A 69,899-nucleotide genomic window follows, 5' to 3' on the forward strand; every position below is an offset into this window, starting at 1 on the left:
CTATCGTCCTCTCCCCCTCTCTCTAGCTCCATCTGTTTTCTATCGTCCTCTCCCCCTCTCTCTAGCTCTGTCTGTTTTCTATCGTCCTCTCCCCCTCTCTCTAGCTCTGTCTGTTTTCTATCGTCCTCTCCCTCTCTCTCTTGCTCTGTCTGTTTTCTATCGTCCTCTCCCCCTCTCTCTAGTTCTGTCTGTTTTCTATCGTCCTCTCCCCCACTCTCTAGCTCTGTCTGTTTTCTTTCGTACTCTCCCCCTCTCTCTAGCTCTGTCTGTTTTCTATCGTCCTCTCCCCCACTTTCTAGCTCTGTCTGTTTTCTATCGTCCTCTCCCCCTCTCTGTAGCTCTATCTGTTTTCTATCGTCCTCTCCCCCTCTCTCTAGCTCTGTCTGTTTTCTATCGTCCTCTCCCCCTATCTCTAGCTCTGTCTGTTTTCTATCGTCCTCTCCCCCTCTCTCTAGCTCTGTCTGTTTTCTATCGTCCTCTCCCCCTCTCTCTAGCTCTGTCTGTTTTCTATCGTCCTCTCCCCCTCTCTCTAGCTCTGTCTGTTTTCTATCGTCCTCTCCCCCACTCTCTAGCTCTGTCTGTTTTCTATCGTCCTCTCCCCCTCTCTGTAGCTCTATCTGTTTTCTATCGTCCTCTCCCCCTCTCTCTAGCTCTGTCTGTTTTCTATCGTCCTCTCCCCCTCTCTCTAGCTCTGTCTGTTTTCTATCGTCCTCTCCCCCTCTCTCTAGCTCTGTCTGTTTTCTATCGTCCTCTCCCCCTCTCTCTAGCTCTGTCTGTTTTCTATCGTCCTCTCCCCCACTCTCTAGCTCTGTCTGTTTTCTATCGTCCTCTCCCCCTCTCTGTAGCTCTATCTGTTTTCTATCGTCCTCTCCCCCTCTCTCTAGCTCTGTCTGTTTTCTATCGTCCTCTCCCCCTCTCTCTAGCTCTGTCTGTTTTCTATCGTCCTCTCCCCCTCTCTCTAGCTCTGTCTGTTTTCTATCGTCCTCTCCCCCACTCTCTAGCTCTGTCTGTTTTCTATCGTCCTCTCCCCCTCTCTCTAGCTCTGTCTGTTTTCTATCGTCCTCTCCCCCTCTCTCTAGCTCTGTCTGTTTTCTATCGTCCTCTCCCCCACTCTCTAGCTCAATCTGTTTTCTATCGTCCTCTCCTCCTCTCTCTAGCTCTGTCTGTTTTCTATCGTCCTCTCCCCCACTTTCTAGCTCTGTCTGTTTTCTATCGTCCTCTCCCCCTCTCTGTAGCTCTATCTGTTTTCTATCGTCCTCTCCCCCTCTCTCTAGCTCTGTCTGTTTTCTATCGTCCTCTCCCCCTCTCTCTAGCTCTGTCTGTTTTCTATCGTCCTCTCCCCCTCTCTCTAGCTCTGTCTGTTTTCTATCGTCCTCTCCCCCTCTCTCTAGCTCTGTCTGTTTTCTATCGTCCTCTCCCCCTCTCTCTAGCTCTGTCTGTTTTCTATCGTCCTCTCCCCCACTCTCTAGCTCTGTCTGTTTTCTATCGTCCTCTCCCCCTCTCTGTAGCTCTATCTGTTTTCTATCGTCCTCTCCCCCTCTCTCTAGCTCTGTCTGTTTTCTATCGTCCTCTCCCCCTCTCTCTAGCTCTGTCTGTTTTCTATCGTCCTCTCCCCCTCTCTCTAGCTCTGTCTGTTTTCTATCGTCCTCTCCCCCTCTCTCTAGCTCTGTCTGTTTTCTATCGTCCTCTCCCCCACTCTCTAGCTCTGTCTGTTTTCTATCGTCCTCTCCCCCTCTCTGTAGCTCTATCTGTTTTCTATCGTCCTCTCCCCCTCTCTCTAGCTCTGTCTGTTTTCTATCGTCCTCTCCCCCTCTCTCTAGCTCTGTCTGTTTTCTATCGTCCTCTCCCCCTCTCTCTAGCTCTGTCTGTTTTCTATCGTCCTCTCCCCCTCTCTCTAGCTCTGTCTGTTTTCTATCGTCCTCTCCCCCACTCTCTAGCTCTATCTGTTTTCTATCGTCCTCTCCCCCTCTCTCTAGCTCTGTCTGTTTTCTATCGTCCTCTCCCCCTCTCTCTAGCTCTGTCTGTTTTCTATCGTCCTCTCCCCCTCTCTCTAGCTCTGTCTGTTTTCTATCGTCCTCTCCCCCACTCTCTAGCTCTGTCTGTTTTCTATCGTCCTCTCCCCCTCTCTCTAGCTCTGTCTGTTTTCTATCGTCCTCTCCCCCTCTCTCTAGCTCTGTCTGTTTTCTATCGTCCTCTCCCCCACTCTCTAGCTCAATCTGTTTTCTATCGTCCTCTCCACCTCTCTCTAGCTCTGTCTGTTTTCTATCGTCCTCTCCCCCTCTCTCTAGCTCTATCTGTTTTCTATCGTCCTCTCCCCCTCTCTCTAGCTCTGTCTGTTTTCTATCGTCCTCTCCCCCACTCTCTAGCTCTGTCTGTTTTCTATCGTCCTCTCCTCCTCTCTCTAGCTCTGTCTGTTTTCTATCGTCCTCTCCCCCACTTTCTAGCTCTGTCTGTTTTCTATCGTCCTCTCCCCCTCTCTGTAGCTCTATCTGTTTTCTATCGTCCTCTCCCCCTCTCTCTAGCTCTGTCTGTTTTCTATCGTCCTCTCCCCCTCTCTCTAGCTCTGTCTGTTTTCTATCGTCCTCTCCCCCTCTCTCTAGCTCTGTCTGTTTTCTATCGTCCTCTCCCCCTCTCTCTAGCTCTGTCTGTTTTCTATCGTCCTCTCCCCCTCTCTCTAGCTCTGTCTGTTTTCTATCGTCCTCTCCCCCACTCTCTAGCTCTGTCTGTTTTCTATCGTCCTCTCCCCCTCTCTGTAGCTCTATCTGTTTTCTATCGTCCTCTCCCCCTCTCTCTAGCTCTGTCTGTTTTCTATCGTCCTCTCCCCCTCTCTCTAGCTCTGTCTGTTTTCTATCGTCCTCTCCCCCTCTCTCTAGCTCTGTCTGTTTTCTATCGTCCTCTCCCCCTCTCTCTAGCTCTGTCTGTTTTCTATCGTCCTCTCCCCCACTCTCTAGCTCTGTCTGTTTTCTATCGTCCTCTCCCCCTCTCTCTAGCTCTGTCTGTTTTCTATCGTCCTCCCCCTCTCTCTAGCTCTGTCTGTTTTCTATCGTCCTCTCCCCCACTCTCTAGCTCAATCTGTTTTCTATCGTCCTCTCCACCTCTCTCTAGCTCTGTCTGTTTTCTATCGTCCTCTCCCCCTCTCTCTAGCTCTATCTGTTTTCTATCGTCCTCTCCCCCTCTCTCTAGCTCTGTCTGTTTTCTATCGTACTCTCCCCCTCTCTCTAGCTCTGTCTGTTTTCTATCGTCCTCTCCCCCTCTCTCTAGCTCTGTCTGTTTTCTTTCGTCCTCCACTTTCTCACTAACAAACCCACCTAAGTAAACATACACAAACAAATGCGCCCAGATGTTATCACCCTCTCTCCTCTTCCCTCGCTCACTTTAACTGCATATCCTCTGCTGCATTGCCTCTCTCGTTTCATCATCTTTCTCTCTCTCCCCTCTCTATTTTCTTGCCTTCAGGAGTCTCCGACATCCCAACATCCTTCAGTGTTTGGGCCAATGCAACGAGAGCATTCCCTTCCTGCTGGTCATGGAGTTCTGTCAGTTGGTGAGGGCCATGTTGTTTTTACTACTATTATGGGATGGATAAGAAGATGAGATCCAAAGAGAGGCCATTTTGTTTTGGAAAGGATACATTTACTCCATTCCTCTAGGATTGTTTGGTCTCATCATTGTGTTTCTATCAGAGACTGACAAATACCAGACTATAGCTTCCGTACATGGAAACATATTTTACCTTTATTTAACTAGGCAAGTCAGTTAAGAACAAATTCTTATTTTCAATGACGGCCTAGGAACAGTGGGTTAACTGCCTTGTTCAGAATGACAGATTTGTACCTTGTCAGCTCGGGGATTTGAACTTGCAACCTTTCGGTTACTAGCCCAACGCTCTAACCACTAGGCTACTCTGCCGCCCTGTTTGGTATATGTTTGTGTAACGGATGTGAAATGGCTAGCTAGTTAGCGGGTACGCGCTACTAGCGTTTCAATCAGTTACGTCACTTGCTCTGAAACCTAGAAGTAGTGTTGCCCCTTGCTCTGCAAGGGCCGCGGCTTTTGTGGAGCGATGGGTAACGACGCTTCATGGGTGACTGTTGTTGATGTGTGCAGAGGGTCCCTGGTTCGCGCCCGGGTCGGGGCGAGGGGACGGTTTAAAGTTATACTGTTACATTTGGTTAGTTTCCTTTTCCCCCATCAAATAACCATGTAAATACTTGGTGACGTTTCACACTTAGATATACCTTTTGTAGTATAATGTTATGCCAGTCGTTTCCAGCTCCAACACTCAACACCTGCTGCCTCTGTTTGTTTGCTTTCATTCTTGCTCTTTAATCAAAGACCGATTGAGACCTGAAATCCCAAGTGATTGGACTCTCTGGCCAATCAATGACTCAAACAGATCAATTAACGACCAGGGACGGGAGAGAAACAATACCGCAGCCCTTTACCAGAATAACATAAACTATAAATCCTCTGTACATTGAAACACACATCCCTTTATCATTTGAAGTATCTTATTCTCCTGTCCTACCACCAGTACAACCTCTCTCTCTCTAATGATATTGACTCATTACCAATTCCCCTTCTGCTTTTGAGGACCTTCAGGTTCAGGAAAACACTTAGGAGAGGGTATTTCTCCAGCATAAATGTACAAATGTACTTGATTTATAGCTCAATATGTCTGGTCAAAGTCATAAACTATGTTAATTGTTCTTCTGATTGTTTTAAGTATCACATACTGTACATGATATTGGTAATGCTCATTGATGGTGTAATAAATTAATTATATTTGTGATGTGTTACCAGGGTGACCTGAAGAGGTACCTGCGAGCCCAGAGGAAGTCAGATGGGATGACCCCTGACCTTCTGACCCGGGAAATGCTGACCCTGCAGAGGATGGCGTTTGAAATCACCTCTGGCCTGCTGCACCTCCACGAGAATAACTACATCCACAGGTCTGTGAGGTCATATCCTGGCTCTCTCTGGCTCCAGTGGGGTTCCAATAGCTCCAGTGATTGATTGGTTGGTAATTGAGTGATTGATAGTAAAGGGATTATGATTGTTTTCTCTCCAGTGATCTGGCTTTGAGGAACTGTCTCCTTACCTCTGACCTCACTGTCAGAATCGGAGACTATGGGCTGTCTCACAACCACTACAAGGTATGTTTGTGTGTGTGTGTGGGCGTGTGCGCTTACCCATGTACTTTGCTTGAACCACCACAATCTGTAGACAAGTTATACCCCTTTATACCATGGCATTGTTGAATAATCGTTTCTGATTGGCTTGTAGGGCATTCTAGAGAGGGCATTATTTCCCTATAATCCACAGTATATTTGGGCGATAGAATTCAATGGGTATAGTTATTACATGCTCTATGCTTGAGCTGCATTTGAAAGCAAAAGTTGAAAACATTATTGGCATTGTTGGATTCGATTTTCATAATAGCAAGCTAGGACTCAAATTTGGTTAGCTAAACTAGCAAGTCTGTTTGTTTGGTTACTATGGCAACTACTGTCTCTATATAGTCAACTTGGTACTTCAGTGGATGTTGAACACATTTTTCTTCCTGCAAATGAACACATTTCTAGCTATAAATGTTTTAAATTATAGGCATGGTACAAAAGGGATAATCAACTCGGGGCTCTATGCGTTCTCTGCAAAATAATGCAACTCTGTGGAAGGTCAGTTCCGCTCCTTTAGCGTGTCATGGAACACACCTTCCAGGGGGTTCATTATCTTCCAGAGAACACATAGCCCCTTGTTGATTATCCCTAACATATTGGATGTCCCAAATGGCTTATCTTCAAGTCCATGCATCCCTCTGTGTGTGTTTATCTGTGTAGGATGACTATTACCTAACATCAGACAAGCTGTGGATTCCCCTGAGGTGGATAGCGCCAGAGCTGCTGGAGGAGTACAGAGGATCTCTGATCGTCACTGACCAGACCAAGACCAGCAATCTGTGGTACGTACCATAACACAACCTGCCTCTAAAACGGACAAATAAACAACTGAATATTTCAATAAGCTGTATTCTGTATTTCTTATCTAATTTGATTATTTCTCTATCCTCCAACTCTCTCTCTCCACTCCTATTTTCTATCTCTCCCCTCTCTTTCCCCTCTTTATCCCACATCTCTCCCCTCTCTTTTCCCCTCTTTATCCCACATCTCTCCCCTCTCTTTCCCCTCTTTATCCCACATCTCTCCCCTCTCTTTTCCCCTCTTTATCCCACATCTCTCCCCTCTCTTTTCCCCTCTTTATCCCACATCTCTCCCCTCTCTTTTCCCTCTTTATCCCACATCTCTCCCCTCTCTTTCCCCCTCTTTATCCCACATCTCTCCCCTCTCTTTCCCCCTCTTTATCCCACATCTCTCCCCTGTCTTTCCCCTTCTTTATCCCACATATCTCCCCTCTTTCCCCCTCTTTATCCCACATCTCTCCCCTCTCTTTCCCCCTCTTTATCCCACATCTCTCCCCTCTCTTTCCCCCTCTTTATCCCACATCTCTCCCCTCTCTTTCCCCTCTTTATCCCACATATCTCCCCTCTTTCCCCCTCTTTATCCCACATCTCTCCCCTCTCTTTCCCCCTCTTTATCCCACATCTCTGCCCTCTCTTTCCCCCTCTTTATCCCACATCTCTCCCCTCGCTTTCCCCTCTTTATCCCACATATCTCCCCTCTTTCCCCTCTTTATCCCACATATCTCCCCTCTCTTTCCCCTCTTTATCCCACATCTCTCCCCTCTCTTTCCCCTCTTTATCCCACATCTCTCCCCTCTCTTTCCCCTCTTTATCCCACTTCTCTCCCCTCTCTTTCCCCTCTTTATCCCACATATCTCCCCTCTTTCCCCCTCTTTATCCCACATCTCTCCCCTCTCTTTCCCCCTCTTTATCCCACATCTCTCCCCTCTCTTTCCCCTTCTTTATCCCACATCTCTCCCCTCTCTTTCCCCTCTTTATCCCACATATCTCCCCTCTTTCCCCCTCTTTATCCCACATCTCTCCCCTCTCTTTCCCCTCTTTATCCCACATCTCTCCCCTCTCTTTCCCCTCTTTATCCCACTTCTCTCCCCTCTCTCCCCTCTCTCTCCCCTCCCTCTCCCACTTCTCTCCCCTCTCTCTCCCACTTCTCTCCCCTCTCTCTCCCACTTCTCTCCCCTCTCTCTCCCACTTCCCTCTCCTCTCTCTCCCACTTCTCTCCCCTCTCCCCCGCCACTCTCCCCTCTCTCTCCAACTTTCCTCTCCTCTCTCTCTCCCATTTCTCTCCTCTCTCTCCCACTTCTCTCCCATTCTCCCCTCTCTCTCCCCCCACTCTCTCCCATTTCTCTCCCCTCTCTCTTCCTTTTCTCCCAGGTCTCTTGGGGTGGTGATCTGGGAGCTGTTTGAGTTTGGTTCTCAGCCTCACAGGCACCTGAGTGATGAGGAAGTGTTGACCTTCGTCATCAGAGAGAGACAGATCACCCTGGCCCAGCCACGGCTCAAACTCTCCCACGCTGACTACTGGTCAGTGGGCCATTTCTTGACTTTTGGTTCTCTAATGATATCTGCATTTGATGAAGAAAGTAGTCGATTACAGATGTGTTACTTTAAAGGCCTACTTTGTCAATAGATCATTAAGGTCAAAGCTAATATATGCAATCCCCTCAAACCTTCTCTTTTTTGGGGTGGGGGTAGATCAGCTTTAATATTGCAGATAGATTGTAGCTTCCATCAATGTAATTGTCTGCATCATTTCCAATCCCCCTTATCTTTGTGTTTGTCTTTCCTGTCTTTCCTCTTCCAGGTATGAGATCATGCAGTCCTGTTGGCTCCCCCCTTCCCAACGCCCCTCCATCGCTGAGGTATTCCTCCTCCTCTCCTCCCTTCTGGCCGCTGAGCGAGGGATGTCCCGAAGGAGTGTGGGAGAGGACGAGGAGGATGAGGACGAGGAGTATGAGGAAGGGAGAGGAAGAAGAGGAGAGAGCGATGAGTCATTTGAGAGACGGTGGGATTCTCTCCGTCCTCCGGCCTTCCAGGCTGCAGCGAGTGAACGACAGAGAGAGAGGGAGTATGGGAGGGATGACAGGGGGAACTCCTACCCTCTACTGGAAGCCGTGGGGAACTGCATCACCCCATCCTCCACAGAACTCGATGACATCCTGACAGTCACGGAGACCAGTAAAGGGTTAAATTTTGAGTACTTCTGGGAGAAGGCCCATGCGAGGCGGGGCTACCAATCACTTCCTCCTCCCCAGCCAATCCCGACGGTCAACCCCTCCCACAGACAATCCCTGGACACACCCACTGTTGTCCCTGTGATAAGTGCACGTAGCCCCTCCCTCGCCAGCGAGTACTTCATCCGATTGGAGGAGCACACCCCTCAGGATAAGTCCCCATCTCTTAAAGCGAAAGCGCACTCTTTCCGTTCTGACTCGTTGTGTCCTGGAGATCTGGAGCTAGTGGAGATACGCAGCGGAATGCTGGGCAAAGAACGCGCGCCGTACAGTTCTGATGAGGAGTACACTGGGCGAGGTGGGAAATCCATCCAGACCGTCCGATCCAGCGAGGTCCAGCTAAGGGTCCCCAACACTGGGGTGGCAGAGTTCAAAGACACCTCCAGTAGGGTGACTGACTTCTCTGTGGTGGATTTAGGAGATGATGAGGAGGAGGAGGGGGGTGAAGGAGACAGTAGGTCATCCACTGGTTCTCAGGCCCCTGTCCTGCCTCCCAAGCCACGTTCTATGTCAACCTCATCAGGCAACCACCTCCACTCGCGCCCCCTCCCTGCGCCTCCGTTGGGCTACCACCGAGTAGGGCTTGGGCTGGGTCACTATTCCATGAGTGGTAAGATAGAAACGATGGACCCTCTGATGGGCAGCTGCCTGCCATCATCATATGATCACTTAGGGTTCTACCGTCCTCATCAGACCATGCCCCCCTCCCCGTCACTCTCCCCCTCCCTACCCCAGTCCAGCCACCCCATCTACCCCACTCCCCAAACATGTCCTCCCCCTCTCCCACCCCACTACAAGCCCCAAAGGGGCCTGTATTACAGCTATGGTGTAGGTAGCTACTCCAGATACAGTAAGCCCCAGATGTACTCTCAAAGAGACCCACTATCCTGTGACTACTCAGACCGACAAGGTGGTGTACGGCACACAGCATCCTTGCACAACACAAAGGGAACATCCAATTTCCACTCAAAATACTTTGACTCTCCAATACGACGCCAGAACGTATTTCGCCCTGTTTACCGCAACATCTCCCCCTCCGAGTCCGGGGTCCCCAGAATTGAGAGGCACTCATCCTCCAGTCCCACCTATTCAGATGAGGATGACTCCCCCTTTATGTCCCCTGAAAAACCCAGTGGGGGAGGGACAACCGTCCCGACCTCTAGTTTGTCAGAGGATGCGGATCCGGCCACAGCCGAGCTCTTCTCCAGGGGTATGAAGAGGACCCAGTCGCGCCTCGCCACCATCCTGCCTGCCATCTGGAGGGAGGACGCGGAACTGCAGGCGGATAGCGTAACTGACGCCAAGAAATCCCCCATGCACCTGTTTCTGACTGAGATCTCTAGTGTGTCAGAGTCAAATGATGCCAAGTCCAAGGAGGGGAGGACCTCATGGGAGGGAGAGACAGAGCGGGAGAAGAAAAGGGATGGGGAGAGGTCAGGGAACTTCCTCCAGCCCTTGAGAGGGGGGATGCGTCGGTCCTGGTCGCTGGTCACAGAGCTGGGCTCTGCAGAACAGACATTGGGGCCAGACAGAAACACACAGATGGGGACAGAGGTGGAGAGGGTGAGGAAAGGCTCCACCCAGAGAGATCTATTCCTCACTGAGATCACAAACACAGGAAGGATGGATGCAGGCATGGAGAGAGATCCGGTGAAGTTCCTCCACCCTCCTGGCTCCCAATCGCGTCTCTACACCTACACCTGCGCCCCCGGCCTCCTGTCCTATGCTGAGGCCGAGGAGGCATACTCCAGGGGCATGAGGAGATCCCGATCCCTCCTCTCCGAAATCACAGTGGGGATGCAGGAGTCGGAGTCACAGGAGACGGAGAAGGAGACAGAGAAGGGACAGATGACCAGAGAGGAGTTCCTGAAGGAGATCCAATCAGCAGAGACCTTTTTGACGGAGATCATATCCAGACAAAATGCAACCGCCTCCAACAAGCATTGCGAGGACTTGTCTCAGTCACCCACTCCAATGTCACCAGAATACGAGTCAATATGCATAGATCCTGACTCCTCTCAGACCATCCGTTTCCAATCAGAGAGTTCCATACGTACATCAAACAGAGGCAAAGACGATGTAGCACCGGAGGCCATTTACGCCCAAGTGACTAAACGGGCAAAAAAGAGTGAGATAAAGGTCACTATACGGCCTGAGATCCCAGTACTGCAAATAGGATCAAATAAACAGTTTGTCAAACAGGAAGAGGACTGTCCCACACACACAACCTGCCTCAAGGACTCACCCAGCTCACTCACAGATCCCACCGCTGACACCAACTCTCACCCAGACTCTCAGCCCCAGCCTGGTGACTTTGTGTTCTCAGAGATAATGCCAAAAAATGGCCTCCTCCTTTACCAAACATTCCCCAGTACAAAAACAGAGGAGGACGTTTCAGAAGGTCCAGCCTTACCTGTAAGAGAAACACAGAGAGTCAGAGAAAGGGTCGAGCTCTCAAGACAAGCTCAAGTTCAGTCTTTATCTCAAGACAGTTTTACCGGAGAAGTGGAAGAATCTGAAAAGAAACCCTGTGATGATGAGTCACCTATTTCTGTAGATGAGAAAGAGAGCAGGGGTCAGAATAATGTTGGGGAAAGGAATTGTGAGAGAATGAAAGGTGATGCTGAGGTCAGAGATACAGGGAAAGGATGTCAGAAGCAGGAAGTTGTTGATGACATTTTACATGACTTAACAACAGAGACATCAGAAACAGATAGAGCATGTCAAATTGAATCTAAAGATCACAAGGAAGAAGGGTCAGAGAGTTCAAAAGGTTGTGACAGTCAAATAAAGAACGACAGATCACATTGTTCTACTGCTCAGTCACATAACCCAAATGTTGAAAGCTATTTACAAATCAACAAACAGAATTCACAGATCAACCAAGAAGGAAGGTCAGACCCAAGTCAAAAGAGCCCTGCAGCCATTCCCACCACCCCAGACTGGGACCCATCCTCTGACCTCTCTCTCTCCACCATGACCCCCTCAGACTCATTCCTTTCATCTTTGACCCTCAGTTCAGCCGACTGTCTGACCCCAGGTGACCCGTATGTTGGAGGTGAAGGACCAGGTGGTTGGAGGGTGCTGGGGACAGAAACCCCCCACAGAGACTCCGCCTACTTCTCTGACAGTGACTGGGAAGGGGAGGGGCTTAGCAGGAAGGGCAGTGATGGACTGAGCGTGACCAGACCCGGCAGCGGACGAGGCGGAGAGAGGGGGACGCTGACAGGAATAGAAGAGAAGACAGAATTAGAGGATGAGGGAGAAACCGGGGGAAAGAGTCCCTTGAAGAGGATTTCAAATAAGGGAATTGACATTGAGAGGGAAAAGGAGACAGTTCTTGAGCAGAATGCTCATGTGCAGGATATCTCTCAAAACAGTGATGATGGATATAAAGACATGTCAAGTATTCAGGAGAACGACCTCAGTCTGAAAGAAGTAGAACATAAAACAGGGTTAGAATCAGAACAGAGAGAAGATTCTGGAATGTTCCACAATGAGAGTGGAGAGTCAGATGAAAAAGGCCTAGTCCATCCGGGACTACTGTCTGATAACTCACAGACCAAGGAGAACAATGAGTTTATAGCTAAGCTGTTCTCTAATTTAGATGATGCACCTCTCAAAGAGTTCTCTTACAATGATGGAACTCAAATTTGTAATCATTACACAGAAGGTGTGATTTCTCATGTGGAGTCGAATGATTTTAGATTCCATGACTCCACAGACAAAGACTTGACATTGCCTTCTAATAGTACCACTAAGACAGATTGTTTGAAATTAATATCTGCCAATCAGACAAAGGATAACAAACTTGAGAATGAAGAACTTCCAGGTATTGAAGAGAGAGAAAATTATAATTCCATGAAAGACACTACGGAACCAGTGACAGCGTTACATGGCGACCATGATAACAGAGAATCCAGGCTATCTAGGTTCTACGGTATTCAAACCAGCGAGGTCAAACTCAGTGAAGATATTCCAGTAGTACTGGATCCCAACGACGGAGAGAGCACCAATGACGAAGAGAGCAAACTGGCCTCTTCTTTCTGGGCCGAGGGGGTCACTGAGGGGTCTGAAAGAGAAGATGGGCAAGGTCTGGAGATTCAACACACCGACGCCAATGAGCTTGGCCTGAGAAACTTGTGTTACTCAGAGGAAAGCGAAGACGAGAGGGCCAAGGCCAAATCAGAGACAGAGAAACAGCTTGCTGCTGGAGAGCTGTGTAACGCCATGAAGGAGAAATCTCCTCAAAGAGGACCAGTGACGGGGAGCCAGAGTGGGTCTTTGAGCAGGGATGGGTCTGCTGAGACTGTGGACAGGGAGTCGTCTAAGGATCTGGAGATGAATGCTAAAGAGCTGTGGAACACTCTGGAGGAGGGGGAGGGGAGAGGGGGAGGAGTGGTGAGGGGCGAGTTCGACTGTCACCGTTTCCAGCAGGGAGACCTGCACCTGTGGCCATCGGAGAACGACCAGTGGGCCTCGCCGGAGAACAGAAACCAGGAAGCTGAACTCGGATTGGAATTCTTCTCAGCGTTCGGAAAGACCTGGGAGGAGAGGGAGCAGCTGGTGGTAGGCCGGGAATTCTGGGAGGCTGAGGAGAACGATGAAATGGCGGGGAGTGAGCCTCATCCAGCCGTCCTCCAAGATAGTGAAGATACTTCTAATGACGAGAGGCAGGGACGCGTAGCCTACCTGGAAATAAAGGGAGAGTTGTCCCAGAAACAGGCTCTCTCCAGTAGCATTGACAGCCAACTATCCCAGGCACTTGATGTACAGCAAGAGGAAAATATAGAAAATCCAGATAGGTTTGACGATAATGATGAGCAAAATGTTGAAGGTGATCAGCTAGTGGTTGAGGTGGAAAACCGAGAAATCCCAGAGCATGAGACCTTTGCAAGAGGGAGGCAGTTCAGGTCACTCACTGAGACGGGTGGAGACAGTGAAAGTCAAACTGCATCTCTTCTAAACGACTTGGATGGAAACATTGCTCAAGATGAGGGAAATCAGAACTTCAACAGGTTGAATCATCTCAGTGAAGTCCAAATGGAAGAAGGGGCAATGGCTGAAAATAACATAGAAAAAGAACAGGACTTTGAATTAGACAACCATCTTGCTCCCACAGTAAAGAGTATATATTTGGGTGTATCTATCTGCCTCACTGGAGTACCACAGGTAGATTTGTCAGGATTACAACATATTGAGCCAAGCATACGCATTGAAGAAGCTGACTCTATTCGCCAGCTTGTGGGTGAGGACAGAGAAGGGGGAGTAGACATTGTAAACACAGGTGAGGATTTGAGAGACATATCTCTTCTATGTGACCCGGTGTCTTATCCCAATGATAATGACTTGGAGGATATAGCCTCTTGTACAGATCTGTATGGTTCACAAGGAGACAACTTTCAGTTCAGTTCTGTAGACTTTCCCAGCCCTCCTCCTAGTATAGATATTGATATGCAAGAAGACAGGTTGCAGAGTTTAGATGATTCTTTTCCTAGTCCCCCACCTTCTGTCATAGAAATAGACGACGATAGCGGTCTTATAAACCTTGATTATTTAGGCTCAGATTTCATTACCAGTGCTGAGAGAGACCCAACAATGCCCCCCCCTCCTCACACTGATATCCCAGAGCCGCCCCCCTTACCACCCACCACAACCCACAGCAGAGGGATCTCTGCAAACCTCGACCTTTCACCTGTACATCCAACACTTCCATTATTCTCAGGTGACAGCCAGAACCAGAGCCGCCTTACATCAAACATGTCCGAGGATGACAGAAATAACCTGTCCCAGAAAAACACAACCACCACCTCCACCACACTCCCGTCATTCCCCCAGAGTCCCCTCAACACCATCCCAGAGCTGTTGATCTCTGAGTGGAAGGATTTGGACGAGGAGCCTCTGGAAGATTTTGAGAAACTGGAGCAGCTGTGCTGCATATCTGGGGATGAGGAGGACACCCTGGGTGACCTCTTCCTGGGGAATCTGGAGCTGTTGGAGTCTATGAAGAAGATGCCTGAGCAGAAAACTAAGGGTTCTGGAGAGAGCGATAAAGGTGAAGAGACCTGTGGGACCTCCATGCCTGAGGGGAAGAGGAGAGTGGAACTGAAAGAGGAAGTTGACGGAATCTCTGAGAGCGCTGACTGGCTGGTCAGGTCGGTTCCATCGGCGGTCCAGGACATCCCAACTGGGGCTAAACTTTCACCTCAGGAGGAGAGGCGTGAACTACAGTTCCCATCAGCCCTTTCACCATGTCATTCTCCTGACTCCAAGGACCAGAGGTCACTTTCCAAGATGCCCACTAAAAATGGCCTAATGATGCAGGTGAGCATTAGCCTTGCATTTTAACCCCAAGTTGCACAACTTTGTAGATGTATGAAAGTATAAGCCTACACAATTTACAATATCCATTTTCCTGAATATGTTTAAACATTCATACCCCTATTATCTTCTTCTGTTTCCCTTTCTTCAGGTGTGTGAGGAGAGACTGCAGTTCTCTCTCTGTGAGAATGTTAAAACGAACGTCCTCCGGGGGGCGACAGTAAGCGACAGCGTCATTCTCCGCCCATGGGGAGACCAGCCCTTAGATGGGGGCGGAGACACAGTCAGTGTGAAGGATGTAGGAAGGTATGTTCTCTCTATCACAGGTGGTTGGTGGCACCTTAATTGGGGAGGAGGGGCTTGTGGTAATGGATGGAACAGAATCGGTGGAATGTCATCAAATACATCAAACACATGGTTTGATGCCAATTCATTGGCTCCGTTTCATCCATTGTCATGAGTTGTCCTCCCCTCAGTAACCTCCACTGCCCTCTATGTATTTTGAGATTTATCAAACTGTTGTGTTGAATGATGGCAGGCAGACAGATAATAAAAGAAGATGTCTTTTTTTCTGTTCTTAGCGAAGAGGAGCCGGACACCGAACCCAATTCTGAACCCCAGAGTGAGTCTGATGCGACTGACAGTGAACCACTGACTGTGATCCAGCAGCCAGAAGTTACACCCCCTCAGTCTGTGGCAAACCAAGCAATGAAAGGTACCTCCAGACTTTTTTGTGTGTGAAATGTGTATGAATAGGATGCAGCATTGTTCACATTCTCCCACTCTGCAGGTGTGTAAATGACATGTTCTAATGGATAGATTGGTGCTTTCTGACACCATCTTTCATGTCTGACTTTATCTATTCCTCTCTTTTATTTCACAGCCAAACTGGCTCGCCTGTCCCTCTCCCTCTCCCTCCCTCCTCTCCCTCTTGCTCTCCCTCTCTCCTCCAGTCCCAAGCGAGGGTTCAGGGAGGGAGGGCTACACCGAGACAGGAGTGGGAGACGGAGGGGTGCGTCCCCAGGAAGTGACCCCGATGAGGATGAGGAAGAAGAGCCGGAAGACGAAGGCTCCAGGAGGGTGATTGTTGTCACGGAAACAGACGTTGGCAAAAGGGTGGGGCTCAGGAGTCTGCTGAAGTCACCAAGGGAACCGATAGACAAAGAGAAAGACAGAGGGAGAAACGTGTCCTTTTTTGATGATATCACTGTCTATCTCTTTGATCAGGTGTTTGTTTAGTTTTTTCCCCCCCTCATATATTGAGTCCCATGTTACTCTTGGGCTTTTAACACTTTCACTATATTGGATGTACATGTACTGTCTCTGCTCCTTTTTAGTCCCTGACTCTTCCTCTCTGTTTCTGAAACAGGAAACTCCAACCAGTGAGCTGAGTAGTTCCACCCGCACCAGTCCAGCTCCAGCTCCTAACAAAAGCACTAAATTTGATTTACATGGTACGTACTACGTATGCATGCATGTTGCTATTAGAAACCATATAACGGTCCTGTACATCATTCCCTTCTTAGAGCCAATAGAAAGCTTTTGATAAAATCACTACAATAACAAGCACCCATTGGACAGCTCCCATCTGATCCCCACTCACTGAAATTGAGAACCCCTCACACCAACCCCTTTTCTAAATATGCGCCCCCAAAATGTATCTCTTGTAATTATCCCCCACACGCTGTGACATGGGGAATGGAGTGGGGACATAAATCTGGTGCTCAACAATGCACGTCTAAGATGTGTTTTCCACCCTATCTCCAGAAGCCGTCCGCTCTCAGTCTCTCCCACTGATCGCTTCATTTCACAGAATAATGAGAGTTTTGGCTGATCCCCTCTGGGTGTTTTGAATAGACTGTATATAGAAAAGCATCAACACCAAAATAATCTACTTTCATGATCTCTGTCAGCCTGCAGAGTTGAACAGTTCAAAGCTTTGCAAGGAGAGAAAGTTTATTTTTAACTTGGGAGTGTGGGCCTTTTTGTGCTTTGGTTCTACAAGAGGATGTTTGTACACACGTATAGAGTATATTAACTAATGATATACCATTTGTGTAATGTTTTTATCGTACATATATTTTTTTAATAACATTTACAGTTGTATGCTTTTGTTTATGTCTTGTGCCACAGGGGTCAATTCGATTTCATGAAATGTGTTAGAATGCATCCCCTGAATTCAAATAGTATTTACTCCAACCCTAGTACAGTATGTTTGTGTATGGCATAGTTGTAGTATAGTAATTCCTTAATTCCCTTACTTACACCATGCTCCTGTCTTTCTACCAGGAGCAAACAGCAAAGGCAAAGACTCCAAAAGAAAAGGGGACTTGTCAGTCAAACCGAGGTCGCCCGTGGGGGCCAACCCAGTGACATCCTCGCGTTTTACCGTCAGCCCAGCCGATGACCCCCACTTGGTGTGAGGCAGGGTTCCGGAATCCTCTGAGTTGTTCTGTAACCCTCAGAACAGGAACCTTCTGAGAGTGGCCAGTGGATTCCCCTCCAAACATAACCATTCTCAGAGGCTATTTTTTTATCGATCAGGCAACGGAAAGAAAAGACTCCCGTTCTAAAAGCTGGACACATTCCAGGTTTAACCAGCTACCAGTCCTTGTACGAGAAAGGTTGTTGATATAATAACTCCTCCCTGTATCCTAGGGTCGATTTATAGACACTGGCTGGAAGTGGTTGATGGCAAAGGCAGTTTGTCCTAGGCGAAGAAGAGTCTGGAGCTTTGTAAAATCTGAAACGGATTTGACGGCTATGCAATGGGAGTCATTGTGTACCAGCTTACCTTCTCTTTACCTGCTTCTTTCGGTTGTCTTTACCCAGTATGTACTGGGGGATGCACTTTCTTTTAGTCATGTATCTGTCTATGTGTAAGCTTGGATTGAAATCTTAACTTTGTAAAAACGATTTTCATTGCAGTCAGTCATACTTGTAGGCAGCAGTTGGGGCCAGAAAACAATCTTAACTCCTGTATTTGAGAGTACTCATTCAACATTTGTACAAAGATAGTGATACAAGTGTATACAATATAATTTCAAAGCCGTTTAATTTAGATGTATTCTTAGACTGCACGAAAAGATGAAAACAAGCTAAGTTTCTATATACTTTTATTCTAAAAGACTATCTCTAGCTATTATTTATTTAATTTATTCATTATTTATTTTTAAATGATTTCCATGCTTTGTAAATATTGTTTATTTATTTTGGTGCAATTCATTTATCTCTCAGAATTGTTTGGGACAAAATGCATCTAAGTAATAGCTTCTCGATTTAATTATTCTTCATAACAAATAAAGCAAGATATTTTCCCCAACCCCAAAAAATATTTTGTATAATTTCATGTCTTTATAACTGCCATCCTGTGCTTAACTTATGTCCTCAACTTGCAGGGTTTCCCAAACTCGGTCCTGGGGCCACCCTCTGCGTGCATGTTTTGGTTTTTGCCCTAGCACTACACAATTGATTCAAATAACCAACTCATCATCAAGCTTTGATTATTTTAATCAGCTGTGTAGTGCTAGGGAGAAGGTCAAAACGTGCACCCAAGGGGGGCCCCAGGACTGAGTTTGGAAAACCCTGCTCTAATATATATATATAACATGTTTCATTATTTTCTAATATGATTCAATGTATAGTTGTCTTGTCATAATTTTACTTTGTTTGAGGACAATTGATGTATCTTAGCATGATAAAATGGAAGCTTCTCATCGGTAAATATCTCCAAAAGTTAATGTATTTGTTGATTTACATTAATTTTCTACTAATAGCAACCCATCATGCAGTCAAGCTCCAACTAGTCCCTTTGTTTAGTCTGTTTCAACATCCGTTTAAAACCTGTATTGTTTAAAGAATGGGTTTCATGGGATACTGTATAAAACCAGGGGAAATAAAAACAACATACAAACTGTGAAACATTTATTGAACTGTTTGATGAAAATAAATTGTACTGTCTTATATTCTTAAGTCAGAGTATTCCTTTTGCTGTCAAAGGAGACTGGACTGGTGTTCAAACAGTAGGTCTTCTCTAGATGCTTTATTGCATTTTTTCTGCAATGAAGGATCAAACTACTGTATTATGTGGCTAACAATGGATGGCTCAAGGGATGTTGCATATCAATAGCTAATCTTATTTCCCATCCCCCATCTCTGGTTTTGGGGGCCTGATGCTTATTATGAAATTGGGACAAAGGACGGTCAAGGATAGGGTGAATAACTCATCTCCAAAATACACTACCCAAAGTAAAACACGGAATGACTAGTCATTAAATATATAAAGTATTAAGACTGGAAATATGAGTGTGATAAAGACCATTCACATTTATCCAGGTCTGATACTGGCCTATACTACGGATAAAAACAGCAATTCCCATAAAGCCTTGCTCAAGGCTCAATTTTACAAACCTCTGACCACCCATTGGATTATTTATGGTGATGCCTTTCGTCTGCGACTCGCTATAGAGGCGACGTTGATAGCGCAAGCAAACATTTTTAACGTCGAACGCATTTCGAAAGTTGTTGGATTTGTAGGGTTTCTTTTGACGGTAGGAGTTTCGAACTCCGAAGGTAAGTTCTCATAAGTTTGTGCCGTATAATTTCAGCTAACTTGCCATTCCCTGTTATTTAACTAGCTAGACTTAGCTAGCTAACTGCTGTTATAGCCACGGTTATCCAGCGAGACCAGCTTTAAAAATGTTTTTGATTCAACCTTTATTTAACTAGGCAAGTCAGTTAAGAACAAATTATTATTTACAATGACGGCCTAACCCGGACGACGCTGAGCCAATTGTGCGCCACCTTATGGGACTCCCAATCACGGCCGGTTGTGATACAGCCTGGAATCGAACCAGGGTCTGTAGTGACGCCTCTAGCACTGAGATGCAGTGCCTTAGACCGCTGCCCCACAGCTAACGTTAGCTAGCTATAAATTAATCAAATAACCATAACCTATTGTTTTTATGGTAAAGATTCTAGATTCTCACATTTAGCCTTTGCACACATTTTTACTCTAGGTCATTTACACTCGTGTGTGTGCACACGCGCTCAGCTGTGGGCTAGCTAGGAATTGACTTCATATCCATCCCCATGTCACATAGCCTTGTCCCACATTGTCGTTCCTTTCCTGCAGATGTCTCTGGCTGATGAGCTCCTGGCTGATCTGGAGGAGGCAGGGGATGAGGGGGAGGATGGGCTGTACCCGGGGGAAGAGGGGGAGAGTGATGGGGAGGGACAGGCAGAGGGAGGTTTGGAGGACATACCAGAGGAGATGGAGGTGGACTACAGCGGAGCTGAGAGTGTCTCGTCCATCGCTAAACTACGCAACAGCAAACAGGTCAGGGCAGTGTGTGTGGAGCTGCGTGCAGTCAATATACTAGAACAGGGTTTCCCAAACTGGGTCCTGGAGCCCCCCGTGGGTGCATGTTTTAGTTTTGCCCTAGCACTACATGGCTGATTCAAATAACCAACTCAGCAAGCTTTGATTATTTAATCAGCCGTGTAGTGCTAGGGTAAAAACCAGAACTTGCACCCAGGGGAGGCCCAGCACTGGGAAACCCTGTTCTAGAACATATAAGCTATTTCCAAAGTTTGTTTTGAAAACCCACAATTTGTTTGTTTACAGTTCTCAGAGATCATGGACAAAATTGCAATCTATGTCGAGAAGCAGCGCAAGAACTCTGAAGGTGATTGTTGACTGTTTGTTTTTGTTGTCACATACACCGGATAGGGTTGTTTTACTGGGTCAGTTACTTTGCCAATGCTCTAACCGCTAGGCTACCTGGCGCCCTATTGAAGACACAGCAGTTCTATGTTTGGATGTCTTGTTCTGTGGTTTATGTTCTACTCTGAATACAATGGATACTGATTCTACTTCAATGGTTTCTGATCCTCCATCTTGTGGTTTTACTGACTCTCTTCCCTTTCTCTTCAGTCTCCGGGCCGGTGGAGGCAGACCCAGAATACAAGCTGATCGTTGCTGCCAATAACCTCACAGTAGAAATTGAGAACGAGCTGAGTGAGTCCACTATGTCCATAAGTGATTGTGTGTCAATATGCTGCTGTAATTTGCTTGCATTGCGTTATGTCTAACGGTGTCTTTGTTTGTCTTTGTCAGACATCATTCACAAGTTTGTACGTGACAAGTATTCTAAGAGGTTCCCTGAGCTGGAGTCCCTGGTGCCCAACTCTCTGGACTACGTCCGCACTGTCAAGGTGAGCTGATGTTAGAGGAGAATTCTCTTCCACATCAAAATGTGTCTACATTGTTTTAAACTCTTGTCTACTATTCATGTCCCTGCTGTTGGGCTGAACACCGTGTGTGTAGGAGCTGGGGAACAACCTGGACAAGTGTAAGAACAACGAGAATTTGCAGCAGATCCTGACCAACGCCACCATCATGGTGGTCAGCGTCACGGCCTCCACCACACAGGGGTAAGAGCAGGGACACGTCACAGCCTCCGCCACACAGGGGTAAGAGCAGGGACACGTCACAGCCTCCGCCACACAGGGGTAAGAGCAGGGACACGTCACAGCCTCCGCCACACAGGGGTAAGAGCAGGGACACGTGGGACACCTGGGTTGATTCAGTTGGAGAGGTCCACCAATGGGACCGTGAACTTATTTGGTGGAGCAGACATTTACAGAATGTTCAGATAGAAATATGATCAATAGACTTTACATTATCTACACAAAAGGGAACTGTAACATCCATTTAGTTGCAGACCACCTTTCCGTCTCAATGATGTTGTATTATCAACATGACTTGTTTCCAGGACGATGCTGGGTGAGGATGAGCTGAAGAGGTTGGAGGAGGCCTGTGACATGGCGCTAGAGCTGAACCAATCAAAACACAGGATCTATGAATATGTGGAGTCCAGGATGTCGTTCATCGCTCCTAATCTGTCAGTCATCGTTGGCGCCTCGACTGCAGCCAAGATTATGGGTCAGTGATTATAAGGATTTTGTTTTTTTATATAATTTACAGGATTCTCACAATCATAAGGTCGTCTTCCTCCCTGTGGTGGTAGGTATTGCTGGGGGCCTGACCAACCTGTCTAAGATGCCAGCCTGTAACCTGATGCTACTGGGAACCCAGAAGAGGACCCTGTCAGGGTTCAGCAGCACCGCTGTGCTCCCACACACCGGCTACATCTACCACTGTGATGTGGTCCAGACTCTACCCCCGGTCAGTGCACCACACTTGGCGCTGTGTTCCCAAGAGCTTTGTTTGACTGTGGCTTTACCTAAGCTAACAAGAGCTATCCCTGTGTTGTAGGACCTGAGGAGAAAGGCAGCACGTCTGGTTTCAGCTAAGTGCACTCTGGCATCCCGAGTGGACAGCTTCCACGAGAGTGCAGACGGCAAGGTGAGGACTGGAAGAGGGAAGAAAGAAGGGCTATATAAACGTCTGTTACATATTAACTCTGGTCTTATTCTCTCTGTGCAGGTGGGCTATGACCTGAAAGAGGAGATCGAGAAGAAGTTTGATAAATGGCAGGAGCCTCCACCGGTGAAGACTGTCAAACCCCTGCCAGCACCGTTGGACGGACAGAGGAAGAAGAGAGGAGGGCGGAGGTATTTACTGTAGGGATGTGTAGATAACTGGTCCAGAGTTGTAATGTTTTTCAAAGTGCAATGTTAAACAGTATTGATGGTCTCATCTTTTGTCTGTCCTTGTCCAGGTATCGTAAGATGAAGGAGCGTCTAGGTCTGACAGAGATCAGGAAACACGCCAACAGGATGACCTTTGCAGAGGTCAGAACAGCTAATCTGTCTTTCAGGACAGCTGTTACTTTATTTTACTATGTGTAATTACAATAAATATGTATTGGTCTTTTTAACCAACCACCCTCTGTCTCTGTTTCTCTCAGATTGAGGATGATGCGTACCAGGAGGACCTGGGTTTCAGTCTGGGCCAGCTGGGGAAGTCAGGCAGCGGACGCGTCAGACAGGCTCAGGTCAACGAGGCCACCAAGGCCAGGATATCCAAGTCCCTACAGAGGAAGCTGCAGAAGCAGAACATGACGTACGGCGGCAGGTCCACAGTCGGCGGCAGGTCCACAGTCGGCAGCAGGTCCACAGTCGGCGGGAGGTCCACAGTCGGCGGGAGGTCCTCGGTCAGAGACAACTCCTCAGGAACAAGTTCCAGCGTAGCCTTCACTCCACTACAGGTAGGCCTAATTGGTTTTCTTTTCACATGGAAAAAAGCTACACGTATTTGATTTTATAATTTCAACAAACAAAGCACTTCGTCACCAGTAACGTTAGCATTTACCAGCAGGGGTGGACTCCTCGTTTCTGTTTGTGGTGGAATTGTACTTGAACTGAACTCTGTGTTCCTCAGGGACTGGAGATCGTGAACCCGCATGCAGCAGAGAAGAAGGTGGCTGAGGCCAACCAGAAATACTTCTCCAACATGGCAGAGTTCCTCAAGGTCAAGAAGGAGGGAGAGGGAAAGTGAGGAGTACACATCCAATTTATCATACACATCCACACATATACTTACACACAGGAGAGACTGATATACAGACATACCAACTTGTATTGCAAAATGAATGCAGATGGAGTGAAATGCATTCACACTGACTGATTGATCAGGCGTCATTGCATAACCATGGGGAGAAGATTGACCATGACAGTGAAGAAAAATATATTATTTAGATTGTATATTTGTTTTAGAGCATGTTGTGCTTTTTTTCTTACATTTTGACTCCATTTTGTTCCATTTTAATAAAATGAAACTAATACTTCCTGGTCTCATTACTGAAAAGTGCTTTTGGAAAGTATTTAGACTCCTTGACTTTTTCCACATTTTGTTACGTTACTTATTCTAAAATTGATTAAATTGAGGGGGGAAACAATCTACATTCTACCCCATAATGACAAAGCAGAAATGGGTTTTTAGAAATGTTTGCAAATGTGTGTCTGTGTACGCACACACAGCGTACCAGTCAAGTTTGGACACCTAATCATTCAAGGGTTTTTATTTTCTACATTGTAGAATAATAGTGAAGACATCAAAACTATTAATTAACACATGGAATCATGTAGTAACCAAAAAAAGTGTTTAACAAATCAAAGTATATTTTAGATTTGATATTCTTCAAAGTAGCCACCCTTTGCCTTGACAACTTTGCACACTCTTGGCTACTTTGAAGAATATAAAATATGTTTTGATTGTTTAATGCTTTTTTTGGTTACATGATTCTGTTATTTCATAGTTTTGATGTGTTCACTTATTATACAATGTTGAAAATAGTAAAAATAAAGAAACCCTTGAAAGAGGTGTGTCAACTTTTGACTGGTACTAATATATATTTCAAAAAACTGTTTTTGCTTTGTCATGAGATATTGTGTGTTGTGATGAGAATTAGTATTTAATCCATTTTGGAATAAGGCTGTAATGTAACAAAATGTGGCGAAGGGGAGGGGTCTGAATGCACTAGCATTGGATTGCTTTGTTAAAAAAATAAATAATGTAGCCTTTAACTAGGCAAGTCAATTAAGAACAAATTCTTATTTACAATGACGGCCTACCCTGTTGCTTTGAGCAACATAGAATAGTGTTTTTAGGAATTTGCTATTTATGAAATAGGTTTATGGATCTTCTAATACAAAATAATTGTTACACATGACATTTATAGTCACAATTTCAGAAAAGTGTTTTATTGAAATTTTACAATCCTGTTTTTACCTCCACATGACATCTTTCATGCAGAAACGTGACAACTTCATTTGATAAAACAGTCTGTAAATAGTTTATTTTCTTGAGAAATTCACATTTCAGCCTTCCCTTTCTCAAAAGCCCAAAAATATAATTTATAAAAGGCAAAACTCAACTTCTCTCGATTCCTTTTCCAAAAATCTCTTCTCTTCCAGGAAAGAACTGAAATGTGTATGTTCTCAGGGACAACCTCTAAATGAACTAAATCACTGGAGACCGCTCATGATGGATGAATCAATTGTGTATGATTAAACTATCTAACCACCAAGTTAAATTCACCAACAGCTTTTTCAGAACATTCTAGGTTGAATGGTTGATGCATGCTTCATATTCTATGAAAACAGTATTTCAGTAAACAATTTGTAAATTGAATGGTGTTGCAATCAGTGAATGAAGCTCTATTCAATCTACCGTTGAAGTGTTGCAATAAAGACGTAAAAGTAATTCCGATTGATGCGACATGTGCAGCATTTTATCGTGAATGCAGAACATTTTTATTAGACTCTAGCGCTGAACTTTTGAGATACGGATTGAACAGAGCCTCGAATAGCGGAATCAGGAGGTTTTGTTTCAATAAGGGTCTTTTGGAAGCGATTTAAAATAACACAGGATAAAATTGAGTTGAACAGATTACTACATGCAAGGCTGAGAACTGTTGACACCCTTTTGAGTAAATACACTGACTCAAAGGGAATTATCCTATTTCTACTGTTCTCATCCTTCCACTAGTAGTTATACTTTGAAGGGCAGTAGTGGCTGGTGCTTCATGGTATAGAAACCAGGAACATTATCAGGCAGAGTTCATGTCAACACAACCCTACTTCTTTCAGGTACAAATCCTTTATTAGCTAATCTCACAAACATAATGCCCCAATGACGATGCGTTTCCTTTCACAGTTAAACTTTAAAAGATTTTATTTGTAAAGAGAGAGGGAGGCAGAGACCAGTTCAATTGCATAGCAATTTAATCCAATGTCCAATAATGCCTCTATCCCCATCAAAAGGAAGAGGCCATGTGGTCATTCTCAATCAGCGTTTTATCGACCAAGACAACATCAATAAAACTATTGATAATCACTCACTATCCCTAATAGTGACCTTAATCAACAGGCATCATAACATCTTAAAAGGAGCTCTGTCTGCTAGCTAGACAACTGTATGTCTCCATTCTAAACCACTAATTACAGTCAATTCAAGCAAGATGGGCTTTTTTCACATGTAACCAAATCCAATGTATGTTTGCTTGTTGTTTAGTCCAAGGCTTCTATACTCCAGTTGGGGGCAGTACAGTTTGTTGTTGTTGAAACAGAAAGAAAAACAAAAACAACATGCATGGAGCTTCCTAATGTAATGCCACAAACTGAGTGCTCAGACAGGCACAGATCTGTAACGACTCCCTACTCCCCCCTAGTACACTACTTCTGACCAGGGCCAGTTATAGGTAGGGGGTTCTATTCCCCACGTACTGTAGTGCACTACTAGGGCTTTGGGCCGGAGTAGTACACTATGTGGGGAGTAGGGTGCCATTAGACGCAGCCTATACAGACAACATCCTCCATTTTAGGAGCAGGGTTCTACTACACATCACAATCTCTATCCACAGCATGGAGTTAGTTCAGTCTCGGAATGTCAACAGCAGCACGTTTCTCCTCCCTCTTTCTCCGCCCCTCTGTCACTGCAGGTCTCGGTCTTCCAGGTACCTGTACTCAAAGGTGAACCCCTCCTTCTTCCTCTGACCCCACTTCTCATAGTCAAAGTAGATGTAAGTGCCCTGAGGGAGGAGGACAGTATTAATCACCCACTCTTTATTACTCTTTATGTTGGCTCATCATTGGCTCATTGTTCTATACAGACCCATGGTGCCTCCAACACTAACAGCACAGGAGGTACCAAGGTTCTACTGTACCTGTTCAAACTCATCAGTGATAGTCTTGGGTTCTTCGTGCCTCTGGAACCACATCATGTACTTGGTGTGGAACCTCCACGACTGCTTCTTCAGAGCCTTGGCTGACAGGTACTGAGCTTTAGTGCCCTGAGAGAGAGTAAACGAGAAACACAGAAAGGAGAGTGAGCAATTGGACCCCACAGTGGCAAAGCAAGAGCGGACAGATGGGGGATGGTGTGTGTGTTACCTCCAGGTAGTAGAAGATGAAGAAGAGAGTCTCTGTGGACAGTCTCTGGTAGAACTCTATAGAGTCTGAGTGGTGGGGGGGCATCTGATGATGGAATGGCAGGGTGGGGCATGGGTTCCTCATCAGGTATTGCCTACAGGAGAGAGTAGCACAGACGTGCATGTTAATATCTCCTCAGAGAAAGCCCAGTGTCTACACCCCAGTAGTCCGGCGGACGGCGTTCTGTTACCTGATCCTCTCGGAGTCTGAGGGGTGCGGCATGTGTGTCCAAGCAGACTCCTGCATGGTCTGCTGGTACACCTGGTCCTTGGAGAGCGGAGTGGGACCCAGGGGACACACCCCCAGGGAAGGGGGGATGCTCACCTCCGACAGGGAGGGCTGGGGGGCCGCGGGCGTGCCGGGGGCAGCCAACGAACCAGAGAAGATGTCTGAGGAGAGACAGGAGGGGATTGGTTGAGTTACAGCTGGTGGGGATATCAACACAGACAGACAATTAGAAATGATGTCACCTGCAACTGGCATGTGCTTTGTCAAATTGCATGAATTTTTATTTGTGTAATGCCTTAAAGATGGGATTTGGAACTTGTTAATTGAGTTGATTCTGACCTCTGTCTGTGAGGTGCAGGTTGGGGATCTCTCCATCCAGACCTGATCCTAATGCTGCTCTCTCAGCCATCGCCTTCAGAGAACTCAGAGGCTCCGGGGCCTGAGAGAGAGAGAGGAGGGAGGGAGGGAAAAGGAGAGATGGATGGAACAGAGAGAGAGAGTGGGGTGAGGGAGAGTTTGGAAGAGCAAGGGGCAAATATAAAAACTGTGAATTTATGAAAACCAATACACCATTCAACAGTTCTTCCACCATGAGATACTAGTAGAAGCTTGGTACCAGTCCACCATCCATTCCCTGTATGGTGTGAAGCAACACACTCCTACCTGCAGCTAGAACCCCCACGGCCAGCCACAGTGACTGCACCAACAATGACCAAATAAACCTGCCAATTCAAGATCCCATGGAGTCCTTACTAATTCAACACTATACACAATCTTTACAAATACAGGCTCTTCAAACATATATCTTGTATGTTCTTGGTGTGTGGTGGAGGAACTAATCCAGCCACTTGGTAATGTCCATTTCCCTGTGACACAGATTTTTTTTCTTCCAGCACTGATATCTGACTACCTCAAACCTCTTCTATATTTTTGGTGTGTAAGAGTGTCTGTGTCAGAGTTAGAGATTGTATGTATTTAAATCTGTGTCATCTTTCTGTTTCCTGTGTTAGTGGCTTTGTGGATGTGTTTAGGAGTGAGAGTGTGTGTAAGTTGAGTATGAATGTGTATATTTCCGTGTGTGTGTGGGTCTCTACCTGACACTGCTTTCTCTTTCGTGTGTTAGTGGCTGTAGCCATGGCCCCTGGTGGCTCTGGGGCCTGCGCTGACATTCTGGTCTCCATCAGTATCTGACGGAGGTCTGTAGGAAGCTGGGGACAGAGGGCAGTCTCTACAGGTTATTCTAACCTTATTACAATGCTATTATACATGTTAATTAACTAAGAAATAACAGAAACAAGGTCATTTAGGAGATGCTTCATCATTGGAAATCTCCTGAATAGCTGACAATTTGGTGTGAATGGTGTGGGAGTTGTGTGATCTACAGCACATTTTGTGAATTTATTTTTCTTATGCTGAGAAAGTTTTGAAAATTGTGTTAATTTCCAAACTATCAGTATTTTTGTGAGTTTGTTTGTTTCCAAGTTGTATTCGTATTATAGACAACCCCAATTGGGTCAAAATGGCTGCCATGGAGGTTCTAGTGTTCACTAAACACTGTGTTCTCATACTGTTAAATGGCCAACTGTCTCCATCCATCTGTTGAACTGTATAAAACCTCTCAGAGTCGAAGGGAAACAGTGGTAGGAGAGGAGGCCATTTAAGAACATCAGGACAAAGTGCTCATCTCTTAGCCTCACACCCCTGTCTGTCTGTCCTTCCCCTCTGTCTCCCCTCACCTTGAGGCCCTCAGAGGCCTGTGTGTAGGAGTGGGGTCCGTTGAGGAGACTCCCACCACCAGGGATACTGTCCGAAAACGAGGGGGACGGAGAGCTGGGGGGCAAGGTGATGGAGCTGATGAGGCTGGGACCGTTGTCCATACTGAGGGAGAGAGAAGACATAAGGACATTTTTATCATCTAAAAAATGAACAGATTGTGGTCTTGGATGAATTTGACATCACTTACGACTGACTGGCTGAGGAGGTCAGCGAGGAAGGCTGGCTGCTCTGTGATTGGCTGGGTGTGCTGAAGGCGGACTCTGCTGTGCTCTCTGCCACCACAGCACTGTAACCTGGGCCATGGGAAAGACGGCAGAAACATTACTACTAATGGTCAATCCCAAATCCAGAAAAGGTGCATAAAGAAACCGACAAACCCAGACAGCCACAGTGAACATACTTGTGCTTCCGTTCTGCTTCAGTCCACTGGGCGGTCTGGCAGGGGCTGCGTTCGACCCAACTACTCCTCCGATTGGCCCCATGCTTCCTCCGTTTCCTCCCATCATCCCCACTGCCCCCCCAGGGGCAGCACCGACCGGGCTGAGAGGGATCAGAGGGGGCCCAAGGATCACACTCTGCCCAGGCACCAGGCCCAGGATCCCCCCAGTCAGGGAGCCGTGTGCTGGGCTGGAACCCAGCAGGCCCAGGCCTGTCCCAGCCCCGTTGGTGGTCACTCCACTGGAGCAAGAGGTGGGGATGGAGGAGCTCTCCACTGAGACACTGGACTGGGTGGTGGTACTCAGACCCAGGCCTCCCAATGCAGCTGCCTGGGCGTAAGGGGCATGGTTGGACCCAGAGAGCAGGCCTGCCATGGTGTTCAGAGAGGCAGACATCCCAGTCAGGCCCAGACCAGACATTGAGTTGGCACTGCTTGTCCCCGTCATGCCAACTTTACCCAGGCCCAACCCAAGGCCTAGGCTGGAGTTGAGGATATGACCAGACGAGACCTGGGGCAGGGAGTTTGGGGAGGCTGAGATGGGTGTAGTGGGTGTGGGGAGAGAGGGGGCGGTGGAGAGGAGGGGGTGGCTGGGTGGGCTGGGGGTGCAAGGTTTTGTTTGGGGTTGTTGTGGTTGTAGCAGTGGCTGCAGGACTGGTTGCTGTGGAGGTTGAGGCTGATGTTGTTGCACGGCGCTGCTGAAGCTTCCTATTAGACTGTTGCTTGTGGGAACCCCAGGGTTGCCTCCGACAACGGCGGCCATGGATACAAGAGAGGAGGAAGAAGAGGACCCGGAATTGGCGGACGAGGAAAAGGACAACAAGGAGGAAGTGCCGTTCTTCGCAGGAGACTGAAAATGACAGAGCATCAGTTTAGTACAAACAGAACAGGGAAACAGAGAAACTACATTTCTGAAGAAATCCACTTCTCTATTGAGCTATAAACAGATATTGTAGAAGCTCGGTCTCACCTGACTAACGTCACTGTCTGTCGACCGCCCTCTCTTCTTATCGTCCTCAGAGTTCTCCTGCAGAACACATGCAGGCACAAACAGTGCATGTGTAAGTATCAATGTACTTTATGACACTGATCAAGTAAGTGATTGTAGTTTCTATACAAACGACCAATCAGTGAAGGCAGATGTGCTTACAGCAGTGCAGGTGGCCGGGGATGGAGGGATGGGGGAAGAGGAGGTGGTGGAGGTGGGAGTGCTGCTCGAGTGGAGGAACATCTCATCCTCTATGTTCCCCATGCCCGTCGGAGAGGTGGCCACCAGCGCTGCAGCTAGAGAGGGAGAGAAAGAGGGATAGAAAGAGTGAAGGGCATAAATCAGGGAGAAAAGGCTACTGGTTTATTTCAATGATAAGATTTTCAGGGGAAATCTAATATATAAATATTTTTTAACAATCATCAACATCCAGAGCCACAGAAACACCACAGATCAAGCTCTTCTAAACCGACAGTCAACCCAGCTAACAGATGTTGATTAAAGAACATCCATCCACCCAGACCCAACAGACGTTCATGAGGGACCATTCATCCAGACCCACAGCTGATAGCATGAGCATCATCATCATGATCATCCCAGGACTCGTCATCGAGCTCCTGGCTGTCCATGGGCGACTCACGGATGTCCTCCAGATCCAGGTCGTCGTAAATGAACTCGTTCTCCTCAAAGTCTGGGTCCTGTGACGACTCCATGTAGTACTCCACGTCGTCCTTGATCTTCTGGATGGAGTCCACCTGCACCGAGTCGTTGTCTAGCATGCGCAGGATGGTCTCCAGCATGCGAATGTGGTACCTATGCCTTTCTATAAACCTCTTTAGCTCCTCAATGCGATCCTGCTTCTACGAGACAGCCAGAAAAACAGGCACACGTGGTTATAAACTGTTCGGGTGACTTTTGTAATGCAGGTAGAAGTCTTTCTTAGGCACAGATGTCAGATCAACTTGCCTTCCCCAAATCCTTTTAGGGGGACTGCAAGACTGACCTTAGATCAGAGTCTAGGAGCAACATCATCCAACCCAATATCTGATTCATTATTATAAACTGGGTGGTTTGAGCCCTGAATACTGATGGGCTGACAGCTGTGGTATATCAGACCGTATACCATGGGTATGACAAAACATGTATTTTTACTGTTCTAATTAAGTTGGTTACCAGTTTATAATAGCAATAAGGCACCTCGGGGGTTTGTGGTATATGGCCAGTATACCACGGCTAAGGGCTGTATCCAGGCACTCCGTGTTGCGTCATGGCTAAGAACAGCCCTTAGCCATGGTATATTGGCCATATACCACACCCCGAGCCTGATTGCTTAATTAGACTACATACACAGCAATAGTTAATGTATAGGGAATGAGATGGAAGGAGACTGACCTCTTTCTCTCCTTTCTTCTTCCTGGTTTGAATGAAGAGGGATTCCACCTCACTCTCAAACTGGTCCACCTGCATATTTAGAGTGTCTATCGTATTCTGGGGGAGAAAAAGATAGAGTGGGGGAAAAGAAGAACAGATCACCACCATGAAAATAAGGCAGAGCCAGTGTGAACCATCCACCCCGACCCATCGTTCAGGAGACACTACCACTATGCATGAGTCAAAATACCAACGGCTCAAAGGCTGTTACCGTTAGCCAGTTTCCCGTCTCTTCTTTTTCCCTCTGAGCTGGGTCCACTTTCAGGGCGAGCCCCAGGCCTTCTTTAGAGTAGGCCTTCGTCTTTGTCTCCCGCTCTACCACCTTAAACCGCTCCATTTGCTAAAGGAGAGAATGTCAGATGTTATGTCAGACAGGATCGCATACCCTCTCCATGAGCACTGAGATGAGTTGAAAGTAGGGCTGTGATGATACCAATATCGCACAATTTTTCCATGGCAAAAATTTAAAAAACTAAGCATACCAAACTCTTTGGTCAAATAAAATTTTATTTGTCACATGCGCTGAATACAACAGGTGTAGACTTTTCGTAAAATGCTTGCTTACGAGCCCTTCTCAATGATGCAAAGTTGAAAAATAATAATAAAAATAGTAACACAGGAGGAATAAAATACACAAGAATGAAGCTACAGTACATGACCAAAAGTATGTGGACACCTACTCATTGAACATCTCATTCCAAAACCATGGCCATTAATATAGAGTTGGTCCCCCCTTTGCTGCTATAACAGCCTCTACTCTTCTGGGAAGGCTTTCCACTAGTGTTGGAACATTGCTGCGGGGACTTGCTTCCATTCAGCCACAAGAGCATTAGCGAAGTCTGGCACTGACGTTGGGCGATTAGGCCTGGATCGCAGTCGGCGTTCCAATTCATCCCAAAGGTGGTTGATGGGGATGAGGTTAGGGCTGTGCAGGCCAGTCAAGTTCTTCCACACCGATCTCGACAAACCATTTCTGTACGGACGTTACTTTGTGCACTGTGGCATTATCTTGCTGAAACAGGAAAGGGCCTTCCCCAAACTGTTGCCACAATGTTGGAAGCACAGAATCGTCTAGAATGTATGCTGTAGCGTTAAGATTTCAATTTACTGGAACTAAGGGGCCTAGCCCAAACCATAAAAACAGCCTCAAACCAATATTCCTCCACCATCAAACTTTACAGTTGGCACTATGCATTGGGGCAGGTAGCATTCTCCTGCCATCCGCCAAACCCAGATTAGTCTGTCAGACTGCCAAATGGTGAAACGTGATTCATCACTCCAGAGAACGTGTTTCCACTGCTCCAGAGTCCAATGACGGCAAGCTTTACACCACTCCAGCCGACGCTTAGCATTGCACATAGTGATCTTAGGCTTGTGTGTGGCTGCTCGGCCATGGAAAACCATTTCAAGAAGCTCCAGACGAACAGTTCTTGTGCTGATGTTGCTTCCAGAGGAAGTTTGGCACTCGATAGTGAGTGTTGCAACCAATGACAGATGATTTTTATGAGCTACGCACTTTAGCATTTGGCGGTCCCGTTCTGTGAGCTTGTGTGGCCTACCACTTCACGGCTGAGCCGTTGTTGCTCCTAGACGTTTCCACTTCACAATAACAGCACTTACAGTTGTCCGGGGCAGCTCTAGCAGGTCAGAAATGTGACGAACTGACTTGTTGGAATGTCACTGAGCTCTTCAGTAAGGCCATTCTACTGACAATGTTTGTCTATGGAGATTGCATGGCTGTGTGCTCGATTTTATACACCTGTCAGCAGCTGGTGTGGCTGAAATAGCTGAATCCATTCATTTGAATGGGTTCCACATACTTTTGTATATATAGTGTATATACAGGGAGTACCAGTACCAGATCAATGTGCAGGGGTACAGCACAAGGTATTTGAGATAGATGTGTACAGAAAAGGCAACGTGACTAGGCATCAGAATAGATAATAGTAAGAATAAGAAACAGAGTAGCAGCAGAAAATGATGAGTGTGAAAGTGTGTTGTGTTGGTATGCGTGCGTATGTAGTGTATGTGAATGTGTGTGGGCTGTGTGAGTGTCAGTATATGTGTATATACACTGAGTGTACAAAACATTAGGAACACCTGCTCTTTTCATGACAGACCAGGTGAATGCTATGATCCCTTATTGATGTCACCTGTTAAATCCCCTTGAAATCAGTGTCGATGAAGGGAAGGAGACAGACTTTTAAGCCTTGAGACGGATTGTGTATGTGTGCCATTCAGAGGGACAACGGGCAAGACAAAAGCTTTAAGTGCCTTTGAACAGGGTATGGTAGTAAGTGCCAGACGCACCGGTTTGAGTGTGTCAAGAACTGCAACGCTGCTGTGTTTTTCACGCTAAAAGGTTTCCTGTGTGTATCAAGAACGGTCCCCCACCCGAAGGACATCCAGCCAACTTGACAACTGTGGGAAGCATTGGAGTCAACATTGGCCAGCATCCCTGTGAAACCCTTGACACCTTGTAGAGTCCATGCCTGACAAATTTAGGCTGTTCTGAGGGCAAAAGGGGGTACAACTCAATATTAGGAAGGTGTTCCTAATGTTTTGTACACTCAGTGTATAGTGAGTATATATAGTCTTGTGAGTGTGCATAGTCAGTGCAAGATAATAATAGTTAACCAATAGCTACCCGGACTATCTGCATTGATCCATTTTGCACTAAATCTTTTGACTCAACACATACGCTGCTGTTACTGTTTATTATATATCCTGTTGCCTAGTTATTCAACAATTTCAAATATTTTACTGAGCTACAGTTCATATAAGGAAATAAATAATAATAATAAATAAATTCATTAGGCCCTAATCTATGGATTTCACATGACTGGGCAGTGGTGCAGACATGGGTGGACCTGGGAGGGTATCGGCCTAATCTACGGATTTCACATGACTGGGCAGTGGTGCAGCCGTGGATGGGTGGGCATTGGCACACCCATTTGGCAGCCAGGCCCACCTATTTGACAGTCAGGCCCACCCACTGGGGAGCCAGGACCAGCCAATCAAAATAAGTTTTCCCCCATAAAAGGGCTTCATTAGTGACAGAAATACTCCTCAACACCCACCCAAATTCTCTAAAACAACTTTGGAGGCAGTTTATGGTAGAGAAATTAACACTAAATTCTCTGGCAACAGCACTGGTGGACATTCCTGCAGTCAGCATGCCAATTGCACGCTCCCACAAAACTTGACATCTGTGGCATTGTGTTGCCTTTTATTGAACCCAGCACAAGGTGCAAGTGTGTAATCATCATGCTGCTTAATTTGTTTCTTGATATGCCACACCTGTCAGGTGGATGGATTATCTTGGCAAAGGAGAAAAGCTCACTAACAGGGATATAAACAAATTTGTGCTCAAAATTTGAAAGAAATAAGCTTTATGTGCGTATGGAACATTTCTGGGATCTTTTATTTCAGCTCATGACACATGGGACCAACACTTTACATGTTGAGTTCATATTTTTGTTCAGTGTATATGGTTGTACACATCTACCTCAATTAGCTCGTACCCCTACACATATTCAGTACTGGTACCCCATGTATATAGGCAATTTATTGTTACCTATTGTGTATTCATTCCTCATGTTATTATTTTTCTATACTTTCTCTCTGTACTGTTAGTCTACACCGATTGTTTACAAAGCATGTGCCAAATAGAATTGGGATTTAAGATAGGGTTAATGCAGATAGCCCATAGAACCATTTAGCAGTCTTATGGCTATGGTCCTTTAAAACCCTGCTGTATGTAAAACATTGTGTGCTATAGCTTGGAAAATAAATAAATGTCCCTCTGGACAACATAATGATAAATATTTTTTTTTACATCTGTTTCGTGTTTCGATTCCTTGCCACGGTACTAACGAGTATCGCAATACTGGTATCGTCCTGGCCCTAGTTGAAAGGTAAACACAATATGGTGGAGACCTATCCGCTCTTTTCTCCTATCAATGTTAAACAAAGAAGCTATTTTGGAGAGTATTACCGTCTCTATGACCTTGCGATTCTCCACTAGCTGCCTTTTGTCTTTGATCTCATTTGATGCCACCCATGTTTTTATCTGATCCCTCAATCGCTGCAGGAGAGATGACAAGAAAACAACAATTAGAACTTAAGTAAAGACCCATAGCTTTATCAGTGTGAGCAGACAACATGGGATATTAAGACAGCTTCATATATTGCTTACTATTAGTAAGCAATTAGTCTTACCTGTAGCTTTTTAATCTCTTTTTTAAGGTCTGCCTCATATTTTTCCTTTTGGTTGGCATTGGCTGCATTGTGAAGCTGTGAAACAAAGTGACAAAGATCAGTTTGTTTGATAGGAGACAAATCATTGTTTCATGCACAGTGAATATGCAATGCATAGTGTTAAGGAGTCCTCACCTTCTGCCAAATGTCTTCAAACTGTTCTACGCCTTCAGCGACCTTTTTCAAACATCTGTCAATTTCACCTGGGGAGAGGAAAGAAAGAGGTCATTATGAAAATATGCAAATCTATTTTACTGGACTAACATATTACATTGAATCTCAAAGATTAATCAAATAATTTAAATAACTGATAATCGATAGAGTGTGAGAGGTCAGTGTCCAGTCTACGTCCATCATCGCTCTATGCTACAGTTACCTTGGAGTTTTCTCTTATCAGCCATGGCTTCACTACGACAATGTCCTCATACCGTCTTTGATTGATAGAAGAAGATAACATATTAACGTTAGCTAAAACATATTAACGTTAGCTAAAAACATAATGCAAACAGACACAATGAACATTGATTGCACTGCATCCAAGTCCCTAGCTAGCTTCCTAGCATCAAGTAGCTACAGACAATACAAACACTTGCAGCGAAATGTACCTCGGTTTAGCAAAGAATTAACATGCTTATAATTTTAGCGTACATCACTATTTTCATCAATCGTAAAACAGTTCAATAGATGTCTCGCTGGAAATGTCAGCAACATTAGCCAGCTAGCTAACGTAGCCAATTCACATGCTGTTTGGCAGATTCCGACAACTCATTCCAATGCAATTGCTATTCGATGCATTATTATGCATGAAGTGTATATATTGCGATTATATTTTGGGCACATTTGACGTTATGTTGGTAATTGTTATAATGCTAGCAAATGTAGCTAGCTACTGCAATCACAATGCTAGCTAGCTGGTAATTTATGAAAATTAGGGAAACTGTGTCAACCAGCTAAATTCACATTTGTTTTAGACATTTACCTAGGGTTTGGGCTTTTCGTTTGTCTCTTTCAATTAGAACTAAAACTATTTCCCCAGTCTTCTTTACTTCCAAATTTTGTTTTCTTTTCGTCAATCTGGCTGTACAGTACACTAAAGATGGACGGTAGCTAAATCCCACCCACAAAATGTGGATTCCGCCCTAAACCCTACCTCCAAGCTATGATAGGACCAAATTATCCACCGTCGTTGGACAACTTCCGCAGGTATACTTTCCTGTGATTGGTTTATCAGATTATTGATGGGTCAATGGTAAAATACATAAAAAACTGAATCCTGAAGTTCTGAATAAACATTTTATACGGAACATTTAGTAAGCATCAGGTCGACAAACAATCATAAAACATGTTCAGAGTATCCTGATAAAAAAATTCACATCAATACATGTACTGTCAATGTAACTTCCGCAAGGACCGGACCATGCATTCTCTACTCGAGCAGAATAGGTGGATTACCATGGTCAAGACCTTCAGCCATTTCCATAGACCATAGTTGTGCATAAATGATAATCTTATCCACTATGTTTTTCATTTCTATCTGCAAGGTTCTGTAGACAGCATCTGCATAGTAGAACCTTAGATCAGGTGTAGCTTCATCCTATTCCATCGTTTCAGGACTCAAGCTCAATACAACTTTCAGAACATCCCAAAGAGCCCTGGCTGTATGCGTTTCAGTGACATCACGTCTGGGGAAGTGGGAGTCCAAGCAACAGAATGCTGCCTCATTTCTCCTCCCACTAGCAGCCGGCCATTCCCCTGGTCAGTGAGACAATGCGGTTGGGCTGGGAAAGTCACTGAACTGCGTCTCTGCCAACATGGAGATGTCTGCTTCAGTCTGTGGAGAGGAGTGAAGATGGTGTTAACAACAGAACCATTGTAGGGAAACAGACTGACAGATCTGTCGTCTGCCAGATTGGAGAACGCTGCAGTGCAATCTGTTCCATATGCACAGAATAGAATACGCAATGCACTGTCAGTGTAAAGGAGAAGCCGTCACCTTCCTCTGCACATAGTCGCACAAACATTTCACCATTACAGTCTTTGTTCATTCATTTAGTTTGGGTGTGCACGTTAATTTCACACTCAAGGTTTATGAGTGCGTCTCACACACCTGTGGGTCTTTCTCCTGTTTTGGAACTCGATGCCTCTTCTTCTTGGATCCCACTGTGGATTGGAAAGGGACAGAGGGGGAGTGGCTAGGAAGGTCATTTAGCCTATCATCTTCTGCTCCAGGGCCGATGTCTAAATGGGCACCAGACTCTTCCTGAAACAACAACAGTGTTGCTTTGAGTATAAAGACATAGTATGTTGGGGGAAAACTCAGTTTCAGAAGAGTTCTCCAGTTTCATTCCAACAGAAAACCTTCCCAGTTGACATCTTCTGCATCACCATCAAAGTTAATGGTGAAAGATTGAATAACGAATCGTTGTTACATTTCAATATACTATAACTGTATATCATGGAACTCTGCTGGTTTATTATTAAAGAAACACTTTTTAACTTTTTGAATATCTCATTCTCACCTCAAGCGATATGGTGAGCTGTGCATTTCTATAGTCATCTCCATGGGCGTCGAGGGTCTTCATTAGGAACCTACAGTAGGAAAGTTCAGTTGCTGTTGTAGTTGAGCTAGCCTGTATTTACAATGGAGAGGCCAATAGACCATAGACTAAAAAAGACATGGACCAATGAAAGGACAGAAAGAGCTTCAGTCCTTTTTTACCTTCTCTCTTTCTTCATGCGACGTGTTAGTCTTTGTACCTGGTGAAGGCGACCAAGGATCTTCTCATTCACCTGCAGAGAAAATGGTGAAAGGATTAGGGTTGCAAAATTCCTGGAACGGTCAATAAATGCCCTGGTTTGCCCAAAATCCTGGTTGGAGGATTCCCGGAATCAGGAGGGAATAAGCAGGAAAACCAGAAACCTCCAACCAGGATTTCTGGAAAACCAGAATATGTATTAAAAATTTTGCAACCCTAGGAAGGATTCATTACCATGCATTTCTTTATGCTACATGTTTGCACTGTCATTACCAACATCAAACTATATGTTCACAGATGCTCATCCATATAACTTGGTTCTTAAATAGAGCACTACCTGAAGATACGATAGTAAAGTCGCAATAAAAATCCACACTTGGCAGGGTCGTACAATCACACACACAAATGATTCCCCACAGTCACTCACCTGTTCGATCTCCTTACACCTCTTGATCAAAGCCAGGTACTTCCTCTTCTCCAATTCTCTCCTCTCCTCCTGCTGCTGCTCTGGCCTTGCTCCTGATCCTTGACCTCTGCCCTCTAGCAACTCGCTGACCCCAGGGCCAAGCTCTACCTAATGATAAAAACGGTCAAAAACGAGCCACTGGAATCATAATAGTCAGACTCAGAACTCTTACTTACCTCCCCTGGGCCCAGTTCCACACCACCTGGCTCCAGCTCTGCTTCCAGGATGTGGCCCCCAAAGAGAGGCGGCAGGGCCAGGCCGGAGAAATCCTCCATCATCTGAGGGAGGGGTGGAAGGAGGAATAAGATCGTTCACCCCCTCATAAATCACGTCCTAGACGGTGTCACGAATCTACACTTCATTTGACAAACAGGTAGGGTTAATTCCTTGACTCAACCTGACAGCATATTCTACACTAAAGGACGCCTCGTCCTATGTGGGGCTAATCTTTAGGCATGTTATAGCTAGTTACCATAATAACTATTTTATTGCAGACAGCGTTAGCTAAAAAACTACACCTTCCTCAACCCCAAATAAAACTACATTTAGGTTACTTAAGTTTGATTTGGTTAACGAAATCACAACTCGTTAACGTGAGCTTTTCTTGAAAACGATTAAACCGAGATGACAACACATTCGACTAGCTAATGTTAGCCTAACTTGCTAACGACGTTACTGAAAAGCATCTAACATGCGCAGCATTTTTGAAGATTTACGACTAACTACTGTATCTGGATGGTCTGACTGACACTTTAAACACATGTTTACCCGATCCATTGACTGCAGCGCTCAATGCATCACCGCAAATTTCACGCTGTCAAACAACCTTTTTGTGTTGTTGCAACTGGCGCAATAATTATACGACATTATGTAGACTACAGCTCCCATGTTTCCCAGCCCGGCAAAACTACAAAGAGCAACATGGCAGGTGGGTGAACTTTGCTATTAGCAAGCTAGCTAGCTCTCTCGTTTTATGCTTGATTCCTCTGTCAAGCAAACACTGGTGTTCTGATAATGCTAGTGTATGATTAATTGTAAGTAAATATTGTATTCAACTCTAATTTTGTATGCATATTTTAATTTACCATGCCTATCGAATAATGTGACCTTGGACTAACATAGTGTCAGCCGATTTGTTTTAGCTGCATGTCGCGTCTCCACTTCATTCTTTACCTAACCTTTTTAGGTCAAAGCTCAAATCAAAATGTAGTAGTTTGATCATTAAATATCTCCAATCTGAATCGCTTGCATTCCACAGTCCACTGCTCTCTTCTGACTGAGCTGAGTGTAAACCTGGGCCACGTTCAGTTGTCGAACTTTGCAGATAGAAATCCCATTAATTAGAGCTGATGGGATTCTTATTCTACATGTCAGAGAGGCATGTTTGTTGTACATAACGTATTTCTATCTGAACGATCCAAAACGTTGTGTCCTGCTTACCCTGGTGTAAACAGAGCAGTTGGATAGGGTTGATCTTCTAGCTTCATCTTCAGTATTTATCTGCCCAATGCTGTCATGTTTACAATACTGTATAGACTCAAACTAATGGGTATATGACATGTAGTTTCAAGTCATATAAGCCCAGCTAGCTATTTGTATCTAGCTATATCCTTAATACATTCATCAATCACTGGATCATAGATCATGCATAACACAGTGTGCATTTGTGCCACTGTAACTTAAATGTCTGTTTGCTTCTCCTGCCAGGATTTGGAGCCTTCCTGAAGAATGCGTGGAATAAGGAGCCAGTGGTATTGGCCGCCTGCGCAATTGGACTTCTCGGTCAGTACATCTCTCAAAGTATCCATCACAGGTTGTAATGGTCATATCTTACAATATGCTAAATTCAACTGTAGTTACACCTAATGGATTCTGACATTACATGATACACATAAAATAATGCCCTTCAGCCCTCCCTGAATTGAGTTGTGTGTTCACTTGGTGTAACATATCATTGATATTTCATGTATTTCTTCCCAGCCGTTACTGTTCCATTAGTGAGTCCCTTAACGAAGTACTCAGGCATGATGAATGCAGCTGTGCCATACAACTACCCAGGTAAGCCATTAAACCATTATGAGCAAATCATTAAGTCTGGCCCTAGACAGTTGGTGGCATAAACAAAACCGTTTTCCTCTCTCCCCAGTCCCTGTGCGAAACAATGGCAAGATGGACGATGTCCCCAGCCACCCTTGTGACCCTAAAGGACCAAACCTGGACTGGATTAAAAGCCTGTAACCCTCCACATTCCCTTTCCTGTACAGACCACAGCCCATTGTTCCTGTCTCTCTGTGTCTGCTTCTCAGTAGATGGCCCTCAATAAAGATTATCTATTTAATACCACCAACTTTGCTCTTGGATTCTGTTGGGATGTTATCTGTTGTCAATATGATTTAGCCATTTTTATGACTATTGTAGCATGTGTATTGTGAAACACTACATCAAGTTTCAATCAAGTTTATTTTATATAGCCCTTCGTACATCAGCTAATATCTCGAAGTGCTGTACAGAAACCCAGCCTAAAACCCCAAACAGCTAGTAATGCAGGTGTAGAAGCACGGTGGCTAGGAAAAACTCCCTAGAAAGGCCAAAACCTAGGAAGAAACCTAGAGAGGAACCAGGCTATGAGGGGTGGCCAGTCCTCTTCTGGCTGTGCCGGGTGGAGATTATAACAGAACTATGCCAAGATGTTCAAAAATGTTCATAAGTGACAAGCATGGTCAAATAATAATCATGAATAATTTTCAGTTGGCTTTTCATAGCCGATCATTAAGAGTTGAAAAACAACAGGTCTGGGACAGGTGGCGGTTCCATAACCGCAGGCAGAACAGTTGAAACTGGAATAGCAGCAAGGCCAGGCGGACTGGGGACAGCAAGGAGTCACCACGCCCGGTAGTCCCGACGTATGGTCCTAGGGCTCAGGTCCTCCGAGAGAAAGAAAGAGAGAAGGAGAAAATTAGAGAGAGCCAAGATTTTCAAAATGTTCATAAATGACAAGCATGGTCAAATAATAATCAGGAATAAATCTCAGTTGGCTTTTCATAGCCGATCATTAAGAGTTGAAAACAGCAGGTCTGGGACAGGTAGGGGTTCCGTAACCGCAGGCAGAACAGTTGAAACTGGAATAGCAGCAAGGCCAGGCGGACTGGGGACAGCAAGGAGTCATCATGCCCGGTAGTCCTGACGTATGGTCCTAGGGCTCAGGTTCTCAGAGAGAGAGAAAGAAAGAGAGAACGAGAGAATTAGAGAGAGCATACTTAAATTCACACAGGACACTGGATAAGACAGGAGAAGTACTCCAGGTATAACCAACTGACCCTAGCCCCCCGACACAAACTACTGCAGCATAAATACTGGAGGCTGAGACAGGAGCGGTCAGGAGACACTGTGGCCCCATCCGAAGATACCCCCGGACAGGGCCAAACAGGAAGGATATAACCCCACCCACTTTGCCAAAGCACAGCCCCCGCACCACTAGAGGGATATCTTCAACCACCAACTTACAATCCTGAGACAAGGCCGAGTATAGCCAACAAAGATCTCCACCACAGCACAAACCAAGGGGGGGCGCCAACCCAGACAGGAAGATCACGTCAGTAACTCAACCCACTCAAGTGACGCACCTAGGGACGGCATGAAAGAGCACCAGTAAGCCAGTGACTCAGCCCCTGTAATAGGGTTAGAGGCAGAGAATCCCAGTGGAGAGAGGGGAACCGGCCAGGCAGAGACAGCAAGGGCGGTTCGTTGCTCCAGAGCCTTTCCGTTCACCTTCACACTCCTGGGCCAGACTACACTCAATCATATGACCTACTGAAGAGATAAGTCTTCAGTAAAGACTTAAAGGTTGAGACCGAGTCTGCGTCTCTCACATGGGTAGGCAGACTGTTCCATAAAAATGGAGATCTATAGGAGAAAGCCCTGCCTCCCGCTGTTTGCTTAGAAATTCTAGGGACAATTAGGAGGCCTGCGTCTTGTGACCGTAGCGTACGTATTGGTATGTACGGCAGGACCAACTCGGAAAGATAGGTAGGAGCAAGCCCATGTAACGCTTTATAGGTTAACAGTAAAACCTTGAAATCAGCCCTTGCCTTAACAGGAAGCCAGTGTAGGGAAGCTAGCACTGGAGTAATATGATCAAATTTGTTGGTTCTAGTCAGGATTCTAGCAGCCGTATTTAGCACTAACTGAAGTTTATTTAGTGCTTTATCCGGGTAGCCGGAAAGTAGAGCATTGCAGTAGTCTAACCTAGAAGTAACAAATGCATGGATTAATTTTTCTGCATCATTTTTGGACAGAACATTTCTGATTTTTGCAATGTTACGTAGATGGAAAAAAGCTGTCCTTGAAACAGTCTTGATATGTTCGTCAAAAGAGAGATCAGGGTCAAGAGTAACGCCGAGGTCCTTCACAGTTTTATTTGGGACGACTTTACAACCATCAAGATGAATTGTCAGATTTAACAGAAGATCTCTTTGTTTCTTGGGACCTAGAACAAGCATCTCTGTTTTGTCCGAGTTTAAAAGTAGAAAGTTTTCAGCCATCCACTTCCTTATGTCTGAAACACAGGCTTCTAGCGAGGGCAATTTTGGGGCTTCACCATGTTTCATTGAAATATACAGCTGTGTGTCATCCGCATAGCAGTGAAAGTTAACATTATGTTTTCGAATAACATCCCCAAGAGGTAAAATATATAGTGAAAACAATAGTGGTCCTAAAACGGAACCTTGAGGAACACCGAAATGTACAGTTGATTTGTCAGAGGACAAACCATTCACAGAGACAAACTGATATCTTTCCGACAGGTAAGATCTAAACCAGGCCAGAACTGGTCCGTGTAGACCAATTTGGGTTTCCAGTCTCTCCAAAAGAATGTGGTGATCGATGGTGTCAAAGGCAGCACTAAGGTCTAGTAGCACGAGGACAGATGCAGAGCCTCGGTCTGACGCCATTAAAAGGTAATTTACCACCTTCACAAGTGCAGTCTCAGTGCTATGATGGGGTCTAAAACCAGACTGAAGCATTTCGTATACATTGTTTGTCTTCAGGAAGGCAGTGAGTTGCTGCGCAACAGCTTTTTCTAAAATTTTTGAGAGGAATGGAAGATTTGATATAGGCCGATAGTTTTTTATATTTTCCGGGTCAAGGTTTGGCTTTTTCAAGAGAGGCTTTATCACTGCCACTTTTAGTGAGTTTGGTACACATCCGGTGGATAGAGAGCTGTTTATTATGTTCAACATAGGAGGGCCAAGCACAGGAAGCAGCTCTTTCAGTAGTTTAGTAGGAATAGGATCCAGTATGCAGCTTGAAGGTTTAGAGGCCATGATCATTTTCATCATTGTGTCAAGAGATATAGTACTAAAACACTTAAGTGTCTCTCCCGATCCCAGGCCCTGGCAGAGCTGTGCAGATCCAGGACAGCTAAGCCCTGGAGGAATACGCAGATTCAAAGAGGAGTCCGTAATTTGCTTTCTAATGGTCATGATCTTTTCCTCAAAGAAGTTCATGAATTTATTACTGCTGAAGTGAAAGCCATCCTCTCTTGGGGAATGCTGCTTTTTAGTTAGCTTTGCAACAGTATCAAAAAGAAATTTTGGATTGTTCTTATTTTCCTCGATTAAGTTGGAAAAGTAGGATGATCGAGCAGCAGTGAGGGCTCTTCGGTACTGCACGGTACTGTCTTTCCAAGCTAGTCGGAAGACATGTATCCTTTTTAATAAAATGACTTATTCAAAAGGTATTCACAACCTCATTGGATTAATAGACCCTTGATTCAATTCAGAAATTAATGTTAGGAAACCTACTAATATACAATGTATACTGCATTAACCTATTTTGTACTTTTATACAATAGGCAAAAGACTTTAGAACTACAAGCTACTAGCCCTACACACACAAGAAATGTCTGGCAGTCAAGTGGATTTGAGATGATGGTTGACCACAAAAAAGGGGTGGGAAATTAGAATGTATTTTTTTTTAAACAAATCAGATTACAAAGCCCTCTATCATTCCCCGTTTGGGAAGTATTGGTTAATGATGGCACCTTTGGTCTGTACTTTGTGTCCATAAAGCTCTCTGCTCTCTCTTATCTATGGGTCTCCTGGGGGTGTCTCTGTCTGTGTTCAGGTTACACCTCTTCCTCACAGGGCTGAGGACCCCTTTATTAACCAACCTCAGGTCACTGAGGAATTCACATAACTCTTGGCAACACAGAGAGAGCTTGAAATTAACACCTGCTCCAAATCTAGAATCTACAATCACTTGTTCTCTTTTCTCCTGGGATATGATGTGGAAAGCAGTGGTACTAGTGTGTATCTGCTGGTGGCTGGGCTGCAGGCGATAGACAGAAAAACATATAGAGTGCCGCTGTGTGGTTGAGAGTTCATTCGAGTGGTCATCTTCACCTGTGGAGGAAGACAGTCACTCAGTGCAGATGAGGCATGCTGCTGGCTGGAGAAGCTTTATCTCAGCTGGCTTATAGCTCAGTGTTTCTAAGTGTTGCACATTTTATTCTAGCCCAGCACTAATACACCAGATTCAGCTAATCAATGGCTGTAAATGTTTAGTTGAGTAGCTGAATCAGGTGTGTTGGGCTGGAACAGAAGTGGTGCAACTCTGGTGCCTGGAACTGGAATACAGTATCTGACTGTACCTATTACATCCTGTTAGAGACAGTTAACTGGTGTGATGAAAGAGGTTTGAATGCCGATCCAGCTAGTTTTTAGTTACGAAATTACAGCAATCTTTGAGTTTTGAGCAGCATAAGAAACAGTCAAGATGCTACACTGTATTTCAGGAGACTTCCCTAAAGACCCCTTCAGCTCCCATGACGAGGACTCATCTGAAGGCTGGAACCCAGACTCGGCCCCACTGGGTCCCTTCCAGCAGACCACCTCCTTGGGGGCCCCTGGCTGGTCCAGAGAGTTCCAGGAGGCTGGGATGTTCAGCAGTCCAGCCCCCACCCTTATCTCAGAGGAGGTGCTGGAGGCTCTTCGTACATCTGACTTTCTATGTTTCCCCACCAGCCACATATATGGCCACACTTATTAAGAATTAAATCTGTTTATAAAATACATTAAATAGATTACATTAGAAAAATGTTATTGTCCATGCAATGTGGAAATTTTCTTTTACACATAAAAACATAATCAGGGCATCAGAATGATTTATCATCAAGAACATAGCCTACTGGGGCCTCCCGAGTGGCGCAGTGGTCTAGCTGCCTAGCTGTGCCACTAGAGATCCTGGTTCGAGTCCAGGCTCTGTCGCAGCCGGACGTGACCGGGAGACACATGGGGTGGTGCACAATTGGCCCAGTGTCGTCTGGGCTAGGGGAGGGTTTGGCCGGCAGAGATGTTCTTGTCCCATTGCGCTCTAGCGACTCCTGTGGCAGGCCGGGCACAATGCATGGTGCAGTGTTTCCTCCGACACATTAGTGCGGCTGGTTAAGCGGGCAATTGTGTTAAGAAACAGTGTGGCTGGGTTGTGTTTCAGAGTCCGTACAGCAGTTGCAGCAATGGGACAAGACTAACTACCAATTGGATACTGTAAAATCAAAAAAAGACTACTGAAACTATAAAATTGTACTGATTATGTGCATAGGGTCTTATGGATTAAGCATTTGTGGCCACTCAATTCCACTGAAGCCAAGGAGATTTTAAATCAAATACCTGCTAAATGGTTTGGTTATTCAATGCGAAGATGAACACTGGGTATAGTGATTAACATGTTTATTGAAGTATTCATTGGAAAGAAATACAATAACAGTGGTATCAATGTCTATAAGGTTTTATACTGTGACCATGATTGTTGTGTGACTCGGAAAGGCAATGCTGTTTTAAAGAGAAAAAAGCTACAGATGAAGTAACAAAAAAATAATATAACAAAACAAATTAAAAGACCGAAATAAAAGTAGGGCAGAGGCAATTGTTTCATTCTTAAACACGTATTTAAGACAATCCTACTAACAGAGGCATCCTGAATATAAAATCCTGAATAGTCACCACAGCATCATTTTTCTTTTGCCTTTTACAACTGGATCCCATTCTCATATAGCTAGATTGACATTGAAAGGTCATATTTTGAAGAAGGTTAGGACGGTGAAAAGAAAAGGTGCAAGGTTAAGGAAAAACAAAGTTAAACAAAAACTTTTTTTGGTGCAATTTGTACAAACATAAGTAAACTTCAACTATGTGATTTCACTATACTCAGTATTTAAATCAACATCAATGTTATTTATTGTGTGTTAGAATTACCATAGCAAGAAAGTCAATAATTTCACAGGCTAGGTTAGAGATGCAACTTAATACGATACAGAAACATGAGGAGAGAAGGAACTATACACTGTAAGGTCCGGAAATCAGAATAATGATCATACAGAGAAACTCAATTTTCAAAGCCATATATTTCCACCCTGAATCTCTCAACTGCAGTTTTCTAGATGACAGAGACACTAGCGAGATCCCAGATGACAGACTAGAGAGATACCAGACATGGAGAAAGCGAGAGAGAAATACTACTTTCTACATCTAGTTTACCATTGACACTTGCTCACACACTGTTCCACTTTCCAAATACTTTCCTCAACACTTTCAAAGTTAGACTTCATAAACACAATCAGTCTTCACCCTTTAAATAAGGTTCTGTACGGTTTGCAATTGGTAAACATGCAGCTAAAATCTGCTAGAAGTGAACAATCTGTTGGAGTCGAATTCTAAATCAATCGAGAAGACACTAGTAAAAACAAACGAGCTGAATCCATCTCTTTTCTTATACATTTATCCCTCAACACAATGCCAATTTCTCAAACCTACTTTCCAGGAAAACCCATCCTCCAAACCCTCCACTGTTTCTTTCCTCTTCTACCTGTCCAATACAAATAGAAGTACAGTTCACCCCACAGGGATGCATTGTTACAGATGTAAGATCTTAATTTTAGCCAGTTGCAGGAAAATAATCCTGCAGCAACAAGAAATGTGAATTAATCTACATTTTTGTAGGGGTTGATAGACACACTTTAGAAGCCTTTTTAAAACTAAAATACACTACAAGTTTGCATTTCCTGCTATGCAGGAACATTCTCACCAACAAAAGTGATCAAATAAAGATCCTACATCTGTACTGTTGCTCCTTCTTACTTCTATTAATACGTTTCTGTAGATAACAGAGACTCTTGAAGGTAAACGTTCAATACAATCTACACATCCCAAACTAGCAGTAATAGCTTTGCAATGCAACATATTTCTGTGTATAACATATCAATTGCCTTTGTAAATTGATCAGTTGATCTTAAAAATATAATTCCTTATACAAATCCTACCGCACATTAAAACAAATTATTATTTAAAAAATATTGGTGTTTAAACTTGAACTATTTCCTACCCAGCATTGTGCTGATGACATCAGTAAGCAACATCAATACACTTTTCTTTAAATCTTCATTCAGAGAACATGTAAATTAAGTTGTACAAATGTGATAAATCAACAAGTGATTGGTAGGTCTGCATCTATCGTGAAAATACATCTGCCTAGCTAATCCCAACAATGAAAAAAAACAGACAATTCTTCAACATGTTTGGATTTTCCTGGATCATACACACATATCTCTGCATAACTCTCTTCTCAAAAATCCTCCTCAATGAAAATACTGATAAAACAGGAGCCTGTCCTTTAAGACAATTCCTAATGGTACAAGTAAAGTATGCTATAATTCATTAAACTATTACCCGACTACAGGCTGCTACCAGGAACCAGTCCCTGAATGGGTACAGACAAAAAAACACAATAAACATTTTCTATCAAGGTTACTTCTAGAAAAGTGTTGTAAAATGAAAAGAACATTATAAAATTATCAGTAATGCCCAGGGCTCAAATGTTAATGTTGGACATGCCGACAAAATGGCCGCCATCTGTTTGTGTTTTTACTAACATCACAGAGCTTTTTAAATTCCAACTCCCACACTCATCTTTTTACTCTATAATTCTCAAATACTATGGTGGATTTTTATTCAAGATCTCATTTTGTCCAAAGGGTCTTTGACAATCACTGTTATGTCACTCAAATGTCAGCTTTGATTCTTCTATCTTCAAAATAACACCACATAAGTGTCTGTATTTTGACTTAGGCCTGATTAATACACATCTAATAAGCACTTGTAAATAACCAACATGAACAGAAAGGTTTACTTAAGGCTTTCTCTTAAGGCTCAACAGTTGACAACTCAACCAACACAGTTACTGGACTCTGAAAACAAATTCAAAACACATGAATGTTTCCTATTAACACCTCTCCATTGGATGCCTGTTCAAGGAGACCATGTCCTATTCGATGATGGGTGCAGAGCGATCGTTGGTCACCGTCTTTCTGAGCCGGACATGGGCAAATGGGTTGGTCCTGCCAGGGAGACAATGTGCATATCAGGCATGACAGAAGCTTAGACACGTTTATCGACAGTCATCTATCTAAAGTGGACCAGAGTTGGTGACTACTGCAATGCAGTATGTCTACTGTATAAATAATATAATGAATGCATTTACCAGGTTGGGGAGGGTGGAGGAGAGGCAAAGTCTGAGGAGAGCTGTAGTAAAAGCGATGAAGATCCTAGTGTTATTAACCCATTACATATCATATCTACATTATATTCTGTCATTATAAGCCATCTATACCTCTTGCATCAGCATTGACAGAACCGGTCGGTCAGAGGGCCCTGCCCACTCTACCCCTTCACCTCTGACCTTCGGCCTCAGGCTGACCTGGTTGGAGTCGGCCATGCTGTATGGGCGTGGGCGGAAGGTGCTGACCCTCTGAGGGGGGAATGAGCGCTCCTCCTCGGACTCAGGGGTCAGGGCAGGCAGACCAGGGGAGACCAGCTTATCTAACTGACCCGTACTGGTACTGTTGACCTTAGAGAGGAGCGGGGATCTGGAGAGAAACCAGTGGTAAATGGTTCATTTTCCAATTGTCTTGCTCAACTCAATATCCTTAATGACAATAGCAGGCATATTGTTCTGACATTTCAGACTGAGGATAAATGGAGGAAAGTGGTCACGCTAACTCATCAACTGTACTGTTGATCTTGGAGAGTAAAGGGGACCTACGAGGTGGTAGAAGATTAGGACAGAGCTTAGGCAGATGGAAAGAATGAGGGTCATTCATTTTTATAGGCCTGGTCTCTTTGCTTGGCATGGACACATCAAAATGATAATGACACTTAGAGAAAAAAACAGCATATCTGTGTCAAAGTGTCAGTGACCTCTCTCAGCTTCCTGTGATTAAGCCAAAATCATCACTGCCAGTTTGTAGACATCGCTATCGTACTGACAGACAATAATGTTGTTGACAACGCTGCAGCTAAGCTGTTAGATCAGAGTAAATACAGGGAAGGGTGGACAGCATAGCAGATGTATTTCTAGAGTTACAGTGTCAAGATTTAATCATAACCATAACAAAGTTGACTTCCATTTAAGACAATAACATTTTGAGGAATGAAATGACAATATCATAACAGTTTCTTGTTTCTATGGTGACAGACCTGCTGTCGAGGGGATCCAAAGTGTTGGGGTAGGGCTGAGTGTAGGAGAAAGGGAACCAGCCTTTCCTGTAAGGGAGAGAGGGAGGAATTGTTTTAGTATTATCCGTATATAACCTAGAAAACCCATGGATTGCCTGAAGATGTAATTTCAGAACAGTCCTCAGTTGGTGTTTGAAGAATTGTAGGCTTTTGTACAGCTGAATGGTGGGTTCTAACTCTTACCGTCCCGTCCGTTCGTTCTGGCCATAGTGCCACCCGTCTCTGGGCTCAGAGATGAGGAGGCTGAGAGCGTCGCCTGGCAGGAAGTGAAGTAAGCAGGCCCCGCCCACTCCACTGCACTCTGTACCCCCAGGAGCGTGGGCAAATATGACTTCCACACGAGACGGGGTGGAGAGAGGGAGAACTCTGTCTCTGGGCAGAGTGGAACCTGTAAGATAGAGAGGGACAGAGGAGAGAGGGAATGTGAAATTAATTAACTTCACTAGGGTAGGGGGCAGCATTCGGAATTTTGGATGAAAAGCGTGCCCAAATTAAACTGCCTGCTACTCAGGCCCAGAAGCTAGGATATGCATATAATTAGTAGATTTGGATAGAAAACACTCTAAAGTTTCCAAAATTGTTAAAATAATGTCTGTGAGTATAACAGAACTGATATGGCAGGCGAAAACCTGAGGAAAATCCAACCAGGAAGTACTATTATTTTGAAAGGCTGTTTTTCCATTGAAAGCCTATCCACCATACAAAGACTTAGGACCCAGTTCACGGTATCTATGGCTTCCTCTACATGTGGCCATTCTTTAGGCATTGTTTCAGGCTTTTACTCTAAAAAATGAGGGAGATTGTAACGGCTGTCATATTCTTCCTCGGACGAGGAGAGGCGAGAAGGATCGGACCAATATGCGGAGTGGTTAGTGCTCATGATGATTTATTATAAGGAACACTGAACACTGAAATACAAAACAAATAAACGAAGTGCAGAAACCTATACAGTACCGTGTGGTGAAAACACTAACACGGAAACAAACACCCACAAAGCACACGTGAAACCCCGGCTGCCTTAGTATGATTCTCAATCAGGGACAACGATTGACAGCTGCCTCTGATTGAGAATCATACCAGGCCGAACACAAAATCCCAACATAGAAAATCACACATAGACAAACCCACCCAACTCACGCCCTGACCAACTAAATAAATACAAGACAAAGGAAAACAGGTCAGGAACATGACAGAACCCCCCCCTTAAGGTGCGAACTCCGGGCGCACCACCATAAACTCTAGGGGAGGGTCTGGGTGGGCGTCTGTCCACGGTGGCGGCTCTGGCGCTGGTCGTGGTCCCCACCCCACCATAGTCAATCCCCGCTTCCGTGGCCTCCTCCTAATGGCCACCCTCCATATAAACCCCATTGGATTAAAGGGCAGCACTGGACTAAGGGGCAGCTCCGGACTGAGGGGCAGCTCCGGACTGAGGGGCAGCTCCGGACTGAGGGGCAGCCCCGGACTGAGGGGCAGCACCGGACTGAGGGGCAGCACCGGACTGAGGGGCAGCACCAGACTGTTTTCGGTTGGATTCTATTTGTTAATTTGTTTCATTGTAGTGTTCAGTTTATTTTATAATAAATTATGGACACTTTCCACTCTGCGTCTTGGTCCGATCCCTACACCTCCTCTACAGACGAAGAGGAGGAAATCTGCCGTTACAGAGATACAGCACTTTCAATGAGAGGCCAGTGGAAATTTCCAGACATGAGTCCTGCGTATGATCGGGAATGCGCCTTTCTTGTTTCTCCTTTTCTATTGACGAAGCTTTTGTCCAGTTGAAATATTATTGATTGTTTATGACAAAAACAACCTGAAGATTGATTTTAAACATCGTTTGACATGTTTCTACTAACTTTAATTGTACTTTTTTGACTTTTTGTCTTGATGTTGAGAGCGCGCATTGTGCCTTTGGATTTCTGAACTAAACGCACCAACAAAACGGAGGTATTATGACATAAAGATTAACTTTATCGAACAAAACAAACATTTGTTGTCTAACATGGAGACCTGGGAGTGCCATCAGATGAAGATCATCAAAGGTAAGTGATTCATTTTAATGCTATTTCTGACTTTTGTGACACCTCCTTGGTTGGAAAATGGCTGTATGGTTCTCTGTGGCTAGGCGCTGACCTAACATAATCGCATGGTGTGCTTTTGCCGTAAAGCCTTTTTGAAATCTGACACAGCGGTTGCATTAAGGAGAAGTTTATCTTTAATTGTATGTTAAACACTTGTATCTTAGATCAATGTTTATGATGAGTATTTCTGTAATTTGATGTGGCTCTCTGCATTTTCACCGGATGTTTGTTTGAGACAATGCATTTCTGAACATAACGCGCCAATTTCAAATGAGGTTTTTGGACATAATGATGAACTTTATCGAACAAAACACACATTTATTGTCTAACATGGAGTCCTGGGAGTGCCATCTGATGAAGATCATCAAAGGTTAGTGATTAATTTAATCGCTATTTCTGACTTTTGTGAGCCCTCTCCTTGGCTGGAAAATGGCTGTATGGTTTTCTGTGACTAGGCGCTGACCTAACATAATCGCATGGTGTGCTTTCGCAGTAAAGCCTTTTTGAAATCGGGCACTGTGGTTGGATTTACAAGAAGTTTATCTTTAAAATGGTGTATAATACTTGTTTGTTTGAGGAATTTTAATTATGGGATTTCTGTTGTTTTGAATTTGGCGCCCTGCAATTTCACTGGCTGTTGTCGAGGTGGGATGCTAGCGTCCCACTTGTACCAGAGAGGTTAAAGGCAAACGTTTTGTCATTCACGCTTCCCATACAAATTTGAAATATCTAGCTTACGTTTTGAATGAAATAACATTGCTTGTGAGCTTCAGAGCTTTAACAATTTGACGCGAGAGGTTAAATAGACATCACATTGGGAAAGAAATGGACAAGATGGCAAATAAAAAGTGAAGGGGGGTATCAAAACCTACCCATAAACCCTCCCACCCGGGCCTCGCTGACTGGTCTCCTAGGCAACGGCAGTGTAGACGTTCCATACATCTCCGCTGCCTTCATCAGCATGGGATTATGGGACAGCAATGGTGTGTTCCCTCCTCCTAGCACTCCCTGGTGGTGCAGCGAGGGGGTTATGGCCCTGGAGAGAGGTGCACTGTGGGGTAGTGGAGGACTGTGAGGGGCACTGAGGGACAGTGGCAGGGCCAGGCCCTGTAGGGAGGAGTAGGATGGGGAGCCCTGGCTGAGAGAAAGCACAGTGGAGGGGATCAGACTTGGAGAAAGGCTGGAGGTGCTGGTGGCCAGGAGAAGAGAGGTCTGCTGGGCTTGGCTTGAGCCAACCGTGGAGGAGGTGGATGAAGTGGTGGGAGTGTTAGCAGTAGTGATAGCATTAGCACTTATGTTGTTGTTAGCATTGGGGCTAGCTGAGACACTAATATGCGTGCTGGTCTGCTGAGGGGAGCCTGCCCCACTCCCTCCAATAGCCCCTCCAGTGGCAGCGAGGGAGCGGAAGGTCTGGGGTCCGGGGGAGTTTTGGGGAGGGGGGATATCACTCTGGGAAGAAGAGGGGATGGGTCTCTGCTGCTGGGAGCCACCATTCAACAAGGGAGGCACCTCCTGTACTGACAGCCTCTGAAAGAGAGAAATGGTAAGAGAGAGAGATGAAAAGAAACAATGACATTTTGCTAAATGACTGAAAACCATCTGAATGCTGTCTAAATAACAGAATACCCTAATCTTATAATAATTTCACTTTATCTTCTTAAGTACATGTAATTCAGACATTTGTCTGTGAATTCCTACTAATGAACTGAAACTGAAACCCCTTGCCCTCACCTGTTCTGGCTGTGCAGCGCCCAGTTTAGCATGTCGGAGGAGATCAGCTATCCCAGATGCCCCAGAGCCCTGAGGGGCGGTGTGACGCAGCAGGTTGAGCGCCCGTTCAGGTAGTCTGGTTGGCTGGGAGCATGACTGTTGCCATGAGGACAGCTTCTGTGACAGGAGCTCTCTCACCTGGACACAGGGAGGAAAGGAGAGGCAGGTTGGCAGATGGATGGGGGTCAGGGACAGTGTGTGTGTGTGTGTGTGTGTGTGTGTGTGTGTGTGTGTGTGTGTGTGTGTGTGTGTGTGTGTGTGTGTGTGTGTGTGTGTGTGTGTGTGTGTGTGTGTGTGTGTGTGTGTGTGTGTGTATGTGTGTGTGTGTGTGTGTGTACCTTGCAGTGGTAGTTGATGAGCAGCTTGGTGACGGAACACTGGCGGTCCACAAGGAAGCAGTATCGTCTCCTCTCCTCCGTCAGCGCTGAGCGGTAACCCACAGCAACCAGCGTGTCCAGCTCAGCCTGACGACGACTCATTAGCTCCACATACTGGCAGAGGTTAGTAAACACACACATAGAAACGAATGCAGCATAACAGAGACAGCGGAGTAGGAGATATGTGACCTTTATAATACACTGTAGGGAGAGAGGCACAACGGAGGGACCAAAAGGAAGAGTGACATCATATCCTGTCTGCTGAGCAGCGATAAACTAAATCCTAATCACAAAATATTATCCCTCACCTTCCTTAACATTTTCTTCCATTGTCCACCCCTTCTTATTTCCTGTTTTCTCATTCCTAAGATTTCTCCTCTTTCTCTTCCCTATCCCCCTTTTTTACTTCAGTAAGGACTGGAAGCCAAATCAGCTGAGCCAGATTGCTGTTTAATCTCATCCATACTTCCGCACACACAAACTGTACATACACACACACAAACATTGACTGTGCCTTGTAATGCTGGGTAAGATGCTTTACTCTGGTGGTGTTTGCAAGAAAATCTCACAAATGCATTGTTGAAACCTTACACACAAAGCACTACTGACACAAAATGGTGTTGTTGGATGCCAGTTACCTGCATCTCCCTATCTCCGTACTTGTTGGGGTGGCGACTGCCCTGGCTCTTCCTGCGCAGCTTCTTGAGCTGTGATTGGCAGCGCTCGATAGATTCCGACTTCGACTTGCGCTCACTCTGATATTTTTTCAATGTGGCCTGAGATCGAGAGAGAAAGGGAGCGAGAAAACCCGATTGAGAGAGAGACAGAGCAACAGATAGAAAAAGTAGTTAGTCAGAAAAGTGGTTGCGCTGTAGAGAAGGAAATATGTTAAAGGAAAATGCATAGATAAACTCACGGTAAGATATTTAATGTCCAACTCCAGCTTTTGCTCCAACTGTGACAGCAGCTCAGAATGGAACAGCTTCAACTGTAGATCATATTCCACCATCATTCATACAGCATCACAATATTTAACAATCAATCATATCACCACACACACACACACACACACACACACACACACACACACACACACACACACACACACACACACACACACACACACACACACACACACACACACACACACACACACACACACACACACACACACGGTAAACACTCACCACATCCTCCAGTTGAACCTGAATCTGCCTGTGCACCTCAGCCATCTGGAATAACGTGTCTCCTGGAATCCCCAAGAAGACACAGGATACAGAGAATACGTCATCAACACAGGGATACAGAGTGGGATAAAAGGGCTGGGAAAAAAACACTTGTTGTGACTTCACGTTGTCTGTATGTGCAATATTGTGTCTGAGGTGTCAGATCAATAAAGTAGTATCTTATCTCACCTGGAGCTGTTAACTGACTGAATGATTGTATCTCTCAACTTCTCAGCCTATGATGTCAGCTGTGAGTCTGCCAATGAGGAAAAGGCTGTGTGTGTCTTTCTCCCACAGCACAGTAGTTTGTGGTGTCTGGCATTTCTCCCTCCCTCTCCCATTCTCGACTGTTTGCAGCATTACAATGAGATCATGTGGTGTTGTTAATCTCTCAACAATCAACCCACTCTCTCCCTCTCCCTCAGTTACGTCATGCTCGCTCTCTCTCTCTCTCTCAGCTCCCTCCCTCACTCACTCCCTACTTTCTCTCGTTCCTCCACTCTCTAGCTCGCTTCTTCTCCCATAGTCCCTTAGTGTTTCTCACCCCACCCACCGGTCTCTCTCTCTCTCTCATACACCCACCCACCCAGTCACTCACCCAGTCACTCACCCAGTCACTCACCCACCCAGTCACTCACCCAGTTCTTTGGACCCTTGGCTGTCGCTGGCCAGTTCTCCCAGTTTGACCAAACCATCGAAGTATCCCTTGGCTGCTACCGTCACCCCTGAGAGTAAAACACCTTTCAGTGAGGGGCACCATGTAACAAAGACCCTCTAAATGGGCTTTAGGATCGGGCCTGCGTGGAATGCAGCTTCTATGCCAGAAACCAGAGAGCCATCATTAAAATGTCCAAACAAACATGCCCTACCAACATGCCCACCCAACACCACTAGACATACTATACCACACATTATACAGTATACTGTGTGCACACCACTCTCTCTCACCTGTCAGGGCTTTCTCATAGTGTTTCCCCATGGTCACAAAGTTCTTCAGACTGGGGTTGAACTGGTCCAGAATCCCCTACAACACACATGACAACAAGAGACAATATTCATGTCTCCTCTTCAACTTACCACTTAGTCACAGTCTGTGATCATTGCTGCTAGCAGACTGAGTTTCAACAAAAACGTTATATAGGGCACTCGCCTGACTACATCTACAGACTAATTCATTGCTCTTGGAGACAACAAACCTACACACACTGTACCTTATACACGTTTTCTGTCATCTTGTTGACCTCGTCTGAACGAGACATGGTGTTTCAGAATGTTTATGTATTGTAGTCTCCTCCCCTGTATCTTAGGGTATTAGGCTTTACAACAGCAGACTGAAGTCCCCTGGAAACACAAAGATGGAGAGAAACAAGTGTTGGCAGGTAGCCTAGCGGTTAAGAGTGTTGGGTCAGTAACCAAAAGGTTTCTGGTTCAAATCCCAGAACAGACTAGGTGAAGAATCTGTTGATGTGCCCTTGAGCAAGGCACTTATCCACAGGAGCAATTAAGGTTAAGAGTGTCTGTTAAATGACTGAAATGTACAATTAATTCAAGTATAAAGAACTTATATGAGAGGTCTAACTAGACACCCAAGAGAGGTATTCAGGCCGAGGTGTTTGGAGGTGACCTGGCAAATCAAACTCACCCATACCGAGTGAGATGGAGTGTTTTCATCAGCGGTCTATGATCCATACAGGAGGTAAGGACCAGACAGCTTATCCTTAAACTACCACCCTGCATACCCAACATGCTTGTGCTGTGACCCATCTTTTAGAGTTGTTTGGGACTGTGTTAAGTCTATTCCCAAGACTTCTAGCAGTCCTATGCCGTGACCCAAGAGGAATAAACCACAGCCCACCAGTGGGTCCGGAGCCAGTCTTTGGGAACCCCGGCTGCTCCTCATCAAGAGGGTGACCTTCCAGAGCTAACGACTGGAAAAGTTGACTTTGTCCTGCTCCATTATCCGATATGGGTCAACATTTTTCATGTAATCTCTGTAGGATAACAAAGGAGGGCTGTAAGGGGAAAAGCTGAGTTGAGCGTGACTTTAGCCATTTAATCCAGGGGGGAATTCTGTCAACGAACAGCTTGGTCAGTTCAGCAACGGTTCTCTCTCTGTGGTCCAATGTTTATTCAGCGCCATGACACTTGTGCCTGGTGTTGGAAAAGTCCATTGTTCTTATCTGAGGGGTTATGACTGGTCTGAAACAAACTGATAGCAGAAACCTTTGGGTTGCCCTAATGTAGGGTAGTGATAAAGTAATTGGTGGACTCAATAGCAAAAGTTAAGGAGTGCTGTGTTATTCACATCCATATGGAAGCAGGAAATACAACCTCGGGCCTGGAATCAAAGGAGGGTCTGACTGCTATTTTAAGACAACATTATTACCAAAACCTATCTTTTATGGGGGGGGGGATTACGTTTTTTGACGTCATAACTCAGACGCAGAAGTAATAACAGACGTCCAAATGTATCACAGATCACATGACCTAAGCAAAATACACCAGGGTATCACTGTATAATACATGGTGTCTGCAGTGGTGGAGCACCTACTGGAAAAAACAGCATTTGTTACTCTAACATGTAATCCAATCAAAGTATTTGTCACAAGCACAGGATACAGCACGTTTAAACGGTACAGTGAAATGCTTACTTGCAAGCTATAGCACACTGAGTAACAGGCCATTCTAACTGTTCTACTATAATGCCTAACTTATTACATGACACAATCAGAAGATTGGTAATATAGACCACTTTAGGCAATACTTGTGTCATGCCTATGACACTTCATTACATGGGTTGGTGGAAATAGAGTGGGCAGAATAGACATAGTTCTGATACGGTATTATAGAACGTCTCAGAAATAATTCTAGTCATTCAAGTTCTATTCTGTAAACATACAGTACTCTAGCCGTGATGAATGTACAGTGGCTCTCACACAAGCCTCCTCTCTCTAGTGTTACAGCACGGTGGTCCTCGTGTGGGACAACAACACACACACATCTGACCTCACTCTACACTAAGGCTCACACATGCTCCTTTCAGACAACATCCTGTGTGTATGGCATTCTGCAGCATGTCATGCATTGGCTCACTTGTTGATGTCAGTGGATGGTCATTGGGTAGACAGACATGTGTTGGGTAACACTGACCGGTCAGGCTGCTGTTGAATAGACCTGATGATATCATTTGATTCCACAGATGTATGGGTTACAGCTCTGTACAGTACAATCGACCTCCTATGGACTTTTTGCAAGTACAACTATTCTTACCAATGTTCAAGGAGGCTCTGAGCTTATATTAAAGACGTCCACTAGCAATTTGACGTTTTCCCGTTGAACATCCCAAGTATAAATACAGTAATGTACACACACTTGAGGGTCATTTTTGGGGAGCAAAATAGTGTTTTTTTAGACACAACTGCAAACGTCAAGGAGTAGGGCATTCAAGGAGTTACCTTTACAGAAAAAAACACATAATGTGTAAAATCTTGATTTCAAGTGAAATTTCACATATGAAATCATGTGAAAATGTGTTTTTGGAACACTTCAAATGTGATCACGTTTTCACATGTATAGTTTCATGTTATCACATATTGCTGTAAGGGTTGGCCTGATGGTCTGAGGTGATGTCATTGGACTCCCCCCTTGTTTGAGGAACAGTAGAGGAGCAATAGAGAACCAAAGAGGAAAGGCCCACACCCCACTTGTGTCATGTCATACCTGGACCACCTATTGAGATGTGCCTTTTGGTAAGTAAATCAGGTGTTGTGTGAGGAAAAAAGGAGACTGGAGTAAGACTAATTGGGTAAGCAGAAGTGCACAAAGAACTTATCAATATCTGAAGAAATCCAATGAAGAATTTCCTTGATCAATATCCTATTGTTGACCGGGCAGAAACACATTTTTTGGGGTGTCAGGTAGCCTAGTGGTTAGAGCATTGGGCCAGTAACCGAAAGAGTTGCTGGATCGAATCCCGAGCTGACAAGGTAAAAAGCGGTCTTTCTGCCCCTGAACAAGGCAGTTATTAACCCACTGTTCCCTGGTAGGCTGTCATTGTAAATAAGAATTTGTTCTTAACTGACTTGCCTAGTTAAATAGAGGTTCAATTAAAAACCCAGGACTTCTTTCTAGCCAACTCAACACACTACCTCTGGTTCCCCATGAGAGCTGATCTACAATCAGTTATGCTTGTTATGTCCTGACGGTTAGGATTGGGGTTTGGTAAATTGACCGTTAATCTGCAGATTGGGGCACATTCTCAAGGTCCAATTTATTTATTAATTTCTTGTTATTCAAACCAGGTTGGTCAATTGGGAACCAATTTTCATAGGCAATGACAACATAGCCAAATATAGAATTACACAGCAAAACTATAATCAATGTACTAAAACACAAATGATCTGAAACGGCTTTTGTAATATAGGTATTGAAATACAATTTTTACATTTTGTTGCCAAAGATGTTTCAGAAACAGCTACTAGGCCTACATAACGTCAACAACTGAAAAACTCCTGCAGAGCTTGTCAACAGTTAAGTGATTCCACTGGTTTTGGCAACAATTACAAGTGTGACAGAGATGTAACATCATCGGTGAAACATATCATAAACAAATGTCTGTGAAACAGGAACGTTATAAACAGATTGGAGGATGTGAGGTTGTGTTTATCACTTTGACTCTTATTGGCATACATAACTAAAATACGAGACATCCTCTCTAAACCAAGTTAAACGAATTATCGAGATGTGAAAGTGGACGAAATGAGAGACATTACTCTCGAAGCAAATCAGTATCACCAGTCAAAAGCCTCATTCAGCAACACCTGTTGATCTCTAGGCCTACATATAAAACTCAGCGCAATTCATTCAAAGTTAGATAAGCAGCAAAATAGTTGATACAAAGTGGAATTGTACCTTTTCTGAGCTCATTGTTGAAAAAAAACAGATGACCGAAACGCCGTTTGTCGTTTGCCTTTTGTCTTTTTTTTCTTTTCTTCTATTGCTTTCCCCTTCGTTAGTGGGGGGTTGTTTCACCCAGAAGCGCACTAAATCTCAATCTCCCCCCGCCTTCGCTCTCTCGCTCTCCTTTTTTACTCACACAAATCGGCGTCAGACTTTTGGTGCTGTTCTGTACCTCTACTCACTGTTGAGCGGATTAGCAACATGCCTTCACGCGCACACCCTGGACAGAAAATTCACCGCGAATAAACCCCGACCGCTGCATCAAACTCCCTACGGTTAGAAGCCTCAGTTCTCATCCGTTCTCTGTCTCCCTTTACCACTCTCCCTTTCTCTCACAATGTCCTCACTCTCGTTCACTTTCTCGCTCACTATCCCTCTCCCTCTCTCATTCACTCACTCACTCACTCACTCGGGCAGAATAACAATGAGCAAACGGGACCCTGGATGAATAGCGGTAGAGAGAATAATGACTTGAAACTTTTTAAAGCAAGGATGGCAGACCCCGCAGTCACGTATCATTGGCCTACATCCGCCACCCCCTTCTCACATTCCCTCCATTCATTCTCTTAAGTGGGCAGTAGCCCTTTGATTTATTATTCACATAATATTAAATATGTTGCCTATAGCCTATTACTTTAAACATGTTTTTGGGTGAGAGTGATAAATCAATTGGAGTAAAAAATATTTGGCTAAAACGTTATAAAATGCAAAAAATGTTTTTACAAAAACATTCAATACTTTTCAGGTGATTCATCAGTTTGGTATGTCAAGGGGTTGAGCCAGGGTTGAAGATCAGTCTAAAGCAAAGGTTAGTGTTAGGGTTATGCCAAGATTATGGTTAGAGTTAGGGTTATGCAAGGCTAGGGGAGGGATCCCATTTTTGTGCTGCCCTCAGGAGGTAATTCCTTGAGTGAAATCCATGGTAAAAAAAAGTGAATCATTATGCCAAGATTAGGGTTATGGTTATGCCAAAATGGGTTAGGTTTAGGGTTAGTGTTAGGAGTGTTAGGGTTGTGGTTGAGGCTAGGGTTAGGGTTAAACATATAGCTTTGGGTCAGTTTAATTGGGTTGTAGTAGCTACCACTGACCAACAGATGGCAGTTGTGTGACGATAATCGGTGCAGTGCAACAAGCAGAACAGAAGCTGCTCATGAATTGGTCCATTTGGTAACTACAGTGGGAATAGATGTGAAACTGGGTTTGTGGTTCTGTGTCATTAGGTCTAGCTCTATGGAGGTGTTGGCCTGCTAGTATAGGTGGTTTATTGTCTGGTCTCGTGAGCCGGTGCCCTGGCACCTTGTATCTGAGCTGTAAAGCGGTTTTTCTCTGTTCACTTCCTCAAGCCAACTTTAAGACTGATTGACGCACAACATATTGACAAACGGCAGCACTACTGGCCTAATAAACACCAGAATAACTCATCTAGATCTCTCTTTCTCTCGAGGTCTCTCACAGTCTTTCTCTCTCTGTCTTTTTCTTGCTCTTTCTATCTCTGTCTGTTTCTTAGTCAATTCAGTTCAAAGGGCTTTATTGGCATGGGAAACACATGTTTACATTGCCAAAGCAAGTGAAATAGATAATAAACAAAAGTGAAATAAACAATATAAAATGAACAGTAAATATTACACTCACAAAGGTTTCAAAGGAATAGAGACATTTCAAATGTCATATTATGTGTATATTATGTGTATATACAGTGTTGTAACAATGTGCAAATAGTTAAAGTACAAAAGGGAAAATAAATAAACATAAATATGGGTTGTATTTACAATGGTGTTTGTTCTTCGTTGGTTGCCCTTTTCTTGTGGCAACAGGTCACAAATCTTGCTGCTGTGATGGCACACACAGCACACATATTGGTATTTCACCCAATAGATATGGGAGTTTATCAAAATTGGATTTGTTTTTGAATTCTTTGTGGGTCTGAGTATGTCTCTCTCTCTATCTAGCTCTTACTAGCTCGGCATTATTATGTCTCCCTCTGTCCCTCTCTCGGTCACATCCTGATCGCACACATCCGCTGCATCAGTGTCATGTTCTACTGAGGCTGACTTCTTTCTTGGAACTTGAAGGAAGTCTACCGTGTGTGGCGCTAGATGTGGGTCACCTAGAGCTGTTTTCCTGGACAATGTCCCAGTGTGTCAAATGTACACCTAAGGCCAATCTCAGGTATCTTGGATCAAACAGTCAATTATTATAAAGACACATTTAGAGAGGGGGGGGGGGGGGGGGGGGGGGGGGTCAATGTTCAAACCAAAGCAGGGGGGGACTCCACATGATTATTGCATTTCCATTCTGGGTTTCTTACTGTATGTTGTGTTTACATTCAACAGCAGCTAGGCATCACATGATCATGCATAGTGTTGACGTCAGACAGAAGGACCAAGGACACGGATGGTAAACACATGATTCTGCCAGTGTCTGTCGGTGCTGTTGAGTATCTTCGACTAAAATGTTAGACTCAACGTTCCTATTTGTTGATAATATTGGCATCAGACTGCTGAAGGCACATGGACCAAGGACAGCAATGGTTGCTGTTATCATATCCTCTAACTTCCTGATGTTGTGAGATTCTCTCTGGTGTTTACAGAACACTGGTGCTGTGAGATCAGGATACCAGGGCTGGCTTAGAGAAGAAGTTGTAGCAGTGGTACTTCTGTCCTTGAGCTGTTATTGTCTATTAATGTTCTGTATTATGTCATGTTTCATGTTTTGTATGGACCCCAGGAAGAGTAGCTGCTGCTTTAGCAGGGGATCCTAATACTAAATACTCATTATATCACACAATCACCAGTATGCCTGACCCGGGGTGAGAGTTGTATCGAAGGACATGGTCTAACAGTCTGTTATTATAAGGTGGAGGGTAAAGAAGACCAAAACAAACACAGGGCCAAATGTAGCACCTCAGACACTATAAATACCACACAGGCCTCAGATTGTGAATTTGACTTACAGGTCAATGTCACCTACTATCTCAAATCAAATAAAATCACATTTTATTGGTCACATACACATGGTTAGCAGATGTTAATGCGAGTGTCGCGAAATGCTTGTGCTTCTAGTTCCGACCATGCAGTAATATCTAACAAGTAATCTAACAATTTCACAACATGTCAGGACCCGGTTACGAACTCGGGTCTCCGGTGTGAGAAACAGTCACTTAGCAAACTGAGCCACTAATAGTCGGCAGAACCCAGAAGATGAGGCAGACACAGCAGTACTTGAGACAGTGTTTTAATAAAGTAAAAAGGAAAGTTCTTCAGGCAAAAATATAAATCCACAACGTCAAAAAGTAATTCCAAGAGAAAAAGGTAATCCTCCAAGTCAAAAGGTAAATCCACAAGGTGGTAGGTACAGCAGAAAAAATCCTCAAAAGATAATCAAAAATAAATAAACGAGAACAAAAACAGATTACCACCATAGAGTCCAACAGGAGCAACAAATGTTCACAGCATCGCTAGGGCTGGGTGCTAACATTCAAACACAGAGCAAAGAACTGAGGAAAACTAAGGGTTTAAATACATTCAAGGGAAACGAGGCACAGGTGCAAATAATAACTGGAAACAAGGGAAAACAAAAGGGTCAAAAAAGCACAATGGGGGCATCTAGTGGCCAAAACCGGAACAATCCTGGCCAAATCCTGACAGAATCCCCCCCCAGGAACGGCTCCTGACGTTCCTACCAGCTTTCTCGGGGTGGAGGGCCCTGAACTGTCGAATGAGGTCAGGGTCCAGTATGTCTTTGGCAGGAACCCAGGAGCGCTCCTCGGGACCGTAGCCTTCCCAGTCCACCAGGTACTGCCAGGACCGCTGCACCCGGCGGGAATCCAGTATCCGATGGACGGTATAAGCCGGCTGGCCTCCGATGACACAGGGCGGAGGGGGAGGTCTGCCTGCCGGGACAAGGGGAGAAAAAACAGGTTTTAATAAGGAAACGTGGGATTAATCTTAAGGGATCTGGGTAAGTGCAGGCGATATGTAACGGGGTTCACTCTCCTGGCAACCTTAAAGGGGCCGATGCATTTCTGGGACAGCTTGCGAGACTCCACCCGTAGCTGTAAGTTTTTTGTGGAGAGCCAGACTCTCTGGCCGGGCCGCAGGGTAAGCCCGGGACGGCGACGTCTGTTGGCTTGTCGTTGGTACCGCTGTGAGGAACGCAGAAGATTAAGACGGGTCTTCCTCCACGTAAGCCGACAGCGTCTGATGAACTTCAAGGCTGAAGGCACTCCGACTTCTGCCTCCTGGTCCGGGAACAATGGAGGGGCATAGCCAAACTGACTCTCGTGCGGGGACATACCAGTGGAGGAGGAGTGCAAGGTGTTGTGCGCGTACTCGGCCCAAACAATGAAGGACGACCATGTGGACGGGTTGTTGAAGGCCATACACCTGAGGGCGGTTTCCAGCTCTTGATTCATCCTCTCGGTTTGGCCGTTGGACTCCGGGTGGTACCCTGAAGATAGACTGGCAGTGGCCCCTATGAGTTGGCAGAAGGCCTTCCAAAACCTTGAGGCGAACTGGGGACCTCTGTCGGAAACCATATCTTGAGGAATGCCGAAGACTCGGAACACATGGTTAATTACCAACTCAGCCGTTTCCTTGGCAGAAGGTAACTTAGTCAAGGGGACGAACCTGGCCGCCTTAGAAAACCTGCCGATGATGACTAGGATGGTAGTATTACCATGGGACGGAGGAAGGCCAGTAATAAAGTCCAACGAGATATGGGACCAGGGTCGATGGGGAATAGATAAAGGGTGAAGGAGTCCTTGAAGGCGGAGGTGAGAAGATTTGCCCTGGCAGCACACGGGACAGGCCTTGACGAAAGTGGCAACGTCTTCTTTTATGGTGGGCCACCAGAACTTTCGCTGGATAAACTCCAAGGTGCGACCTACGCCCGGGTGACAGGTGAGGCGAGAGGAGTGCCCCCACAGAAGGACCTGGGTCCTCGCTGCCTTGGGGACAAACAACCGATTGGCAGGACCTCCTTTCGGACCCGGTTCGATAGCTTGAGCTCGTCTCACGGTATCCTCAACTTTCCACGAGATCGGGGCCACAATCTTAGCGGCAGGAAGGACAAGCATGTCAGTATCTTCTCGAATGGCAGGAGCGTAGACTCGGGACAAGGCGTCCGGATTGAGATTCTTCGACCCGGGGCGATAGGTGAGGATAAACTGGAAAAACTGGAATCGATTGAAGAAAAGAGACCATCGAGCTTGTCTGGAGTTCAACCGCTTCGCCTGCTGGATATACTCCAGATTTTTGTGGTCCGTAAGCAATTGAAATGGTTGAGAAGCCCCCTCGAGCCAGTGTCTCCATTCCTTCAATGCCATCTTAACCGCTAGGAGTTCACGATCCCCCACATCGTAGTTCCTCTTGGCCGGGGTAAGCCGGTGTGAGAAGAAGGCGCAAGGGTGGAGCTTCTTGTCTTCACCCCTCTGAGACAGGACAGCTCCAACACCAACCTCTGATGCGTCTACCTCCACCACAAAAGGTTAATCCGCAGTCGGTAGTGTCAGGATGGGAGCAGAGAGGATGCGCTGCTTGAGTCCTTGGAAGGCCGTCTCAGCTTCTTTTTTCCACAGAAACCTTGCGTTGCCACCCTTGGTTAAAGCTGAGAGAGGGGCTGCCACCAAGCTGAAGTTCTTGATGAACTTGCGGTAAAAGTTTGTGAAGCCCAGGAAACACTGAACTTCCTTAACGGACTTGGGGGTGGGCCAATCCGCTACCGCCCCTACCTTCCTGGAGTCCATTTGGACTCGACCGGGTTCCACTACAAATCCCAGGAATTGTACTCGGGAGGAATGGAATTCACATTTTTCTGGCTTAACGTACAAATGGCTGTCTAGGAGGCGTTTGAGTACTTGTCTGACATGCTTTGTGTGTTCTTGAAGGGAGCTCGAAAAGATGAGGATGTCATCCAAGTAAACGAACACGAAGATGTTAAGCATATCCCTAAGCACATTGTTTATGAGCGCTTGGAACACAGCCGGGGCGTTGGTCAGGCCGAAGGGCATCATCAAGTATTCGTAGTGACCAGTAGGCGTGTTGAAAGCGGTCTTCCACTCGTCACCGTGTCTGACCCGCACAAGATGGTATGCGTTCCGCAGGTCAAGCTTAGTGAAGACAGCTGCTTCCTGGAGCAGCTCAAATGCTGTGGCCATAAGGGGTAGCGGGTAGCGGGTAGCGGTTACGGACGGTTATGGCATTGAGTCCCCGGTAGTTGATGCAAGGACGTAATCCTCCGTCTTTTTTGGCCACAAAGAAAAACCCTGCTCCCGCGGGCGAGGTGGACGGACGAATGAGGCCTGCTGCCAGAGCGTCCTTGATGTAGGTATCCATAGCAGCTCGTTCGGGAGGAGATAGGGAAAAGATCCGACCCCTGGGGGGGCAGGTGCCCGGAAACAGGTCGATGGGGCAATCGTAAGGTCTATGGGGTGGTAGCATGGTGGCCCTCTGTTTGCTAAATACCGGTTTGAGGTCATGGTAATACTCGGGAACTCGGGACAGGTCGATGGATTCTAGAGACTCGGGAGGAGAACTCGGGGAACTCGGGAAGATACAAGTGGCTTGGCACGTAGGACCCCACTGCTTGACAGTGCCCACAGACCAGTCGATGTGAGGGTTATGGCTGTGAAGCCAGGGGTAGCCAAGGACGAGAGGGAACTCGGAACAGGGGATCAGATGAAAGTTTATCACTTCCTGGTGTTGGGAAACTGAAAGTCGCAAGGGGGTAGTGACGCGAGTGACAAGTCCAGATCCCAGAGGGCTTCCATCCAACGTAGTAACCCTCATGGGGTCCCTTAGAGGTTCAGAGGGGACGCCATTCTCCTTCGCCCAGATACCATCCATGAAGTTTCCTGCGGCTCCAGAGTCTACCAAGGCTTGAAGGGGAAGCTCGTGGTTGTCCCAGGAAAGGGTGACTGGAATGAGCAGACGGGAGTTGGACGGATGGGAGGAGGTTATGTTTCCCGTTACAGTCCCCCCAGGCCTGCACGGGACAGTGCGTTTCCCTGGAGCCCGGGACACGTGGAGCGGAAATGGCCCGGTTTGCCGCAATATAGACAGCATCGCTCCCTCATCCGGCGGTCTCTCTCAGCCTGGGAGATGCGTCCAATCTGCATGGGTTCCGGTGGAGCCATCGAGGATAAAGGTGGGGACTCAGAGCTGGGACCGATAGGAGCTAGGGCGAGAGGTCTACGGTTGAGTTCTCTCTCTCTCAGACGTTGGTCTATGCGCGAGGCCAACTTGATCAGGGACTCGAGGTTGTCCGGTGGTTCCTGAGTGGCCAGTTCATCTTGGATGGTGTCGGAAAGACCCTTCAGAAAGCACACTGTGAGTGCCTTGTCGTTCCAGCCACTCGCTGCTGCCACTGTGCGGAACTGGATGGCATAGTCCGTCACGCTGCGCCGACCTTGGAGGAGAGTCAGGAGCTGTTTGGCTGAGTCAGGGCCGCTGGTAGGACCTTGAAACACTCGCTTGAATTCCTCAGCAAAGGCAGAGTAGCTGGCACAGCAGGGACTTTGGGCATCCCACACAGCAGTAGCCCAGGCCAGGGCTTTTTCCGACAGCAGGGTGATGATATATGCGATCTTGGACCGGTCGGTGGGAAACGACGAGGGTTGCAGCTCGAAGGAGAGAGAACATTGGGTGAAAAACCCCTTACAAGCACTCAGATCACCTGAGAACCGTTGGGGAGGAGGAAGACGTGGTTCAGCCAGGGGGTTAACTGCCACGGTCACTTGAATCTGAGGTACTGGGGCGGGAGCGGTTGCCGGGGGAAGTCGATCAGATATCTGCTTTATGGAAGTCAGCATCTCCGACAGAAGTGGAGAATGTCTAGCCATTAAGGCCTCTTGCTGAACCAGAGCGGCTTCGTGGCGTTGGACAAGTCCCCTCATGGTGGGACAGCGTGGCAAAAAGGTCCTGGGAACTGGCTGCCTCTGGGTTCATTTGGCTCTGTGTTTCTGTCAGGACCCGGTTACGAACTCGGGTCTCCGGTGTGAGAAACAGTCACTTAGCAAACTGAGCCACTAATAGTCGGCAGAACCCAGAAGATGAGGCAGACACAGCAGTACTTGAGACAGTGTTTTAATAAAGTAAAAAGGAAAGTTCTTCAGGCAAAAATATAAATCCACAACGTCAAAAGTAATTCCAAGAGAAAAAGGTAATCCTCCAAGTCAAAAGGTAAATCCACAAGGTGGTAGGTACAGCAGAAAAAAACCTCAAAAGATAATCAAAAATAAATAAACGAGAACAAAAACAGAGTACCACAAGAGAGTCCAACAGGAGCAACAAATGTTCACAGCATCGCTAGGGCTGGGTGCTAACATTCAAACACAGAGCAAAGAACTGAGGAAAACTAAGGGTTTAAATACATTCAAGGGAAACGAGGCACAGGTGCAAATAATAACTGGAAACAAGGGAAAACAAAAGGGTCAAAAAAGCACAATGGGGGCATCTAGTGGCCAAAACCGGAACAATCCTGGCCAAATCCTGACACAACAACTACCTTTTACACACAAGTGTAAAGGAATGAATAAGAATATGTACATATAAATATATGGATGAGCGATGGCCGAACGGCATAGGCAAGATGCAGTAGATGGTATAGAGTACAGTATATAAATATGAGATGAGTAATGTAGGGTATGTAAACATTATATAAAGTGGCATTGTTTAAAGTGATTAGTGATACATTTATTACATCCAATTTTTAATTATTAAAGTGGCTAGAGATTTGAGTCAGAATGTTGGCAGCAGCCACTCAATGTTAGTGATGGCTGTTTAACAGTCTGATGGCCTTGAGATAGAAGCTGTTTTTCAGTCTCTCGGCCCCAGCTTTGATGCACCTGTACTGACCTCGCCTTCTGGATGATAGCGGGGTGAACAGGCAGTGGCTTGGGTGGTTGTTGTCCTTGATCTTTTTGGCCTTCCTGTGACATTGGGTGGTGTATGTGTCCTGGAGGGCAGGTAGTTAGCCCTCAGTGATGCGTTGTGCAGACCTCACTACCCTCTGGAGAGCCTTACGGTTGTGGGCGGAGCAGTTGCCGTACCAGGCGGTGATACAGCCCGACAGGATGATCTCGATTGTGCATCCATAAAAGTTTGTGAGTGTTTTTGGTGACAAGCCAAATTCCTTCAGCCTCCTGAGG

At 45.4% G+C, this 69,899-nt stretch overlaps 5 protein-coding genes across 9 annotated transcripts; 2 read left to right on the forward strand and 3 right to left on the reverse strand.

Annotated features, from left to right (window-relative positions):
- Positions 1–19,004: 19,004 nt before the first annotated feature.
- LOC120031266 (U4/U6 small nuclear ribonucleoprotein Prp31-like) lies at positions 19,005–23,285 on the forward strand. Its single transcript, XM_038976943.1, has 13 exons — positions 19,005–19,104; positions 19,667–19,870; positions 20,159–20,219; positions 20,468–20,551; positions 20,651–20,748; positions 20,861–20,967; positions 21,309–21,478; positions 21,564–21,721; positions 21,812–21,901; positions 21,983–22,110; positions 22,218–22,290; positions 22,407–22,706; positions 22,880–23,285. Exons 2-13 carry the CDS (start codon positions 19,667–19,669, stop codon positions 22,994–22,996), a joined length of 1,590 nt encoding a protein of 529 aa, XP_038832871.1. The 5' UTR covers positions 19,005–19,104; the 3' UTR covers positions 22,997–23,285.
- A 1,863-nt stretch (positions 23,286–25,148) lies between these two features.
- On the reverse strand, positions 25,149–36,678 carry LOC120030812 (CCR4-NOT transcription complex subunit 3-like). Of its 5 annotated transcripts, none has more exons than XM_038976261.1 (19): positions 36,529–36,678; positions 35,926–35,980; positions 35,685–35,752; positions 35,511–35,585; positions 35,287–35,376; positions 31,501–31,629; positions 31,251–31,346; positions 30,421–30,712; positions 30,021–30,154; positions 29,841–29,897; positions 28,835–29,720; positions 28,622–28,727; positions 28,395–28,536; positions 27,753–27,866; positions 26,998–27,097; positions 26,621–26,819; positions 26,392–26,524; positions 26,166–26,291; positions 25,149–26,030 (listed from the first exon to the last, which is right to left on the reverse strand). In XM_038976261.1, the coding sequence occupies exons 2-19, from the start codon at positions 35,948–35,950 to the stop codon at positions 25,932–25,934; spliced, it is 2,871 nt and encodes a 956-aa protein (XP_038832189.1). In that variant the 5' UTR covers positions 35,951–35,980; positions 36,529–36,678; the 3' UTR covers positions 25,149–25,931. The 5 variants fall into 5 exon arrangements, with proteins under 5 accessions (XP_038832189.1, XP_038832191.1, XP_038832188.1 ...); XM_038976263.1 differs by having other exon boundaries at positions 30,499–30,718; XM_038976260.1 differs by having other exon boundaries at positions 30,421–30,718.
- A 150-nt stretch (positions 36,679–36,828) lies between these two features.
- Positions 36,829–39,626, reverse strand: LOC120030813 (TCF3 fusion partner homolog). The gene is made up of 7 exons (XM_038976266.1): positions 39,540–39,626; positions 38,948–39,049; positions 38,733–38,879; positions 38,269–38,339; positions 38,069–38,138; positions 37,657–37,809; positions 36,829–37,380 (listed from the first exon to the last, which is right to left on the reverse strand). Exons 1-7 carry the CDS (start codon positions 39,546–39,548, stop codon positions 37,306–37,308), a joined length of 627 nt encoding a protein of 208 aa, XP_038832194.1. The 5' UTR covers positions 39,549–39,626; the 3' UTR covers positions 36,829–37,305.
- A 17-nt stretch (positions 39,627–39,643) lies between these two features.
- Positions 39,644–41,118, forward strand: LOC120030814 (NADH dehydrogenase [ubiquinone] 1 alpha subcomplex subunit 3-like). Its single transcript, XM_038976267.1, has 4 exons — positions 39,644–39,699; positions 40,479–40,553; positions 40,752–40,829; positions 40,918–41,118. The coding sequence occupies exons 1-4, from the start codon at positions 39,693–39,695 to the stop codon at positions 41,007–41,009; spliced, it is 252 nt and encodes an 83-aa protein (XP_038832195.1). The 5' UTR covers positions 39,644–39,692; the 3' UTR covers positions 41,010–41,118.
- A 7,943-nt stretch (positions 41,119–49,061) lies between these two features.
- On the reverse strand, positions 49,062–57,051 carry LOC120030940 (brain-specific angiogenesis inhibitor 1-associated protein 2-like). Its single transcript, XM_038976444.1, has 15 exons — positions 57,004–57,051; positions 56,741–56,816; positions 56,431–56,517; positions 55,754–55,815; positions 55,483–55,554; positions 55,205–55,342; positions 54,528–54,680; positions 54,151–54,327; positions 53,425–53,946; positions 53,292–53,370; positions 50,522–50,726; positions 50,300–50,365; positions 49,488–49,689; positions 49,305–49,345; positions 49,062–49,161 (listed from the first exon to the last, which is right to left on the reverse strand). The coding sequence occupies exons 1-15, from the start codon at positions 57,049–57,051 to the stop codon at positions 49,089–49,091; spliced, it is 2,001 nt and encodes a 666-aa protein (XP_038832372.1). The 3' UTR covers positions 49,062–49,088.
- Positions 57,052–69,899: the final 12,848 nt, after the last annotated feature.

Source organism: Salvelinus namaycush, chromosome 37, assembly GCF_016432855.1.
Source record: "Salvelinus namaycush isolate Seneca chromosome 37, SaNama_1.0, whole genome shotgun sequence".
Classification (NCBI taxonomy): Eukaryota; Metazoa; Chordata; class Actinopteri; order Salmoniformes; family Salmonidae; genus Salvelinus; species Salvelinus namaycush.

Coding starts and splice junctions, on each gene's coding strand:
- LOC120031266 (XM_038976943.1), top strand. CDS start 19,667: ATGTCTCTGGCTGATGAGCTCCTGGCTGATCTGGAGGAGGCAGGGGAT. Junction 21,902..21,982: donor ACGAGAGTGCAGACGGCAAG/GTGAGGACTGGA, acceptor CTCTCTGTGCAG/GTGGGCTATGACCTGAAAGA. Junction 22,111..22,217: donor AAGAAGAGAGGAGGGCGGAG/GTATTTACTGTA, acceptor GTCCTTGTCCAG/GTATCGTAAGATGAAGGAGC.
- LOC120030812 (XM_038976260.1), bottom strand. CDS start 35,950: ATGGCTGATAAGAGAAAACTCCAAG. Junction 29,898..30,020: donor CCCCGGCCACCTGCACTGCT/GTAAGCACATCT, acceptor TGTGTTCTGCAG/GAGAACTCTGAGGACGATAA. Junction 27,098..27,752: donor GAAAGAGAAAGCAGTGTCAG/GTAGAGACCCAC, acceptor TCTCTCTCTCAG/GCCCCGGAGCCTCTGAGTTC.
- LOC120030813 (XM_038976266.1), bottom strand. Junction 38,340..38,732: donor GGTGTAAGGAGATCGAACAG/GTGAGTGACTGT, acceptor TTTTCTCTGCAG/GTGAATGAGAAGATCCTTGG. Junction 38,139..38,268: donor CGCATGAAGAAAGAGAGAAG/GTAAAAAAGGAC, acceptor TTCCTACTGTAG/GTTCCTAATGAAGACCCTCG.
- LOC120030814 (XM_038976267.1), top strand. Junction 40,554..40,751: donor CTGCGCAATTGGACTTCTCG/GTCAGTACATCT, acceptor ATTTCTTCCCAG/CCGTTACTGTTCCATTAGTG. Junction 40,830..40,917: donor TGTGCCATACAACTACCCAG/GTAAGCCATTAA, acceptor CTCTCTCCCCAG/TCCCTGTGCGAAACAATGGC.
- LOC120030940 (XM_038976444.1), bottom strand. CDS start 57,051: ATGTCTCGTTCAGACGAGGTCAACAAGATGACAGAAAACGTGTATAAG. Junction 55,555..55,753: donor AGGTTCAACTGGAGGATGTG/GTGAGTGTTTAC, acceptor TATGATCTACAG/TTGAAGCTGTTCCATTCTGA. Junction 53,371..53,424: donor CCTCGCTGCACCACCAGGGA/GTGCTAGGAGGA, acceptor ATGCTGATGAAG/GCAGCGGAGATGTATGGAAC.